At 40.0% G+C, this 60948-nt stretch overlaps 2 protein-coding genes across 6 annotated transcripts; both read left to right on the forward strand.

Annotated features, from left to right (window-relative positions):
- Positions 1-28712: 28712 nt before the first annotated feature.
- Positions 28713-44874, forward strand: si:dkey-150i13.2 (mitochondrial carnitine/acylcarnitine carrier protein). 2 transcript variants are annotated; one of them, XM_051880974.1, is made up of 9 exons: positions 28944-29235; positions 29881-29955; positions 30882-31009; positions 31263-31353; positions 35010-35127; positions 36612-36684; positions 36759-36868; positions 41954-42075; positions 44447-44874. In XM_051880974.1, the coding sequence occupies exons 1-9, from the start codon at positions 29125-29127 to the stop codon at positions 44507-44509; spliced, it is 891 nt and encodes a 296-aa protein (XP_051736934.1). In that variant the 5' UTR covers positions 28944-29124; the 3' UTR covers positions 44510-44874. The 2 variants fall into 2 exon arrangements, with proteins under 2 accessions (XP_051736935.1, XP_051736934.1); XM_051880975.1 differs by lacking the exons at positions 41954-42075; positions 44447-44874 and adding an exon at positions 40226-40824 and having other exon boundaries at positions 28713-29235.
- A 409-nt stretch (positions 44875-45283) lies between these two features.
- On the forward strand, positions 45284-58410 carry tafazzin (tafazzin, phospholipid-lysophospholipid transacylase). 4 transcript variants are annotated; one of them, XM_051880979.1, is made up of 11 exons: positions 45284-46579; positions 50228-50334; positions 50475-50603; positions 50685-50730; positions 50816-50901; positions 56579-56659; positions 56760-56801; positions 56883-56945; positions 57053-57105; positions 57197-57274; positions 57368-58410. In XM_051880979.1, exons 2-11 carry the CDS (start codon positions 50271-50273, stop codon positions 57467-57469), a joined length of 744 nt encoding a protein of 247 aa, XP_051736939.1. In that variant the 5' UTR covers positions 45284-46579; positions 50228-50270; the 3' UTR covers positions 57470-58410. The 4 variants fall into 4 exon arrangements, with proteins under 4 accessions (XP_051736939.1, XP_051736937.1, XP_051736938.1 ...); XM_051880977.1 differs by having other exon boundaries at positions 45296-46579; positions 50228-50362; XM_051880978.1 differs by lacking the exon at positions 45284-46579 and adding an exon at positions 49395-49745.
- Positions 58411-60948: the final 2538 nt, after the last annotated feature.

Here is a 60948-nt window from a genome sequence, read left to right on the forward strand (position 1 = left end):
AGCAAACGCTCCGTGAGCTACGTCCCGGCGATGGAACTTTGTCCATCGAGACAACATCGGCCCGACGTATGTGTGTTATCTGGGTTCCGTCGCAGAAACCGTTTCTCAGGTCAGTCGGAGGAGCGTGCATGGTACGAACAGTGTGTATATAGCCGTACAGGCCCTTGTGAAAAAAAGTGCACTTATTGCACAAATAATGTACTTTAAAATAACACATTTAAGTGTGAGTTAAATGTAATGTTTTCATCGCTTCAGTGCATTCTATTTGTAATTAATTTCAAATGTATCACAGATTAAGTTCATATTAAATGCAATAAGTTGAACTTTTGAGTGATTTTTTTTTTTTTTTGAACCACTTAAGTGGGACTTTAATACAACTTTATGATAACCTTCGTAATTGCTTCTAGTATCATTAAAATATAGTTGAAGTGCACTGCTCAATGTACTGACAAGCAATTAATGTGAACTAAAATATATTTTAATATCGGTTATCAATACACTTAAGTGTGAATTAAATGTAATGTTTTCAGCCGCTTAAGTGCATTCTATTTGCAATTAATTTTAAATATATCACAGATTAAGTTCATATGAAATGCAATTAGTTGAACTTCTGAGTGATTTTTTTCAAACCACTTAAGTGGGACTTTAATACAATTTTATGTACTTTAAAATATGGTAAAAGTGTACTTCCGAATGTACTGACAAGCAATTTGTAATGATGGGTCGACAGAATGTGGACCCCCCCCCCCCAAAGTGAGCGGCTTCAGACGCGAGGAAGCGGACGCCGGGGTCTACCACGTGGTCGAGGGGCCGGTCTCTCCGGGTGCGTGCGATGAAAATCCTCTGTGAGTGAAGGGTCCAGGATATCATCCGCATTGACCCAGGATCGCTCCTCCGGGCCGTACCCCTCCCAGTCGACTAAGTACTGTAGTCTCCTACCCCGGCGCCTGGAATCGAGCAGCTCTCGTACTTGATAAGCTTCCTCGCCTTCGATCATCAAGGGTGGGGGGGTGCGGACCTCGGCTCCCTCTGGCTCCCCTCTCGGACCCCCGGAGGGTTTCAACAGCGAAACATGGAAAGTGGGAGAAACACGGTAATTAGCTGGCAAATCTAAACGAAATGATACTGGAGTTATTTGTTTGATAATTTGAAAGGGCCCTACAAACCTGGGACTGAGTTTTCTGCATGGAAGTCTTAGCCGAAAGTCTCTAGTGGACAGCCAAACCCATTGTCCCACGGCGTACTGGGGATTGGGACGTCGGTGACGATTGGCCTGTATCTCCTGCCTTCTTACGGCGCGTTGTAAGTGATGGTGAGCTTGGTCCCAGGTTTCCTCGCTTCTTTGCATCCATTCAGTAACAGACAGTAGATTGGATGGTTCCCCAGACCAAGGAAATAATGGAGGTTTGAAGCCCAAGACGCATTGAAAGGGTGTGACACCAGTGGCAGGTTTTTGTAGGGAGTTTTGGGCGTACTCCGCCCAGAGCAGATAACGACTCCAGTCATTCTGGTTGCGTTGGCAGTAGGTGCGTAGAAATCTGGTTAATTCTTGGTTCATGCGCTCTGTTTGGCCATTGGATTCTGGATGGTACCCTGAAGTGAGGCTGACGTTGATATTGAGGTTCTTGAAGAAGGATGACCAGACTCGAGATGTGAACTGTGGGCCCCTGTCTGACACGATGTCCTCGGGTAGTCCATAGAAACGGAACATATAATTGCATAGAAGCTTGGCTGTCTCGAATGCTGTGGGTAGCTTGGCCAGTGGTATAAGTCTGCACGCTTTTGAGAAGCGGTCGATGACTGAGAATGGTGGTGTGACCCTGGGATTTTGGGAGATCAGTGACGAAATCAATGGCTATATGAGACCAGGGACGTTCTGGAATGGGTAATGGTTGTAACAATCTGGCTGGCACTTGATGTGATGCTTTGGTGATGAAGCGGGTGGTGTCGGATAGCATGGAGTCCCACCAGAACCGGTTTTGTAGCAGATGGAGAGTGGCTGTAACACCCGGGTGACCAGAGCTTGGGAAGTCGTGCACGTGATGAAGTAGTCTGTCCCGAAGCTGTGCTGGGATGTAGGTGCGGTCCGGTGGGCATGTTGGAGGAGGAGCGGTCTGTTCGTTAGCATGTGTGATCTCTGTGATAATGTCCCATTGAACTGGGGCGAGCAGTAAGGTGTCAGGGATTATGTTCTCTGCGTTCTCTGTCCGTTCCACCTCCTCATGCTGCCGTGACAGCGCGTCCGCCTTGGTGTTTTTAAAGCCTGATCTGTAAGTTACCGAGATCTGGAAGCGTGTGAAGAACAGGGCCCATCTAGCTTGCCGTGGATTTAGACGTTTGGCGGAACGCAGGTATTCCAGGTTCTTATGGTCCGTGAGAATGGTGAACGGATGTTTTGCTCCCTCCTCCAGAGCTGCCTTCAAAGCCAGTAATTCCCGATTGCCCACATCGTAATTACGTTCTGCCGCCGACATTTTTCTTGAGTAAAAGGCACAAGGGTACATTTTCTTTGGGTTACCTTGGCGCTGAGAAAGGACGGCCCCTATGCCCGTGTTGGAGGCGTCCACTTCTACAATGAAAGGGAGTTCGGGGTCTGGATGACGGAGAATGGGTGCTGTGGTGAAATTCTCCTTTAGCTCTTGGAAAGCCTGTACTGCCTCAGAGAACCAGATGAGACGTGAGGACTGCCGCTTGGTCATGGACGTTAATGGGGCTGCAACGCCGCTGAAGTTCCGTATGAACCGCCTGTAGAAGTTGGCAAACCCCAAGAACCGTTGTAACTCTTTCAATGTGCGAGGTTGTGGCCATTCCAGTACCCCCCTCACCTTACTGTCATCCATGGCCACGCCCTCACGGCTGATAACGTAACCCAGAAAGGTTGTGGAGGTTTGGTGAAATTCGCATTTCTCGGCTTTTGCATATAGTTTATATTGTATCAGTCTCTGAAGTACCGCCCATACGTGCTGAACATGTTCCTCGAAAGAGTTGGAATAGATGAGGATGTCATCTATGTAGACTATGACCCAGCGATTGAGCTTGTCACGGAAGACGTCGTTAATGAAAGACTGGAAGACAGAGGGACTGTTGGACAGCCTGAACGGCATGACGAGGGTCTCGTAGTGACCAGTGGCTGTGGAAAAGGCTGTCTTCCATTCGTCCCCTTCTCTGATGCGGATTAGGTTGTACGCACAGCGGAGGTCCAGCTTGGTGAAGTATGTGGCTTGTCTGAGTTGTTCAAGGGCTGGGGGAACCAAAGGCAAGGGGCACCGGAACTTGACGGTGATATCATTTAATCCACGGTAATCGATACAGGGTCTTAAATCGCCATCTTTTTTCTTGACAAAGAAGAACCCTGATGCTGCTGGTGATGTGGACGGGCAGATAAATCCTTTTGCTAGTTCCTCCTCGATGTAGGCTTTCATTGCTGCCGACTCGGGTTGTGACAGGGGAAAGATCCTGCCCTTGGGAGGCGTGGTACCAGGCAGCAGGTCAATGGCACAGTCACCGGGACGATGAGGAGGTAGCTCGGTGGATTTGTTTTTACTGAATGCCACAGCCAGATCGGCATATTCATCGGGTATGTTAAGTTTTTCAGTGTCAGTATCATGGAGTGAAGCAGCTTGAACTGGCAGGGGAGTGATTTGTTTCAAGCAACTTATATGGCAGTTAGCGTCCCATTGCACAATCTGGCCATCTTTCCAGGAAACGTGAGGGTTATGAGTTCTGAGCCACGGTAGACCAAGGATCACAGGGTTGTTGGGTGAGTGAATAACGTAAAAGCGGATTTGTTCATGGTGAAGGGCTCCTACTTGCAAGGCGAGCTCAGCTGTGATATGGACCACTCTGCCTCCGCCGATGGGCTTCCTATCTAGGGCCTCCACTGTCAACAGGGAATTACAGTCTGTTAGAGAGATGTTATGATCTTTGATGAATGAGTCTGACATGAAATTCCCAGCGGCTCCAGAATCCAGCAGAGCGTGAGTGGATAGACTTTGGCCATTAGGGGTAATTTGGATTGGAATTTTGAAGCAGTTGGAAGAATTGTTAGAGTGATGTGGAGAACTCACCGCTTTGGAATTGGAGGACTGAGGTCGTACGGGGCAATTGATCTTGACATGGCCAGCCTGACCGCAATAGAGACACAGGTGTAGTTGTCGTCTCCTTTCTCTCTCTTCGGGAAGTAGTGGGGTGTAGCTGAGTTGCATGGGTTCCAGAGTGGGACTGGCTGAGGCGGATAGCCGGACAGGGCGTCGGGTTCGTAGCAGGTTGTCAATGTGAATGGCAAGTTCAATGAAAGCGTTGAGCGAGCTTCCCTCATCCCGGCATGCGAGTTCGGCTTGCAGTTCCAGTGTTAGACCCCTTCGGAACAGCAGTTTTAAAGTGTCCTCAACCCATTTAGTTTGAGCGGCCAGAGTACGAAAGTTCAGCGCATACTCGGCTGCTGTTTGTTTACCTTGTCTGAGAGAAAGTAACTGATCGCCAGCGCTCTTGCCTCCTTCGGGATGTTCAAAGACTTCTTTAAAGTTTCGCAAGAAATCCTGAAAGGTGGGGAACACGGGGCTGTCATCTCTCCACACTGCGGTGGCCCAATCTAGTGCTTTGCCAGTGAGTAAGGAACACACAAACGATATCCGACTGGATTCAGTGGGATACAGAGACGGTTGCTGGTTGATAAACAGGGAACATTGGAGAAGGAACCCCTTACATCTGGCGGGAGTGCCGTCGAACTTTTCTGGGAGCGCTAGGCGAGGATTGACTGCAGGGGAGGCCGCGAAGCCTGGATTGGCGGGAGCAGAGGGCGGCGGCGTGGCAGCTTCGGCAGGACTGAATCGGAGGCCTTGTAGCGTTTTCACCAGCTCTTCGGTAAGGGAAGTCAAGCGGTTGAGTTGATGTTGATGCACCGCTAGCTGGTTGGCCTGGGCAGTTAATTCAGATGAAATCTGCATTAGGGCTGCTGGATCGCTGTGTGGCGAAGTCTTCTGTAATGATGGGTCGACAGAATGTGGATCCATTTGCAGCTTTTATTAAAAGGACTTTCAATGTAGACAGGGCAAAGGCAGAGGCATAAACAGGGACAGGCAATGGTCGTGGCAGGCGGCAGACAAACGGAATCAGGGTACAGGCAAGGATCAGGGCAGGCGGCAACACAATCAGAGTCCAGGAAACAGGCAAAGATCAGGGCAGGCGGCAAAGGGTCTCAGGGAATAAATAGTCCAATCGATAACAGGTAACAGTCCACGGGAAAACGCTCAGAAATGATCACCAAGGCAAATCAAGACTTCGCGATGTGTGTGTGTGTGTGTGTGTGTGTGTCTTAAATAGTGTGAGTATGATGCAGTGCAGGTGTGTGTGCAATCAGTCCCAGGAATGAGGGCCCATGGGAAACGTAGTCCGAATGACAACTGATCAGTATTTCGGTGATGGCTCCCTCCGGCGGTCCGGAGGAAGGGCCGAGGGAGCCACATTCGTGACACAATTAATGTGAACTAAAATATACTTTAATGTAATTTACATGTACACTATTATATAATTTAATACATTTGTAATTACATTATTTACATACATTTTTTTATTTAATTTAATACATTTGTTATTACATTATTTGTAATTACATATAATAAAGTTACAATTTAGTATATTTCAAAATATTACAATCAACACAAATGCAAATTGAAACCCTCTACATTTATTGACAAAACAATCTCTAAAACACAAATCACAATCATTTTCTCCCTCACATACAAAGGTACCTAAACCTAAACGTACCCACCACAATACTTTCTGCATTTTTACATTTTCAGAAAAATCATTCTGTATGATCTATAAGATTCTGTATGATAAATAAGATAACACCCATGAATTAATACAAACAAAATGTAAAGAAAAGAAAATATTCAAAACTTTGGGTAACACTTTACAATAACTTTTTATTAGTTAACTACTTTAGTTAACATGAACTATGAATGAAAAATACTTTAAAGCATTTATAAATCCTAGTTAATATTAATTTTAACATTTACTTATGCATTATTAAAATCAAAAGTTGCATATGTTAATAGATAATACACTGTAAACTAACATGAACAATGACTATACATTTTAACTAACTTGAAAAAACTATATTTTTTATTACCTAATGTTAACAAAGATTAATAAATACTGTAAAAAACGTTAGTGCACATAGTTAGATCATGTTGTCTAATATATTAATTGATGTTAACAAATGAGACCTTATTGTAAAGTGTTACCGAAACTTGTTACTTATAAGCTCTGAAACCTTTACTAGCACAAACATTAAACAAGACCAAAAGGTTTCTTCTAAAATCTTACTCCAGCATTACAGTGAATGTAATTTTGAAAAGAAAAAACAAAACAAAAAAACTTGACGAATTCCAAAGGCACAAAAACAAGAAAACCAAAATTGTCTGTCACCCACTTTTTTGAAGTTGTAGGAAAAAGTGCTGTTTATGTCAATGTCCCAGAAGCTCTCCATCGGCAGAAAACCTTAAATGTCCATGAAGCTGCGCACCATCTCTACACAGTATGCGTAAATGGACATGTTCCAAAGAGGCAGGAAAGTAAAAAAAAATACCTTGAGGGAAAAAAAAAAAAGCAGAAGGAAAACAATTGTTTGTAAACAGAGGCAGTCTATTATTATAATTGGCTCAATTGAATGAAAGCAATAGATATAGATATATAGTTGCACTCCAAAGTTTATATACACCTTTGTAGGTTTGAAAATAATCAAAAATGAACAAAGACATTTGCTGTCCTTTTCCGCCTCCCTCCTAGACCCATTTGGTATTCCTAAAGGCAAAGAGTTGCTGCGGCCAAGATGTGTACTGTGTACTGATCATCTCCTCCACTTTAATACCAGTTACAGTGTGAAATAAATATGAATGAACATCTGAAGGTATGTTACAAGATACAGTACAACTGATCCATAATGTCACATTTAATCGCTCAATCAGTGTTTCAATTGCGGAAAGACGTCAATAAAACAGCTTGTAAACAATGTCATGTAATGTCACATTTACTTCAGAAAAATCATATTCAGCATAAACTCGTTAGTCAGCTATAGCGAGGAGCATTCTGATAAATATATGCACCACGTTACATATTCATTATAATTTTATTTTAAATATTTATTTTATTTATAATTCATTTATGTATTTAATGCATGTTTGAATAAATCATTTATGACAGCCACGATTTAAATGTTTTTATTTCAAAAAACGAATTGGAGTAGAAATATGATTATGTAATTCTAAAGTTAGTATTATAACTTTATTATAAAAAAAAAAAACATAATTGAGTGTAACTTAAGTGTTGGTATGTATATAAGTTAATTTTAACCTTCAATATTATAGTAATATACCAAGTGACTCCCTCGTATAGTTTACAGCATTATTTGAGAGATTTTTTTTCCTCAAGAAAATTTGCCATTTACTGTATCTGATATACATCCAAAATAATCGATATTGAATCGAATCGTAAGCTTGTGAATAGAAATCGAATCGAATCGTGAAAATTGTGTCAATACCCAGCCCTACTGAATACTGTTAGACTTAGCTGAAAAATATAAAGCACTATTTATTTAATTTGTATCTTTGTTCTATATTTATCTATGCTTATAATTTGTTCATTATTTTCTATGTGCATTCACTCACTTACAAAATCGACCCAGTCCTCCTAGAATGATTAATTCTTTCCAAATAGAGGAAATATTTAAGTCAGTGAATTTTTTTCATATCGCAATATATATTGCAGAAAAAAATATCACAATGTCATTTTTTTCCAATATCGTGCAGCCCTAAACCAAATATTATTAAACCATTTCAATTATAAATTATGTGCTAACTAGTTTTGATTCGGTATTAACTTTGATGTGTGATGTATTGCAATATAATATTGTTTCACTATCATAATGCTCTCCCACATATTTTGCTATTGTAACTGCACTTATTTCCGTCATTGGTAAAAGTGGCAGTGAGTGGTAATAGCAAGATGGTAGAAAACTATAAGTTTCTTTTCTGATAACATTTCTTTAGTCATTCGGCCATCCTGCAGCCTGAACCACTGTAGGCAAATCACCCTAACACCTTGCAGTATCTGCAAAATGTTAATTTTAACAATAAGAGGGATCATAAAAATTTGCATGTTGTCTTTTTATTTAGTACTTCCGTGATGAAGCAGTTCATTCTGCAAGGTGTAAATAAACTTTTGACCGCAACTGCATCACCTAAGATGAATTACCTCAGTCATCAGGACAACACTGTTGTAGAATCCTGGGAGAGGCTCCTTCACATTTCCCACAAACACCAGGATTCCAGTGACCACACGATCTTCACTGACACTGGCCTTTAAACATAGAGAACATTTTTATAAATGTTTTTATTCCTACTTTACAGGGAATTAAACATAACTTAATCAATTACACAAATAAAGATAAATAACCCAAGACAAATTTAAGGGTCATTTTTGCATTGAAAATAATGATATAATATCATTATATATAAATATATAATGATTAGATGGGGATTTGTAAGTGCACAGGTGAGAATTTACTTGCAAATAGAAAAGATTCAAAGCATTTAAAAGCTATAAGGATAGTTGATGGCAGTGTTTAGCTTGTAGTGTGTGATCAGGGTGTGCTGGCTGAATTAATGGCAGAATTAATGGCAAAACTTGTAACATCATGTATGGGTCTTTGATTCCACACAGCTTGCACTGTATCCCCAATGGCAAATCTGTACTGATCCTACAAAATGAATATATAACTCCAGATAAGCACAAAAATATTACATATTACAAACACAAACAGTAATTGAACACCTCACTTTTCAAATGCAAAAGGAAAAATTGATTATAAGCAGTACTTCTAGAGGGGGTGATATATTGAACATTACTGGTGGTTATAATAGCGATTAGATGGATTAAATGTAGGCTATATAACAGTTAAATGTCTTTGAATGTTACAAGATCAGATCTTTGGATTTAGTTCTGCAAATTTAACTTTAAGTCATTTAAAATGATTTAAAAAGTCAGAGTTCAATTAAAATATTATATTTTCAGCAGCCAAATTCTTTGAACACGCCCACACACGCGATCACATTCATATATAAGAAATTATTATAATGCAATCATATATAAAATATAGCTGCGAGCAGCGATTACGGGCCCAAGCCCGGTGGCACCGCCACCCCAGTGGCTTCAGGGTAACTGTGCACAGGGGGCAATAGGCATTTAAAATGGTTAAACAAAGGACTATGTCAAATTCACTCCACATTTACTGCACTTTAAGGTGGCGCTATAGAGCCCCTCCTCCCCACCCGTTTCTAAGGCTTTGCCCATGTCTACTGGATAACAATCCTGATGTGTGTCAAGTTTCATGCAATTTGAAGCATGCTAAGAGTCTCAACACATCCAAAATGAATATCAAAGTTTGCTGCGTTGCCAAGGCAACAGTGTTTGAGATATCACGATTCTTTTCAAAGGTCTACATCTGCCATGTTTTGACATTATTCTGATGAAGTTTAAAGCAAATCAGGAAATAAGAGGGTGATCTCAAAGCATGCTGAAAGTGACAGTTCATGCTACCAGTTGGTGGCGCTATAACTTTGACTCACAATAGTCACATCCATGTGATCAGCCTTGTACAACGAACACACAGCCAAAGTTTCATCAAAATCAATTAATGTATGCAGAAGTTATAACACTTTCTGTTTCCCTTTTCTCGCCATAAATTTGTTGCCTCGCCACGGCCAAACCGTTTGAGATATCCAAAATCCGTTTGCAATTAAAGAACTTCAATGTCTTAGCACCAAGATAAAAAAAAGTTTGGTGTAAATTGTATAAACCCTGTAGGAGTAATAGTATAAAATTGATAGCCTGTTATTTAAAAAAAAAACGCATTCAAACCAAAATAGCTGATTTCCTGTTGGTCGGAGCTAATGACTGTAAATTAGAAAGTTGTCTGGCTTATAAAATTGATAGCCTGTTATTTAAAAAAAAACCGCATTCAAACCAAAATAGCTGATTTCCTGTTGGTCGGAGCTAATGACTGTAAATTAGAAAGTTGTCTGGCTTAATGAGAACAATATGTGTACCAAGTTTGGTGACTGTAGGTAAAAAGAACCCCCCCACTTTTGTCAAAAGGTGGCGCTACTGAGCCCTTCCACCATGCCCGTTTCTAAGGCTTTGTCCATGTCTATTGGTTGACAACATTGATGTGTGTGTCGAGTTTCATGCAATTTGAAGCATGTTAAGAGCATTAAGAGCAAGAACATTATTAAAGTTTGACATGTTGCCATGGCAACAATATTTAAGCTATCACAAATACATTCACAGGTCTACATCTGCCATGTTTTGACATTATTGTGATAAAGTTTGAAGCAAATCGGGTAAAAGACCCGAATGACGGGAAAAATAATAATAATAATAATAATAATAATAATAATAATAATAATAATCCTTAGGGGATAAAGAGGGCCCTGCGCCATCAGTGGCTTGGGCCCTAATAATAATAATAAATATAGCTGCAAGCAGCGATGGCAGGCCCAAGCCCGGTGGCACCGCCACTCCGGTGGCTTCATGGCAACTGTGCACGGCGGGCAATAGGCATTTAAAACGGTTAAACATAAAAGGACTATTTCAAATCCATTTGAATACACCACATTTACTGCTGCAGTTGGTGCCCATATGATCACACACACACACACACACAGAGAGAGAGAGAGAGAGAGGGAGAGAGAAAGAGTGAGACTGAGGGGGGAGGGGGGTATGACAGAGAGAGAGAGTGAAAAATCCACATTCAAACCAAAATATCTGACTTCCTGTTGGTCGGAGCTAATGACTGTAAATTAGAAAGTTGTCCGGCTTAATGAGAACAATATGTGTACCGAGTTTGGTGACTGTTGGTAAAAATAACCCCCCACTTTTGTCAAAACGTTCCGCTACTGAGCCCTTCCACCACGCCCGTTTCTAAGGCTTTGTCCATGTCTACTGGTCGACAACATTGATGTGTGTGGCGAGTTTCATGCAATTTGAAGCATGTTAAGAGCCTCGAAAACACTAAAGAATATTATTAAAGTTTAACATGTTGTCATGGCAACAATATTTAAGATATCACAAATACATTCACAGGTCTACATCTGCCATGTTTTGACATTATTCTGATAAAGTTTGAAGCAAATCGGGTAAAAAAAAGAGGGTGATCTCAAAGCATTTTAAAAAGTGACACACTTCCTACTGCCAGGTGGTGGCACTATAACTTTGACTCACAATAGTCACATCCATGTGATCGGACTCCTACAACGAACACACAGCTGAAGTTTCATAAAAATCAATCAATGTATGCATAAGTTATGACACACTTCCTTTTCCCCTTTTCTTGCCATAAATTCGTTGCCTTGCCACGGCCAAAGCGTTCGAGATATCAAAAATCCGCTGGCAATTTTACATCCTCAGTGTCTTGACTTCATGCTGACCGAGTTTGATGGTGATCGGATTAATCACGTAGGAGGAGTATATCAAATTCCAGAGCATGCGTTTTTCAAACAACCTGTAATAGCCGACTTCCTGTTGGGGTGGCGTATAACTTAGAGCACGAAAGTTGTTAGGCCCGATGAGGTCTATATGTGTACCGAGTTTCATACTAATACATGCAAGCGTGTTTGATATATGGACCAAGTTTTCGGACTTCTTTCAAGGGGGCGCTGTCGAGCCCCCCTGCCACGCCTGGATACCAGCCTCTGCAGCGTCCTAATGGCCGCAGATTCCAATGTGTGTGAATTTTCAAGAGTTTTTGAGCATGTTAAGGCCCCCAAAAAGCCCCGGATGACGGAAAAATAGCAGCGATGGCAGGCCCAAGCCCGGTGGCACCGCCACCCCGGTGGCTTCAGGACAAATGTGCACAGCGGGCAATAGGAATTTAAAACGGTTAAACATCAAAGGACTATGTCAAATTCACTCCACATTTACTGCACTATAAGGTGGCGCTATAGAGCACAGCTGAAGTTTCATCAAAATCAATTGATGTATGAAGAAGTTATAACACTTCCTGTTTCCCTTTTCTCGCCATAAATTTGTTGCCTCGCCACGGCCAAACCCTTTGAGATATCCAACATCCGTTAGCAATTTAACAACTTCAATGTCTTAGCACCAAGTTAAAAAGTTTAGTGTCAATTGTATGAAGCCTGTAGGAGTAGTAGTATAAAATTGATAGCCTGTTTTTTCAAAAAAATTACATTCAAACCAAAATAGCTGACTTGTACCAGCCTCTGCAGAGTCCTAATGGCCGCAGATTCCAATGTGTGTGCCAATTTTCAAGAGTTTTTGAGCATGTTAAGGCCCCCAAAAAGCCCCGGATGACAGAAAAAAAAATATATATATATAGCTGCAAGCAGCGATGACGGGCCAAAGCCCGGAGGCACCGCCACCCTGGTGGCTACAGGGCAACTGTGCACGGCGGGCAATGGGCATTTAAAACAGTTAAACATAAAAGGACTATGTCAATTTCGAACCACATTTACTGCAGCAGCTGATGCTCCTATGATCACAAACCACAACAGCCACATCCATGAGATCGCTTAAATTGAGATGACTTTCATGTCATAGAATGTCATAAGTCAATTTAAAATGAGTGCAGAATATCATCCTAATCTGACATGTCTGTGTTTTTTCTCAGACAACCCTTATAAAAATTCTAGAGCAAATTACATACTGTTATTTGTGCAAACTCCACAGTGCTCTGAGAAATCTAATCCAGCCTTAATGCGAATATCTGTGATTGCTGATGTTGTATAATCCTAACACTTCTCTTCATGTGTTTTTTGACCTCCCTGAGCTGTTGTTTGTGCACCAATCTTATGCACCAAAAGCATGCTTTCATTTAATTTTAATATGTGTGGTATAAGAGGAAAAAAAAAATGAAAAAATTAATAAATAGTGCCAAATCACAGAACCTGCAAAAACAATTTTAATGTCAGTCTCAGGTAATAGTAAGGTACGTGTATAGATTTTTCTGCTCACTTATGCAAGTTTATTTTAAACAGCCACTTTTATAATCATGTGAAATTTACTGAAACAGGGGTTTTTAAAAATTTAATTATATCAATAAATAATTTAAAAATTCTAACTGTAATTGTAAAAAATAATAATTGTAACTCAAACAACATTTAGAAAACTAGTCCTGTCCGAATAGTGATGTAGTGTTATGGTTCAGGTTCAAATGAGTGTGAAGTTCTCATTTGCAGTTCAAAATTTTTATAAGTTCATCAATAAATAAGTAATCAGTAAAAGGGTTAAAGACCACTAATCAAGATATATATATACACAGACAGTGACACAGACAGAGACCCACACACAGACACCCCCCACCCCCACAACACACACACACACACACACACACACACACACACACACACCCAAGTGAACCTGAGGTAGTATGGGGAGGAGAGAGAGAGAGAGAGACAGAGACAGACTGAGAAGATCATTTTAAACCAAAAAAAAAAAACATCTAAATTGTGACATAAAGTAGTCTTTGATAAATGTTTAAATATACCTGCACAAACAGTATAAAATAAAAACTAAATCATTGTTCTATCTATATAAACTATTGATCTGGTGCTTGATTTATCCAACCCTGCTTAAAAATAGGTATATGCTGCCATCTGGTTGTTACTCTATGTATGATATTTATCCATTTTTCAATAAAATATAATTAATCTGTCTATTTTTAACTTACACATGCTTTTTAAATTGAAAAAAATAAATAAAATGTGTTTATTTCAAGCATTTGTATTATTCTATATATAAATTAATTGTGTATAGTGTTTTTTTATAGAAAATATGAGTCATTCCGTTTCCTTTTTTTGACATTACTTCAATCTATCACCATGGCAACACCGTTCGAGATATCCATTATCCATTCTCAATTTAACATCTTCAATATCATAGCACCAAGGTAAAAAATGTTTGGTCTGAATCGAATAAACCCCCTAGAAGTAGTAGTTTAAAATTCAGAGCCTGTTTATTCAAAAAATCCACATTCAAACCAAAATAGCTGACTTCCTGTTGGTCTGAGGTAATGACATAAATTAGAAAGTTGTCCGGCTTAATGAGAGCAACATGTGTGCTGAGTTTGGTGACTGTAGGTTAAACTAACCCCCCCACTTTTGTCAAAAGGTGGCGTTATAAAGGCCCCCGCTGGTGTGTGTGTCGAGTTTCATGCAATTTGAAGCATGCTAAGAGTCTCAAAAGCCTCCAAAACAAATATTAAAATTTGATGCGTTGCCATGACAACAGTGTTTAAAATATCAAAAATCCTGTCACAGGTCTACATCTGCTGTGTATTGACATTACACTGATGAAGTTTGAAGCACATCAGGTAAAAATAACAGAGTGATCTCAAAGCATTTTGAAAGTAACACACTTCCTGCTGCCAGTTGGTGGCGCTATAACTTTGACTCACAATAGTCACATCCATGTGATCAGCTGTGTACAACGAACACACAGCTGACGTTTGATCAAAATCAATCAATGTATGCAGATATTATAACACATTTCCTGTTTACCTTTTCTCGCCATAAATGTGTTGCCTCGCCACGGCCAAACCATTTGAGATACCAAAAATCCACTGGCAATTTTTCATCATCAGTGTCTTGACTTCATGCTGACCGAGTTTGGTGGTGATCAGATTAATCGCCTAGGAGGAGTATATCAAATTCCAGAGCATGCGTTTTTCAAACAACCCATAATAGCTGACTTCCTGTTGAGCTGGCGTATAACTTAGAGCACGAAAGTTGTTAGGCCCGATGAGGTCTATATGTGTACTGAGTTTCATACTAATACATGCAAGCGTGTTTGATATATGGCCAATTTTTCGGATCCCATTCAAGGGGGCGCTGTCAAGCCCCTGTGCCACTCCCGGGTCCCAGCCTCTGCGGTGTCCTAATGGCCGCAGATTCCAATGTGTGTGCCAATTTTCAAGAGTTTTTGAGCACGTTAAGGCCCCCAAAAAGCCCTGGAAGGTTGAAAAATAAGCAGCGATGGCGGGCCCAAGCCTGGTGGCACCGCCGCCCGGTGGCTTCAGGGCAACTGTGCACGGTGGGCAATATGTATTTAAACTGGGTGAATGTAAAAGGAATATGCCAAAGTCATTTGAATATGCCGCATATACTGGAGTCAGCTGGTGCACCTTTAACTGTGAACCACAATAGCTAGATCCATGAGATCATTTAAATTTAGATAAATTTCATGTCATAGGATGTCATAGGTCACTTTGAAATGAGTGCAGTTATCTTTTGCAGCTCAAAATTTTGTAAGTCTAAATCCAGTGTAAATCTCAGTCCAGTATTTATTTTGTTTTTTTATATATATTTTTATAAACCATTACACCCCCCCCAAACACACACACTCTTAACATGACACACAGAGAGAAAGAGAGAGAGAGAGATTTAAGAACCAGAACTAAACGTTATTATTATCAGTTAAAAATGTTATATGTCCAGATGAATTTATCTTAAGGTCTTTTAAGTTACTATTAACAAAATTATTAAACTAATTATTTAAAACTATATAGTCAGTGCACTACAAATGAACTAGTTCTATGCCTTTATTTTGTTATACAAATTTATAGAAGAGAAGGCCTAAGAGATGTCCTATCCTATAATGCAGTCAAAAGGACACAGCAATGAAAGGGTTAAACCTGCAAGACTCTAAAACAGACACACAGAGAGAGAGAAGTAGAGACATACACACAGAGGCAGAACAGTTGGAGCCTGACGAATTCGTTGCCTCGCCACGGCAAAACCGTTTTAGATATCAAAAATCCGCTGGCAATTTAGCATCATCAGTGTCTTGACTTCAAGCTGACTGAGTTTGGTGGTGATCGGCTTAATCATTGAAATGTGTTTCTGGTAGTGAATTACAGTGTAAAGCATGTCATTTCCTGTTGCCAGCAGGTGGCGCTATGACTAACTGAATATCGTCATATAGATGTCTTTAGGCCATGACTCTTATCACACATGTGAAGTTTGGGGCAGATCGGATATAGTATGCCTGAGTTACAACAGCTTCCTCTTTCATAGCGAAACATCAGACTTTGTCAGGCCGCCACGGACACACCATTCAACGAAAACTCAAGATCTTTGATATTTATCATCGCTAAGGTCTTAAGATTAGACTGACAACATATGATGTTGATCTGGTTAAATCTGTATGAGGAGTTAATCACAGTGTAAAACATGTAATTTCCTGTTGCCCACAGGTGGCGCTATGACTATAACTGAATATTGCCATGTAGATGTCTTCAGGCCAGGACTCTAATAAAACATGTGCAGTTTGGGGCAGATTGGACATTGTATGTCTGAGTAACAACAACTTCGTATTTCATGGCGAAACATCAAATTTTGTCAAGCTGCCACAAAGACACCCTTCAGCGAAAAGTCAAGATCTTTGCAATTTAACGTCGCAAAGGTCTTTAGATTAGACTGACCAAATATGACATTGATCTGATTAAAGCTCTAGGAGGAGTTTGTTAAAGTACAACGTCTGGAAATGGCAAAAAATGGCAAGTTAATTCAAAATATCTGACTTCCTGTTCGGTTTCAGATTTTGCTCCAAGAGACTTTTTTGTAGGTATTGGGCTGTTAAATGTGTGTACCGAATTTCAAAATCTACGTGAAATGTAGCGCGAGGGGCACTTCGTTAGGTGCCGCTATCGAGCCATTTTGCCACGCCTAATTCTGCAACCCATAACAGACGTAAATTTTCACCACTTCTGACGCGTGTGCAAAGTTTAATGAGATTTCGAGCACATTTAGGCCCTCCAAAAAGCGATTCACTTTGAAGAAGAATAATAATAAAAAGGAGCAATTCCAATAGGGTCCTCACACCATCGGTGCTCGGGCCCTAATAATAATCCTTAGAAAAACAATAGGGCCCTGCGCCTTAGTGGCTTGGGCCCTAATTATAGGAAACATGATTAATTCACCTCCATGTTGCGATTAAACTAAATAAGTTACACTCTTAATGGCAATAAGAACTGCCATGTTACGGTGAAAAAATTAAAATGAAGAAAGCATATATCAAGATACTTACTTGCCTCTTTATTTGTAGTACATAACGTCTCATCTGTAGTCATCCAAACGTGCGCTCCTTTGTTTTCTTCTTTTTTGATCAGCAAAGTTGCCTCACGCATCGCGATTACAGAAAGATGGCTGAAAGTGCATTTTTCAAACTCTAGTGAAGTAGTACGCCGTCATGATGTAGTATTTTGGCGCATGCGCATTAAACAAACAGTTTATAGGCTATAATACGTGCATGATTTAATTTCATTGTTGTAGTTAGACTGTAAGAACTTTACAGAACTTGACTCATTCACCTAACTAAAAGTCAATCATTTTTACAGTTTAGTCTGATTAAAATTAAATGTATTTTAACTGAATATGAATTCAAGTTAATTTTGTTTAGATTTGTTAAACTTTTGCTTGCAATTAATGCAATTAAATATGTTTAATCGACTTAGAACAACATAATGATATTAAAAGTATTATACGCATATGTAAAGTACAGCACTATTGCATTAAGTATCACAAATACAGCACTCCATAAATGATATTTTATGTCAAATGTTGTGTAGAAAACTGACACTAGTTGAGTTTAGAGCAGGAGCTGGTGATAAAAATTTCAACAATAAGTTGTACTGGATTGTACTGTATAAGCAAGTGTATTGAAATTCAAAAGAAAAATACATTTCAAGTGTATTAATGCACACAGTATATATTAAAGACTAAGCACATTTAAAATACTTTTACAAATGTCATTTTGGACAACACACTTAAGTTGAAATTAAAATAAATTATTTTTCATGTGCTTTAGTATATTAGTCAATACATCAAAATAAATGTACTTATTTAAAACACTATAAAGTCATAAGTAAAAATTAAGTGCATTTTTAAAAAGTGCTCTTAAGCATGTTTAGAAATATTGTCATGAAATTGTACTCTCTTTAAGTAAAGTTAATTAGACATTATTACAAAGTGCATTTTTAAAAAGTGCACTTAGGTGTGTTTAGAAATATTGTTGTAACGAATCGTCACTCGAGTTGGGATCCATAAGCGGGCTTTTATTAGAAGAATACGTGGTACAACAGGCAGGGTCAAACAGGGGCAAACAGGAATGGTGAGGGACAGGCAGAATCGTAGTCAGGGTACAGGCAAGGAATCAGGGCAGGCGGATATCACTCACAGTCCAGGTAACAATAAACAGTCCAAAGGCAGGCGGCAGAGAATCGTAAACGAGAGGCAAACAGGATCAGTAACAGGCAGGCAAATAACACAAGAAAACGCTCAGAAATGTACACCGTGGCAATACAAGACTTCGCAATGGTGATGGGGAAATGAGGGTCTTAAATAGTCCGGTAAATGAGCTTCAGCTGGGTGTGGTGATTAGTCCAAGGTACGGGGCTGATGGGAAATGTAGTGCGTGAGTGTGTGTGCATGTCAGTACTCGGGAGAGGGTTCACTCCGATGGCCAGAGGAGGGAATTACGGAGTTCGTCTCTGTGACAGAGCCCCCCCCGACGAGGTAACCGACGCCGAAGTCTCCCACGTGGTCGAGGTGCTGGTCTCTGGGTGATTTTGGTGGAATTCCTCCACAAGGTTGGGGTCTAGGATATCATCCGCGTTGACCCACAAGTCAAGTCAAGTCAAGTCACCTTTATTTATATAGCGCTTTTTACAATGTAGATTGTGTCAAAGCAGCTTTACATTGATAACTGGTACATTGTTTGGCTGCACAGCAGCTCTTAAAGAATAGTGTCAATGCAGGCAGATCAAAGCACTGTTGAATATCAAAATGTCAAGTCAAGTGTCCCCAACTAAGCAAGCCAGAGGCGACAGCGGCAAGGAACCCAAACTCCATCAGGTGACATCAGGTGGCAGACAAGTGGCAAATTGGTGTTAAAATGGAGAAAAAAACCTTGGGAGAAACCAGGCTTAGTCGGGGTGCCAGTTCTCCTCTGGCCAACAGTGCTTTGTTACAATTCAGGTTGCTATCATAAGTCCAATAGGATCGCAACATTAAAAGTATTTATTTCAGTTCCATCCAATTGAGGATCGTATTCATCACGCCGGTATGGATGGTTGTTGAGGAACTGTGTCGTGGCTGTCGTGTCGATGAGGCCTTCACAGGGGATGATCTAGTTGACTCAATCTCTGCTGATGCTTCAGGGCTGCGTTGTGGTCGTGTCAAGGTGCAGGTCCTTGGTCTCACCTGGATACGGCCCGGATCCGGTTGACTACGGTGAACCTCGGGATAAACAGAAAGACTAATATTAGCGTAGATGCCATTCTTCTTCTGATGTAACGAGTACATCAGGTGTTATAGGAAGTGTTCCCGGTTCCGGCTGACCTAATTTATGCAGCCTAATAATCCTTTAACGGATTTGGAAATATAAATTGGTAATGTGTTATGTGTATGCCAGGTTAAAGAGATGCGTTTTTAGTCTAGATTTAAACTGACAGAGTGTGTCTGCTTCCCGAACAATGCTAGGAAGATTGTTCCAGAGTTTAGGTGCCAAATAGGAGAAGGATCTACCACCTGCAGTTGATTTTGATATTCTAGGTATTATCAGCTGGCCTGAATTCTGAGATCGCAATAGACGTGAAGGACTATAATGAATTAGGAGCTTGCTCAGGTACTGGGGAGCTAAACCATTTAGTGCTTTGTAAGTAATTAGCAAGATTTTAAAATCTATACGATGTTTAACAGGAAGCCAATGCAGTGTTGACAGAACTGGGCTAATATGGTCATACTTCCTGGTTCTAGTAAGAACTCTAGCTGCTGCATTTTGTACGAGCTGTAGTTTATTTATCAGGCGAGCAGAACAACCACCCAGTAGAGCGTTACAGTAATCTAGCCTTGAGGTCATGAACGCATGAACTAACTGTTCTGCATTTTTCATTGAGAGCATGTGTCGTAGTTTAGATATATTTTTAAGATGGAAGAATGCGGTTTTACAGATGCTAGTAACATGGCCTTCAAATGAAAGATTGGTATCAAAGAGCACACCCAGGTTCCTAACTGACGACGAAGACTTAACAGAGCAGCCATCAAGTGTTAGACAATATTCTAGGTTATTACGTGAAGAAGTTTTTGGTCCAAAAATTAGAATCTCTGTTTTTTCTGAATTTAGTAGTAGGAAATTACTGGTCATCCAATTTTTTATATCAGCTATGCACTCCGTTAATTTTGTGAATTGGTAAGTTTCGTCAGGGCGCGAAGAAATATAGAGCTGAGTATCATCAGCGTAACAGTGAAAACTAACGCCATGCTTCCTAATGATATCTCCCAAGGGTAGCATGTACAGAGTGAACAGTAACGGTCCTAGTACTGAGCCTTGTGGTACTCCATATTGAACTTGTGATCGATATGACATGTCTTCGTTTACTACTACAAACTGATAACGGTCAGATAAGTATGATTTGAACCATGACAATGCAATTCCACTAATGCCAACATAATTTTCGAGTCTATTTAAAAGAATATTGTGATCAATAGTGTCAAATGCTGCACTAAGATCCAGTAACACTAATAGAGAGATACAACCACGATCTGATGATAAGAGCAAATCATTAGTAACTCTAATGAGAGCAGTCTCAGTACTATGGTACGGTCTAAATCCTGACTGGAAATCCTCACAGATACCATTTCTTTCTAAAAAGGAACATAGCTGTGATGATACTGCCTTTTCTAGTATTTTTGACAGAAAAGTGAGATTTGAGATCGGCCTGTAATTGACTAATTCTCTAGGATCAAGTTGTGGTTTTTTAATAAGAGGTTTAATAATAGCCAGCTTAAAAGTTTTTGGTACGTATCCTAATGATAAAGATGAATTGACGATATTGAGAAGAGGGTCTATGACCTCTGGAAGCATTTCTTTCAATAGCTTAGTTGGTATAGGGTCTAACATACATGTTGTTGATTTTGATGATTTAACAAGTTTAGACAATTCTTCCTCTCCTAAAGCAGTAAATGAATTGAATTTTTCCTCAGGGACACTACAATGCACTATCTGACACGATACTGTAGTAGACGGTTGCATGGTTATTATTTTTTCTCTAATATTATCAATCTTGCAAGTAAAGAAGTTCATAAAGTCATTACTGCTGTGCTCTTTGGAAACATCAGAAGCTGAAGCTTTATTTCTTGTTAATTTAGCCACTGTATCAAATAAATACCTAGGGTTGTGTTTATTTTCTTCTAAGAGTTTTGAAAAATAGGCAGATCTAGCAGATTTTAAGGCCTTTCTGTACTCAATCATTCTCTCTCTCCACGAAATACGAAATATTTCTAGTTTTGATTTCTTCCAGCTGCGCTCCATTTTTCTGGCTGCTAACTTTAGGGCCCGAGTGTGGTCATTGTACCATGGCATTGGATTAATTTCCTTAATCTTTTTTAAACGCAAAGGAGCAACTGAGTCTAATGTGCTGGAAAAGACAGAGGCAATAGTTTCTGTTGCAACATCGAGGTCTTCTAAGCTGTCTGGTATGCTAAGGCGATGAAAATGATCAGGAAGATTATTTATAAAGCAATCTTTAGTGGTAGAAGTGATGGTTCTACCATATTTATGGCATGGAGGCAGTTTAGCCGCCTTGACTAAATGTAGTATACACGAGACTAGATAATGATCTGAGATGTCGTCACTCTGCTGCAGAATTTCAACAGCATCAATATCGATTCCATGTGACAATATTAGATCTAAAGTATGATTACGACAATGAGTGGGTCCTGACACATGTTGTCTAACACCAATAGAGTTTAGAATATCTGCAAATGCCAATCCTAATGCGTCTTTTTCATTATCTACATGAATATTAAAATCACCAACAACAAGGACTTTATCTGCAGCTAGTACTAACTCTGATAGAAAGTCAGCAAATTCTTTGATAAAGTCTGTATTGTGTCCTGGTGGCCTGTATACAGTAGCCAGCACAAATGTCAACTTACATAATGTTACGTAAAGTACCATAGTTTCGAAGGAATTATATTTGAAAGACTTCTGACTAATACTGTAAATATTACTATAGATTACAGCAACACCTCCCCCTTTGCCTTTCTGACGGGCATTGTGTCGATAATCATAACCTTGAGGACTAGACTCATTTAAAGTAATGTAATCGTCCGGTTTTAGCCAAGTTTCTGTCAAACACAGCACATCTAGATTATTATCTTTGATAATATCATTAACAATAAGTGATTTTGAAGAAAGGGATCTAATATTTAACAACCCGAGTTTTATCATTTGTTTAGCATTATTATCTCTATTTTTTATTTGTTGAACATCAATTAAATTTTTACCATTAAATGGGTTTGGAAGTTTTTTGTTTTTACTAATTCGGGGTACAGACACAGTCTCTATTTGAAAATATCTAGGTGTAAGAGTTTCTATGTGTTGAGAGTTATCTGAATTTTCTGACTTCTGTAACGTGAGGCAGCTAGCAGACGGTCGGTTTAGCCAGTCTGTCTGCTTTCTGACCTGGGCCCCAGTTTGTCATGTTTCAGTTCTAAGACTATGTGCCATATTACTAGAGAGAAGAGCAGCACCATCCCGGGAGGGATGAATACCATCTCTTTTTAACAGGTCAGGTCTGCCCCAAAAACTTTTCCAATTATCTATGAAACCTATATTATTTTGCGGACACCACTTAGACAGCCAGCCATTGAGTGATGATAATCTGCTAACTATCTCATCACTCCGACGAACAGGAAGGGGGCCAGAGCAAATTACTTCTCCTGACATTGTACTTGCGAGTTCACACACCTCTTTAATGTTAATTTTAGTGATCTCCGACTGGCAAAGTCGAACATCATTAGTGCCGACGTGAATAATAATCTTAGAGTATTTACGATTAGCATTAGCCAGCACTTTTAAATTTGCTTTGATGTCAGGTGCTCTGGCTCCCGGCAAACATGTGACTATGGTGGCTGGTGTCTCTATTTTCACATTCCGTGTAATAGAATCGCCAATAACTGGGGCACTTTCAACAGGATTCTCAGTGGGTGTATCACTGAGTGGGGAGAACCTGTTTGATGTTCTTATTGGAACGGAAGAGTGGTGTTTTCCGCGGCTAGGCCGCCTCACCGTTACCCAAGTGCCCTGCTGCGCGGGCTCTACAGCCGGAACCGAACAATGTACAGAGTTCACTAAGCTAGTCGCATCCAAAACAGTATCTGAAGCCCTTGCATTCTTACTATCCTCGATTAAAGTTTGGATGCGTGTCTCTAATTCTGAGATTCTCTCTGTCAGCCTGACTATTTCCCTACATTTATGACATGTAAATCCCTCGTCGCTGACAGAGAGAGCTATGGTAAACATGTGGCAAATGGAACAGGTAGCAATGCTGGGAGAGGATGACATGACTCACCGTGTTTGTAGACTGATCCGACTTACCACAGCTGTTTGAAGAACGCTTTGAAAAAGGAGCGCGCGAGCGACTGTTAACAAGTTAACAAGCTAGCGCTGCAAATGCAAATGCGTTGTAACAGCGATTTAGATTCAAATATTACAAGCTAGCGACGTCAGATTAGTGTGGTAAGCAATATTACATATAAGGTAATAAGAAAATAAGCAACAATGAATAAAAGTAAGACATTCAAAACAAAGCTATACGGAGTTACAGACGCAAACCAATCTGAGCAGCGAGGCAGACAGGAGCAATCGAGTTAGGACAGACAGGAGCAATCGAGCAATCGAAGGGGCGCTCCTCTGGACCGTATCCCTCCCAGTCCACCAGATATTGGAGAACTCTTCCTCGGCGCCTGGAGTCCAGTAGTTCACGGACCCGATAAGCCTCCTCACCTTCTATCATGATGGGTAGGGAGCCCTGGTCACCTGACACCTCCTCCCCCTCCTCGCTGGGACCATCGGCAGGCTTGAGCAGTGAGCCATGGAAAGTAGGGGAGATACGAAAGTGATTAGGTAAAGCAAGACGGAAAGATACTGCTGTGATTTGTCGTGTGATTTGGAATTTGGCCAACATACCTTGGGCTTAACTTTTTGCAGGGGAGCTTGAGATGTAAGTCTCGGGTAGATAACCATACCCATTGGCCAGGACGATACTCAGGACCTGGACGACGATATCAGTCAGCTTGTTCTCTCAGACGGTGCACTGCATGCTGAAGATGGATATGGGCTCTGTTCCATGTGGCCAGTACGGAAAACCCAGTTGCAGAGGAGTTCAGCTGTTTGCATGGCTGTGGGTAATTTTGGCAGAGGAATGAGACGGCAGGCTTTGGAGAAGCGGTCAATGACGGTGAGTATGGTGGTATAGTTGCTGGATGCAGGTAGGTCGGTCACAAAGTCGATGGCAATATGGGACCAGGGGCGTTGAGGTAGAGGTAAGGGTTGCAGGAGACCAGCAGGTAGTTGATGTGATGGCTTATTCATGTTGCAGGTAGGGCATTGCTTAACAAACTGGGTCGAGTCCTTGTTTAATGTGGGCCACCAAAACCGATTCTGAAGGAGATGGATGGTAGCTGTGATGCCTGGATGACCAGACGAAGGTAGGTTGTGTACCATCTCCAGTACACGACCACGGAAGTGCTCAGGGACGAAGACTTTGTCAGGTGGGCAATCGGTCGGGATTTTGTTCTGAGCATTGGCCTGTTCCAGCTCGGTCATGATATCCCACTGTATGGTATTCGAGTATTCGAGGTTCTTGTGATCCATTAATACCACAAAGGGATGTGTGGCCCCCTCCAACCAATGACGCCATTCCTTGAATGCTGCTTTCATGGCCAGTAATTCTCGGTCTCCGACGTCATAGTTCCGCTCTGCTGCTGTGAGTTTTCTGGAATGGAAAGCACATGGGTAAAGTTTAGGTGGATTACCTTGCCTTTGAGAGAGTACTGCACCAAGACCAGTACTGGATGCGTCCACCTCAACTATGATAGGGAGAGAAGGATCGGGATGATGTAAGATGGGGGCTGTGGTAAAAGACTTGGGCTTGAGTTGTTGGAAGGCTTGGATGGTGGAAGGGGTCCAGTTGAGGGAGTTATGTCCCTTCTTCACCATGCTCGTGAGAGGGCAGGCTATGGTGCTGAAATTGTGGATGAAGCGCCGGTAGAAGTTTGAGAAACCCAGGAAGCGCTGCAGCTCCTTGAGGGTAGTGGGTTGTGGCCAATTGAGGATGGTGGACGCTTTCTTCCCAGGAATGAGGTAGATGTCTGGTGGAATTCACATTTCTCGGCTTTGGCATATAATTGATACTGAATCAAGCGTTTGAGGACCATTCAGACCTGTTGTACATGTTCCTCCATGGAGTCCGAGTAGATCAGGATGTCGTCGATGTAGACGATCACGAATCTGTTGAGCATGTCTCTGAAGACGTCATTGATAAATGCCTGGAAGACAGAAGGACTATTGACTAGCCCGAAGGGCATAACAAGATATTCATAGTGTCCAGTGGCTGCTGAGAAGGGAGTTTTCTATTTGTCCCCTTCTCTAATACGGATCAAATTATAGGCACTGCGGAGATCTAACTTCGTGAAATACTTGGCGGTACGTAGCTGTTCTAATGCTGCTGGGACTAGAGGTAACGGGTATCTGAACTTTACAGTGATATTGTTGAGTCCTCGGTAATCGATGCAGGGACGGAGACCGCCATCCTTCTTGCCCGCTGAGGCAGGAGAGGTAGAGGGATGGATGAAACCTTTAGCCAGCTCCTCTTCAATGTATTTCCTCATGGCCTCCGACTCAGGTTGTGACAGAGGAAATATACGACCTTTGGGTGGAGTGGTTCCTGGAACGAGATCAATGGCACAGTCATAAGTACGGTGAGGAGGTAGCTGAGAGACACGCACCTTGCTGAAGGCTATGGCCAGGTCTCTGTACTCGATGGGTAAGTTGAGGTCTGAGGTAGGTTCAGCGGGATCAGCGGCCTGGATCGCTCTGACAGGTAAGGGAGATGAGTGAGACAGGCATTTGGTTTGACAGTGTTCGTTCCAGTGTGTGATTTGACCCTCTCTCCAGCAGATTTGGGGATTATGGGTGCGCAGCCAGGGCAGACCTAGGATGATGCAGGAAGTGGAAGTGGGAAGGATGTGAAATTGTCCGGTTTGCATGGTGAGTTGTTGTGAGATGGCGTTAACACGTCCGGAGCCCAGCGGCCAGCCGTCTATTGCTTCCACTGTGAGAGAAGAAGAGCACTCAGTTAACGGAATGTGGTTTTGTTGAGCAAAACTTTGGGACATGAAGTTTCCCGCTGCCCCTGAATCCAGTAATGCAGAAGTGGTTAGGCGTTGATCATTAAACAGAAGTGTAATGGGTACAGACACGCACATGCCAGCGAGCTGGCTGGCTTGTGCTGACATGGTTGCACACAGGTGAAAGAAAGCCGCTGGATCTTGTCCCGGCGAAGTCTTCTGTAACGAATCGTCACTCGAGTTGGGATCCATAAGCAGGCTTTTATTAGAAGAATACGTGGTACAACAGGAGGGTCAAACAGGGGCAAACAGGAATGGTCAGGGTACAGGCAAGGAATCAGGGCAGGCGGATATCACTCACAGTCCAGGTAACAATAAACAGTCCAAAGGCAGGCGGCAGAGAATCGTAAACGAGAGGCAAACAGGATCAGTAACAGGCAGGCAAATAACACAAGAAACCGCTCAGAAATGTACACCGTGGCAATACAAGACTTCGCAATGGTGATGGGGAAATGAGAGTCTTAAATAGTCCAGTAAATGAGCTTCAGCTGGGTGTGGTGATTAGTCCAAGGTACGGGGCTGATGGGAAATGTAGTGCTTGAGTGTGTGTGCATGTCAGTACTCGGGAGAGGGTTCCCTCCGATGGCCAGAAGAGGGAATTACAGAGTTCGTCTCTGTGACAATTGTCATGAAATTGTACTTTCTTTAAGTAAAACTTAATTAGACATTATTACAAAGTGCATTTTGAAAAAGTGCACTTAAGCGTGTTAATAAATATTGTCATTAAAGTGTACTTTCTTTAAGTACAACTTAATTAGACATTGATACAAAGTGCATTTTTAAAAAGTGTATTAATAAATATTGTCATTAAAGTATATTCTTTTTAAGTACACTTAAGTGGCCTTTAATTTTAATTATATTATATTATCTGCAAGTGCACTTTTTAAAAAGTATACTTTTAAGATATGAAGTACACAAAAAGTATACTTTCAATACAATTAAGTGCACTTCTTTTTCACAAGGGGCGTTTCAAACTACAGAGCCCGGCACGTCACCTATAGGAAAAAAAAAAAAACAATCCGTGCCGACGGTTTTGCAATCCGTTCCCACAAATTCATAATCCGTGCGCACGCTTTCGCAAATCCGTTCCCATGGGTTTGTAAAAACTGTACTCACGGATTCATTTTAGAAGAAGAACAGACTGACTTTTATTTTCTTTGTTCCTCTTTTCTTCTTTTAAATGCATGTAGCCTAAATGCAACAATAGGCTAATAATAATAATAATAATAATAATAATAATAACAACAATTAATATTTATTGTATTTATTTTTTTAAATGTATTTATTTATCAATTATATTAATTTATGACTATAAATGAGTGCACTTAAGACAGTATGTTTATCATAAAATAATTAATGAATGCTTTATTTAAAAAAAAAAAAAAAAAAAACTTTTTACAGTTTTAGAAATGTTTGTGTAGCCTACTATTCATTCTTAACATGAAGACTTGTTTTGGTGATTTTATTATACTAAGCATTTTGCCCAAAATGGACTGTAAAAGATAAAAATAATGGAAATTCTCAAATGAATTCTGAATGGAAGTTCAGGAAATTCTCCATTTTGTAAAATAAAGTTTATTTATTTACAATAGCCTGTGCATCCCTCACCTAATAGGTGGCCTGGTTGAATCTGCCGGCAAAGATTGGAGGCGGGGCCACAAATCCGTGAGTACAGTTTTTACAAACCCGTGGGAACGGATTTGCGAAAGCGTGCGCATGGATTATGAATTTGTGGGAACGGATTTAAATGTGAATAATAGTGGATCATTTCACGCGCTTCCGTGTCAAAGTATCTGTTATCAGCTTTGTTGAAGGAAGCTACTTCTGTTCATGCGCGCCAAGACATTTTAGAAATTCTGACCGGGCGATGTTTTTCGGCCAGGAATAAAGATGGTAACCCTATATACATAGCCTACAGTTAGGGTGATATTAAATTAAACCGTGATATAAGATATAAGTCATTCATTCCCTGTGTGACTTCTTGCAAATGTAACGCTTCTCGTCCGACAGCACATATCACAGATGGACACGGAGAACTGCGTTTCATGTGTTGTTTACTGTAACACAACAAGGAGACAAGGAGAAACATATCCTCTGGCGACAGTGGGCATTTACACTCATGCATCACCTCTCAGCATCGGATAAACTTCTCTGCTGTTGCTTTAAACAAACACCTGAACGCGACGCAGCGCGCATCTGTCTCAATAGAACAGTTTTAACAGTCAAGATTCAAACAAATAAACATACCTGTAACACAACAAGGAGAAACATATATCCTCTGGCGACAGTGCGCATTTACACTCATATGCATCTAAAAGAGCAAAAGAAATGAGAGATTCACCTGTGTTTGATTCAAAAAGATGGTGAGCAAATTGCATCTAAACTCTACAAAGTTCATCAAATACAATCACAGTCACTTAACATCTTGTCAGCATTGAACTTCAATCTTAATATTATTTGTGAAATTAACAAGTACTAAGTTGCAAAAAAAGATTGCAGATTTGGCCCTCCAATATTGGGTGGCTGGCTGGGTGTAAATGCAAAAATAAAGCATTAGGCTAAATTGAAGGGGGCAATTTTCAAAAAATGAGGGGACATGGAATTGAGCGCGCCACTGGCATTCGGGTTAATATTTTAATATTAATAATTTATTCTATTTTGCTCTATTTATTCTACATGCAATTCATACCAATTGCCGTTAGAGGAGGCAATTGTAAAAGGTTGAATGTGTTCTGCAGGCTTAGGGAAATAGTGGTAAAAGTCCATTCAAAGCAGATGATCAAACAAAAGAGCGCACAGACAACTCAGAGGTAGTTGGGGGTTTTCTTGAATATTATTGAGTATAGTTGTAATAATGGATGCTGTAGAGTCAGACAGAAGGATTTCTCCTCTGAAGAACTTTGTGGCTGGAGGGGTTGGTGGTATCTGTCTCTTATTCGCTGGACACCCGCTGGACACTATCAAGGTAAAACTTCACCAAAGAGAAGAAAGATAAATAATAAGATTTATGAAACAACAACAGTACAATGAGGATGAACATTAACTGACAAGGTTGTAGTTTATAAAGTAATATTGTTGTCTGCTTTAGCATGATTTAGTATAAACTTTGGGGTGATAATTTAAACGTTTAGCATTCATCTAGACACACATAATAATGCATACTGCTATTCTGACACTATAATATGTAAATAGAAGATCAGAATAGATCAATTATTTTTCAACATTAATTCAGTTCTGGTTTATATGTCAAATATTTACACTTATAGACTTAATAGTGCTTAATGCATGAATGCATTTTACATTACTTCTTTTCACATTTCCTTCAATAATTGATTGCTCAGCACTTTTAGAGTGGTTAATGTTTTGAGGACAGATGAAGTAACACAGTTACACAGAAGTTTCAGCAATAAGACATTTTGTGACTAGTGATATGCTATCCAAAGACACAGGGAGCAAATAACACAGATAACGCCAGCTTCTACTGACATGCTTTATCAGTATTTATTAGACCATGCTTTATCTCAAATTGTTCTTAAGACACCCCCAAGATAAATGTGTCTTACTTCACATTGCTGTGAGTTATGTCACGTGAGTTTTCATGTTTCCACAGGTCCGTCTGCAAACACAGGGAAGTGTTGTCTACAGAGGAACATATGACTGTTTACGAAGGACTATTTTCAAAGAGGTAATAGTTTTCTGTAAGCAAATGTTTTTGGAATAGCACATATAAAGTGTCCCCACTACATGACAGATGTCAGTTATTACTAGGTGTCATGGAAAATCAGTCCTGTTGCTGTGACAGCCTTAAACTCACCTTTATTTCTATAGTGCTTTATACAATACATATTGTTTCAAAGCAGCTTCACAGTAATAAATGGAAATAACAGAATCACTGAAGCAAACTTCATCAAATATGAGATGAATTCAAATTCTGCTGTAAAGCAGCTGTAGCAAGATAATAGGGTCATTATTCAGCTCAGGTCAGTTCAGTGGTGATTCAGTTCAGTTCAATAACTACGTAAAGATCATCAATTATAAAACAAGTTCAATTCAGCTGTAAGCGGCTCTACAGAAGACAATAGTGTCATTATTTAGCTTGAGTCAGTTTAATGTTGATTCAATTCAGATCAATAACAACGTTTATGTTGCAAAATTAGTCAATTATGTAACAGCATCTTTTTCTCGGCATGTAATACCAAGTGTACACTGTTTTGGTAATTTTTTTTCAGTGGCTCTCAGCTGGTTTTGCTTGAGGACCTAAATTTGACATTGATCATCCAGTGGTGCCCAAATTTGTTTGTTGTACAAAAAAGGTCTATAAATGTAATTATTAATAATACATTTATTCCAGTCATGACAACTCCTTAAATAAATCTTTAGTGTGTCATATTTGTATATGACAGGTGAAAGATGAATTAATACTTTGATTGGATGCACCTTTGACATCAACAACAAAAGATATGAGAAGTGAATTTAAAGAATATTTATTTTCTGCAAAGTTATCACAGTAGACATGCGACTCAACAGTTGATAACCACTGATTTAATTAACACACACTTCTCTTTCTCTGCTCTAGCTCCAATCACTTTTACCCTGTTTTAATGTCTGCAGGGAATATTTGGCCTGTATAAAGGGATGGGTGCTCCCTTAGCTGGCGTTACCCCAATGATGGCTTTGAACTTCTTTGGCTTTGGGCTGGGAAAGGAACTTCTGCAACGTGACCCCACCGTACCAATCACGTTAGTACAGGAGAGGGTATATGCGAGAAAAGGGATGTTTGTCATTTAAAATGATGTCAAGTCTGGTCTGAACATGTCACATTTAACACTTTCAATTTCCATGATGTGCCTGAAGGTAAAATTTGTAGTCTTAATAAAAGCTAGTTTATCTTCATGTAGCTGAAGACAGCAGCAGGTAAACAGATTTGTTTAGACAACACAGTTTGATGCTTATCTTTTCTCCTCCTCTTTTTCATGGCTTTATCTGATACAGGTACACACAGATCTACTTGGCAGGTATGCTGGCAGGAGCGTTCACCGCTGTGATCGTTGCCCCTGGGGAGAGAATCAAGTGTTTACTTCAGGCAGGGCACATTACTGACACACACACACACACACACACACACACACACACACACACTACTGTCATAAATACACCTGTATCCACAGTATGGACACCATTAGTATGGTAATAAAACGACTCATGAATGAAGCCTAACTAATTTCATGCAGGAGAAAACATACATAAAAAATGTATTTTATTTTTTTCATAAATTTGGAGATTTATGACATTGACTATAATAACATATAGCTTGACTTTCATAAACCGTCAACTATTTTACTGTCACAAAAAACTATAGTAGAAAAAATAAACTGTTCTTGTGAACTAAAACACTGACAATTTAGTTAATTTGACACTCTAAGAAGTCCAAAACTGTTACAGTGCGGTGGTAGAAGCACAGGAAGAAGACTAAAGAAGATATAAATAACACTAGAATTAACTCTGGAGACATAAACCACACTTTACATACATGACAACTGACAAGCAGTGTGTCCGGGTTTGGTTTCATGTTCAAGGACTTTTAGTTGGTTTCTCTTTGTTTCCTGTTTCCTGTATTCCTATGTTCCTGGTTGTCAATGTAATTCATTGTTTGATTGACTGATTAGAGCACACGGGAACCGAGAGTTACATATACCCTGATCTCTCGGCTGTTTAACCCAAACCTTGCTTACTCAAGGTATGCAGTTTCTAAAACCGTGGCCTAGGGTAATGCTGCCTTCACATGCTCTCGGAATTATCGTAAATACGAGTTACCTAGTTAAAAAAAATTGCTCATAGATGCCCTCTCATGTCGAAACTTGAATGCGAAAGCTCGTAATCACGACTTCAGAAGTGGGAATTATCAATTCCCATGATGTACTACACTATGTCCTACGTTATATTGCACAGTACGTCATGTCTTGTGTACTACGTTGCGGAAGTTAATGCTTTTTAGATGTAAGTCGAATGCGCATGTGTCACACCACAGAAGAGGAGACTCAGAAAATACAGTTCAAAAGGATTTATTTCCAGGAATTCAGAATCAACAACAGGTAAGACACTTAGCTTGCATGTAAATCTTGAGCAGAGAGTCTGTTGGTAGAGCGAGCCACAGAAGAAGATGAGGGTATAAACACAGTCCACGAAGATGAGAAGTCGAGTATCAGAACAACGTAACATTGACGAGACCAGACAGTGAGTGTTTGTGATGTGCTGGTATTTGAGGAATTCCTGATGAGTGCTTGCAAGTGTGTGTGATTAGAATTCCGGTGATTGAGAAGACCTCAGAGGATGGCGCCGTGGATGACCTCAGCCCCTTGGTGCTGGCCAAGTGATACATTGGTCATCATGAGATACCTAAGAACGTTCCTCTGGTCCACACCCCTCCCAGTCCACCAGGTACTCGAGGCGGCCAGCTCGTCTACGGGAGTCCAGAATGGTGTTCACCTAGATCAACCCTTCTTTGGATTCCACTGGAGGAGGAGGAGGTATGTCAGCAACACTAGATCCTGTGGAGGAGAAACCAGAGGGTTAGTGTAAGGTTTGAGAAGTGATATGTGGAATGTAGGTGATATACAGTACTGTGCTGGTAGGTTGAGATGGTAAGTGACTTTGTTGATCTGACGCTGGATGGTGAAGGGACTGATGTAACAAGGACTCAGCTTGTGACAGGGGAGTCGGAGACCGGCCTCTGGGTGTCCAGAGCCTGGAGAGGAGTGAACTGAGTCCATGAGGGGGATGCGCAGGGTAGTTGGTATATAAGATCTCCCCTCAGGACCTCTCAGCGGACCAGGTTCGGTTTGAAAGGCTTTGTGGATTTGGTCGTCCAGAGACCAATGAATGGGAATGGTGATGATGGCTGGAGAGAGAATGGGTTCAAGAGATGTGGAACATACTTCCGGTAGACTCATGACAGGGCATCTGCCTTGAAATTTCTTGAACCAGGCCAGTAAGTTACCTTAGGGTTGAACCTTGTGAAAAATAGGGCGGAGAGGAAGAGTAATTCGGGGTCAGGATGGACTAAGATTGGGGCAGTGCAAAAGGCATCCTTCAGATGTTGGAAGGCTTCTGTAGCAGATGTATACCAGGATAGAGACTTGGGCCGGTTCTTGAACAGTGAGGTGAGAGAAGAGGCAATCTTGCTGTAGTTGGCAATGAATCGACGATAGAAATTGGCGAAGCCAAGGAATCTTTGAAGTTCTTTAACGGTGGTTGGGACTGGCCAGTTCTGGATGGCTTTCACCTTCCCCTTGTCCATTTGCTCGTTGATGAAATATCCCATGAAGGAGATGGTGGACTTGTGGAACTCGCATTTTTCCAATTTGAGGTATAGATGGTATTCTCTCAGTTTCTGTAGAACCTGCGTAACGTGCTGGCGGTGGTCGGCCATGGTCCGGGAGTAGATTAAGATGTCTCTATGATGCCTCTGCCCAGCAGTTTCCCTAGAATGGTGTTGATGTTTAATGGTTGCGAGCAGGGGATCTTTCTGAGGTGAAGATGTTTTGTACTTAATATACTAAAAATTCTTCTTTAGTACTTCTTAAGATAATCTTAAGAACATCTATATGTACTCAACTGTGCTATTTTGAGACACCATGAATATGTATTTAGTTACCACTTGTAGTGCAGTTACCACTATGAGCGCAGAAAGATGCATTTGACATGTGCACATTATCTAGTGGACTTTATTTTCAAGCACTTAAGTCATTTGCGTATGTCCTATTCTTCTTCTGCGATTTTTCCTGTTGTGGCGGTTAGCAAACAGCGTTGTATTACCGCGCACGCCCCCTTCTGGATTGGAGTGTGGATTGCTTGTGACAGACTGTATTCATCGTCTAACTGCATGAACAAAACCGTGATGTCCGTACTGTACGATTTGGGACGAATACATGTACCATTACACCCCTAGTTATAATATATAACTATATAGTAATATTCTGTTAGCGTTGTATTACCGCGCACGCCCCCTTCTGGATTGGAGTGTGGATTGCTTGTGACAGACTGTATTCATCGTCTAACTGCATGAACAAAACCGTGATGTCCGTACCGTACGATTTGGGACGAATACATGTACCATTACACCCCTAGTTATAATATATAACTATATAGTAATATTCTGTTATGCTCACTGGAGCCTTATCATGTGCTGAATACCTCTGAAACAAACTAACCCTGGAACATTAGCAGGTTATGTTCAGAGAGTAAGTTGCTATGGCTACTTACATACCCTGAAAGTTACCTCCGTTATCCTGAGTAAACTTACCTGCATATGTCACATAACCTGCTTTCTGGAAGCAGGTTACTCACTAAAACACAGGATTATATATACACACGATACAAACAAAGGAAACAATAAGGAACAGGTGAACATAATCAATTAATCAAAGAGTAACCCTCGAAACAATCTAGGGAATAATGAGTAACCAAGGAAACTAAACAGAGTGAGGAAACAGGAACTAAAGGAAACCGAGCAGAATGTCAAAACCAAACATAACTGTTACAAAAAAACATGTGATCAGTAAATTTAGTTACATTTACATCATGTCTGTGAAATCCCATTGGGCCTACTGTAATCATAAGAGGGAACATTAATAAATCCTTTTAAAGCTTCTAAAGAAAGAATAGTATTAAAGTACAATTTTGTATTTATATCTTTATTTTTTCTTTTTTGTGTTTTATTGACATTTGCATGTGTTTTAGACCCAGTCCCCAGCCGGTCAGCTGAAGTACACTGGACCAGTGGATTGTGCACTCAGACTTTATAAGGAAAAGGGAATTTGCAGTATCTACAAGGGCACTGTTCTTACTTTAATCAGAGGTGTGTGTATACTGTATTGTTTGTGTGTGTTCTTCAGATGAGATATCATGTATGACATATACATGATAATAATACAGTCCCTGACCTGTAAACTAAGATTAACAGGTTGCCTTTATGGATGCTGCACAGCGAAACACAGATTTGCTAGGCGAACCAGTTTGTCAGGCCATAGCTGCTATACATTGAGTATTTTATCAGAACAGCAACCCTTACAAAAAATAAATGTACTTCAAGTTCATTGTATTAAGTATACTTAAGTATATTTGGTAACACTTTATTTTAGGGTCTTTTAAGTAGTTGCTTATTAGCATGCATATTAATAGAATATTGGCTATTTATTAGTACTTATTAAGCACATATTTGTCAGGGACTGTGCTGGTAGAACTCACACGAACACGAAGGGAATGAAGATAAGGCTGACTTTAATAAATCCATAGGCATAGAAGGTAACACACATCCGTACACAAACGAGACCTGACAACAATGAACAGAAACCAGGGAACTAAATACACAGATGAATTAACTAATAATGACAAACAGCTGTGAGGAACGTGATGAGTGTCCATGGTGACTGATAGTGGTGGGAAACTAGACAAAGGAAACACATGTGGCTGAAGGTATCAAACTAAAAGTCCATGAAAAGGAAACTAACTGAACAAAACCGTGACAATATTAATGCCTTATTCTGCATGACCTTATCCAATCCTACCTTACGAACTATTAATAAGCAGTAAATTAGGAGTTTATTGAGGGAAAAGTCATAGTTAATGGTTTAGATGTGTTCCCTATACTAAAGCGTTACCGTATATTTTAAGTATACTTTATGTGGTAAGTATACTAATATTAATGTACTAGAAGTATACTTGTAAGTGTACTGTTTCAATACTACTTGGGACTAAATTGGCCCACTTTTTAGTGTATAAATGTATACTTTTATGTATACTTTAAGTGTAACAGTAGTAAACTTTGAGTACACAACTAATTTACATCTACGTTTTTCGTTTGTACTGCAACTATATTACAGGAAATTTTAGGTACACTGATAGTTTACTAGTTAAATAATTGTAGCACATGTTTTAGTTTATGAAAGTACACTTTGAAGTAAACTACTAGTTTAGTAGTTTTATACTGCAAGTATACTTGAAAGTTTTCTTTAAGTGAACTTAACATCATACTAATAGTTTACTATTTTATTTATATTTTATTTTTGCACTTTAAATACACAAATATACTTAGACTTTTCTGTCAGTTTAAGTCAAGTTTACTTAAGTGTAATTTTAAGTATATTTCTGAGAAGTACATACAATGTATACTGAAAGTATACTTTCTTATTTATTAGTTTAAAAGAAGTATATTAATAGCTCACTTGAATAAACTTATTTTTGTAAGGGAATTGTTAATCTGCCTTAAGGACCACAGATATGCATTTTATGAAGATAATTGTTATAAAAACTAACATATTTTTTTCTTTTTGATTTATTTAGATGTGCCCTCAAATGGTATATACTTTCTAACATATGACTACTTAAAACACTATCTGACCCCTGATGGAGAGTGGTAAGAATCAGTTTGTTGTTCTAGCTATAAATAATATCAAGATTTAGAACTAATATTCATTTACTTTTTCCAAGTGTTCATCATCTCAGCACATCCAGAGTTCTTCTTGCGGGTGGGATTTCTGGCATGTTAAACTGGCTGATTGCTCTGCCTGCAGATGTGCTTAAGTCAAACTACCAAACAGGTACGCAGCAAACATTTCTTCTGAATATCTCATCATGTTGAATTATATGACTTACATACCATAAAATGGCTCAATATTTTACCCTAGAGGCACAAATGAAACTATAAAAAGAAAGTCTGTGAATTATGCAGTCAATTTACTGAACAGTTCCTCCACTTTGGTGTGTGGTATTTCATTGCAAAACCCTGCATCATATTCACTAACCATCTGCAAACTAATTTACCAAGTGCTAGCTATGTAGCACCACATATATTTAAAAGTAGGCAGATGTTTATTTGAATGAGTTGTTTGCATACACTTTCTGCTGATTATGGCAGCAGTATTTTGTCAAATAATAGAGAGGAGTGTTGATAAGTCCAGACTCACCAGGCATCCAAGGACGTTTTATACAGCTATTCTGGGGTGTGTTTCCCAAAATCATCGTTAGCCAACCAACATCGCAAATTCCGTCGTTACTAGTTCAACAATTTGGTGTTTCCCGAAACCATAGTTCAAACGAACATTTGCAAACTGCATCGCAAACTTGTGTGGTTGGAACGACAGCTCTCAAGCTGTGGTTAGAAGCATAGTTTCTTGTTTTTATGACATGTGGACTTAATAAATTGTTATCTTGAGCAAAATAAGCAAGCTGACATTAAGTACAATGTACTTCTTTTATTTCAAATATATACAAATGTCATTTACATATTTTAGTTTGTCGAGATTTTAAGCACCGTTTTTGAAGAGTGCGCATGTGCATTCGTGCTCTAGTACGTAAGAACGAGCCTATGATTGAATCTGGAAATAAAGCAAAATAACTGAGAAAAATTAGAAGATGCCCTGACCGTAGTTTATAGCAAAAAATTTAGCATTAATTCGATCTTAAACGGATTCATTTAAAGAAGTTATTACTCCACACCCTGCGTGACATGATTCACCAACGTGGCTGAACGACAGGTTTGCGACAATATGGTTTCGGGAAACAGTCATGACTAGCTAGTTGATTTACTCAACGATGCATCGTACTATGGTAGTGAAGCAGCGAGTTACGTCGTTGTATGAGAAACACCCCAGGTGATCACACTTCTGTACAGTCTAATCTTTGTCAGTGTAAACATATTAAAGCTGCACTACAGAACTTTGAGCTCTCTATCATCGTCTGTTCAGTATGTAAAATTGCATGTTACTCGCATGTTTCTTTCATGTTAGCTGTACTCTGCACTTCTTAATTCAGCACCATATCAGAGAGCATCTGTCATGCTGCTTTCACTGACAGTAGGAAGAATTTCTAACAAAGCATCTATTAAATTACAAAAAAAACATATCTGCTCATCAGCACCCACACACATGGTATAGTAGACATATATTTATTACACTCACCGGCCACTTTATTAGGTAGACCTCGCTAGTACCGGGTTGGACCCTCTTTTGCCTTCAGAACTGCCTTAATTTTTTGTGGCAGAGATTCAACAAGGTGCTGGAAACATTCCTCAATTTTGGTCCATAATGTCATGATAGCATCACACAGTTAGTGCAAATTTGGCGGCTGCATATCCAAGATGCTAATCTCCCATTTCAGCACATCCTAAAGGAGCTCTATTGGATTGAGATCTGGAGACTGTGGAGGCCATTTGACTACAGTAAACACATTGTCATTGTCATGTTCAAGAAACTACAGTAGTTGAGATGATTTGAGGTTTGTGACATGCTGCATTATCCTGCTGGAAGTAGCCATCAGAAGATGATACTCTGTGTGTCATAAAGGGACATTGTCAGCAACAATACTCAGGTCTATAGACTGTTGCGTTTAAACGATGCTTAATTGGTACTAAGGGGCCAAAAGTGTGCCATGAAAAAATATCCCCCACACCATTACACCAGCAGCAGCCTGAACCGTTGATACAAGACAGGATAGATCCATGCTTTCATGTTGTTTATGCCAAATTCTGACCCTCCCATCTGAATGTCGCAGCAGAAATCGAGACCCATCTGTCACAGACACGCCAAGCTCCAACACCCACCAATCACAGCGCACTCCATCTCCAGAATACTGATCACACGCACCTGCACCTCATCAGCACACTCATCACCTCCACTACAAAAGACACTCACATTCACATTAAAGCGTTATTCTTCACACGCTTTAACTTTACCATCTCCTACCGTCCTGGGGTCAAGAACGTCAAGGCCGACGCCCTGTCTCGCTTACACGCCCCAGAAGAAAGACCCGAAGAACCTGAATCCATCCTTCCTGAAACCCTCATCGTCAGTCCTATCTCCTGGTCAGAAGAGACCATGCCCTCCTCCAATGCCTCCGCCAACACTCCGTCGGGTTGTCCACCGGGCTTGCAGTACACCACCAGAGCACGGCGCACTCCACTCATCCACACTGCCCACACGTGGCACTGGCCACCCGGGGGTCAATGAGACCCTCTCGTTGCTGAAGGAACGCTTCTGGTGGCCTAACATGGCTTCCGACGTCAGAAGGTACGGAATGCGCCATCTCGAAGAGCCCTCACCACCTTCCAGCCGGCAAACTCCTTCCGCTGCCCGTTCCGAACCGTCCCTGGTCACACTTCATCGACTTCAGTCACCGACCTCCCAGCCTCCAATAACTGTACCTGCATCCTAGTCATTGTGGACAGATTTTCCAAATCCATGAGATCGATCCCCCTAGCTGGACTACCCACTGCTATGCAGACAGCGGAACTCATGTTTAACCACGTGTTCAGATACTACGGTATCCCTGAAGACATCATCTCCAACAGAGGACCTCAATTCGTTTCTCGAGTATGGAGAGCATTCTTCTCGCTCCTAGGTGTGACCGTCAGTCTGACATCTGGCTACCATCCCCAGTCGAACGGGCAGACGGAGAGGAAGATCCAGGAGATCGGTCGCTTCCTCCGTACCTTCTGTCATGGCCACCAGGACTCTTGGAGCCAGTATCTGGGTTGGGCCGAGTACGCACAGAACTCCCTGCGCCAACCATCTACTGGACTCACCCCTTTCCAGTGCGTACTCGGATACCAACCCCCACTGTTCCCCTGGTCCGGGGAACCATCGGACGTACCATCGGTCGATTACTGGTTCCGAGAGAGTGAGAGGGTCTGGGACTCAGCACACCATCAGCTACAACAGGCCCTGCACAGACACAGAATGGCAGCCGACCTTCGACGTTCCAACGCCCCTGCCTACCAACTTGGACAGAATGTCTGGCTGTCAACCAGGGACATCAGGCTGCGTCTGCCCTGCCGGAAGCAGAGTCCCAGGTTCATTGGCCCGTTCACCATCACCAAGCAGGTCAACCCGGTCACGTACCAGTCACTTTCCATGTGTCACTTCTGAATCCTCACCATCCTTCTGTTCCTCTCTCCACAGAGCCTGGCGTAGCAGCAGCCGAACCCCCCCCCTTCAACTCATCCTGGATGACGGTGCAGCCTACGAGGTGCGTGAGATCTTGGACTCCCAGCGCCGTGGTGGCCAGCTTGAATATCTAGTGGACTGGGAAGGCTACGGCCCCGAGGAGCGCTCTTGGGTCCCCAGAAACAACATACTCGACCCCAACCTGCTTCACACCTTCCACGCAGCCCATCCCGACAGACCTGCCCCACGTGTAAGAGGACGGCCACCATGACGTCGGGGTCCTCGGCCCTCAGGAGCGGGCCGTGGAGGGGGGGGGGAGACACGCCAGGCTCCAACACCCACCAATCACAGCGCACTCCATCTCCGGAATACTGATCACACGCACCTGTCTCCAGTGTCTTCAAGTATCTCCTCGTGTTCCCAGTCTGTGTGTGAGTGTCTCCAGTCTTCAGTCAAGTGTGTTCTCCACCGTCTTCCAGGATCCTCACCTATTCAACACAAAAGGACAGTATCATCATCTCTCATCTCACCATTCACCTGCAAAGTTCACTTTATACTCACCTGCACGACTGTTAACTCTGCTGTTGTTCAATAAAACTACCATCTCTGCCTTGTTCTGTCTCCGACCCTTCTGTATTGTAACACCATCAGACCAAGCAATGTTTTTCCAATCTTCTATTGTCCATTTTTGGTGAGCCCATGTGAATTGTAGCCTCAGTTTGATGTTCTCAGCTGACAGGGGTGTCACCAGTGTGTTTTCTGCTGCTGTAGCTCATCTGCTTCAATGTTGGACACGTTGTGCTTTCAGAGATGCTCTTCTGCAGATCTCGGTTGTAACGAGTGCTTATTTGAGTTACTGTTACCTTTCTATCAGCTGGAACCAGTTTGGCCATTCTCCTCTGACCTCTGGCATCAGCAAGGCATTTTCTCCCACAGAACTGCCACTCACTGGATATTTTCTCTTTTTCAGACCATTCTCTATAAACCCTAGAGATGGTTGTGTGTGAAAATCCCAGTAGATCAGCAGTTTCTGAAATACTCAGACCAGCCTGTCTCGCACCAACAACCATGACACATTCAAAGTCACTTAAATCACCTTTCTTCCTCATTCAGATCGCCTTGACCATGTCTACGTGCACAGTTGCATTGAGTTGCTGCCAAGTGATTGGCTGATTTGATATTTGTGTTAACCAGCAGTTGAACAGGTGTACCTAATAAAGTGGCTGGTGAGTGTATATTTTCTATATTTACGGACATGACGTTAATACGTAAGAATAAATGACATTAGCCTTATGTTATTTGCAAGAATGTGGTTTTGAACACAAAATCTTTTTAAAATTGCTCAATAATGGAATTTAGTTAATTGTTAACAACTTGCAACATTAATATAATTTTTGGTAACACTTTATTTTAGGGTCTTTTAACTAGATGATTATTAGCATGCATATTACTAGAATATTTATTAGTACTTATTAAGCATATATTAATGCCTTATTCTACATTCTTAATCCTATCCAATACCTAAACTTAACAACTAACTTACTAACTATTAATAAGCTAAACTAAATAATAAATTAGGAGTTTACTGAATTTTTTTTTGAATACTTTGAAAGGAAGATTTTTTTTACAGTCCGGTTTGCTTATAATTACCAAGGATGCCAATATTAGTGATTGAGCTTTATACCAAAAGCATGTAGTTGTAAAACCAAAAATGTGGACAATGTTCTGTCCTCTGTCCTACAGCCACTGATGGCCGTTACCAGGGTTTAAGAGACGTGTTAAGAACACTGTTACGGGAAGAAGGAGCTCATGCTCTCTACAAAGGCTTAAGCGCAGTCATGTTACGAGCATTTCCTGCTAATGCGGTAAGAAAACACACTCATGCTATACATTTTACAAACTCAGCACTGAATTGTAGAAAATGGTTTGTGAGCCGTTTAGAATTTTATGGATTTCTGAATAAATAAATCTCAGTTGTTTACAGTGGAGTAAACAATAACAAAGTCTTCAGAAGAGATGAGTATGCTGCCTTAACAGGTAGGTACATTTCCTATTTCCTACTTCTGAAGTTGTAATTATGAGTTCATGTTCAATTTCTGACTAGAAAATGTGTATTTATTCACGATAAGTCTAACACTTGAAGGGAGCATAAGCCTTAGCAGAGCAGAAAACCATCTCAGTCTGGAGAGCGGGAGTTAGACCACGGTGGTAGAGGAGCTTGAGTGTGTCTTCTACCCAATCAGTCTGTGCAGCAAGCATGCGAAAAATTAGAGTGAATTCGGCGGCGGTGTTAGTACCCTGAGTTAGGGCGAGCAGTTGTTCGCCCGCGCTGCGACCTGTACTGGAGCGTTCGAACACAGCTGCATGAAGTGTCAAAGGAATGGAAACTTGACCCGTCAGTCCTCCAAACAGCGGTAATCCACTCCAAAGCCTTCCCAGTTAGTAGCGAACAGACAAAAGCAATCTTACTTGTATCGGTGGTGAAAAATGCCGGTTGTTGGTTGATGAACAAAGAACATTGAAGTAGGAAACCCTTGCATCTGTCAGGAGCACCATCGAATTTCTCAGGAAAAGCTAGTCGAGGACTCACGGGGTTGGCAGGCTGTTCTGGAGGTTGACTGGCGGCGGTCGCCGCAACTTAAGGTGGTGCGGCTGGCGGAAGAGCAAAGCCTTGTAGCGATCTCACCAGTTCCTCCGTCAAGTTCGTCAGACGAGTGAGCTGATGCTGATGTACCGCCAACTGGCTGGCCTGGGCAGACAACTCGGTGGATAGTTGAGCAATGGCTGCTGGATCGCTTCTCGGCGAAGTCTTCTGTAACGACTCAGAAGTGTGTTGATCCTTTTGCAGTTTATTCAACAACAAGGGCAATACAGGAATCATAAACCAGGTAACAGGCAGAGGGTCGAGGTAGGCGGCAGACAGGATAAACAGGGACAGGCAAAGGGTCGAGGAAGGCAGCAAACAGGGATAAATGGCAGGCAGTGAAGAGGCAGGCAGCAAGAATCACAGTCCAGAATAACAGTCCAGTCGATAACAGGCAAACAATCAGAATTTAACGCTCAGAAATGATAACCGTGGCTGATAAAGCAAAGTGCGGAGTGTGAGCGTGTGCTTTATAGTGCATGGATAATGAGAAGATGGCCGTCAGGTGTGCGCACGCGATCAGTCCCAGGTATGCGAGTGTGGGAAATGTAGTCCAGATGGTAACTAGTACTCGGGGGAGGGCTCCCTCTGGCGGCCCGGGAGATCTGGTGCAGGAGCTTGAATCGTAACAATTACCTTTCATGTAGTGTGTTATAAAGCTTTTTGTGAATGTTAAAGGTCTGCAAAGTTTCAAAGATAAAAGTGCAGATAAATGGAGTTATTGTCTCCTAAAAGAAAGAACCAATTTTGAACTGCCTGAAATGAGTCGTCAGTAATTCAAGCCTCAAGGCCCGTTCACAACAAGGATGGCAACTATAACGATAATGATAAACATATAGTTCTAAAAATTGTTCTAAATGTAAAATAACAGCAGAGTTCACACCACAACTATAACAATAACAGCACAGAGTAACAATATCGTTGGAATTATTTTCAGAACGATTTTGTCCAGCTGATGAACGATAAAAACATTGACAGCTTTTCAGAAACCATCCTGCTTTAAGAGCTCAAGCATTTAAAGCGTCAGGCGACATAAACTGCAGCACGTGCTTAAAATAAACAGAACAATATTGTGCGCTGGTGTGGATGCTAATATAGTTATCGTTATAGTTATCGTTCTTGTGTGAACAGGCCTTTATGTTGTGTTCCATTTACCTCGGAAAAGGGATGTTGTAGCTCGAGTTCCAGTACACAGGTTGGAAAACTACAACTGGATGCGACAATGGCAAACCTTTGTTGTGTGACGTGAAAACTATGAATTATAAGAAAATGAAAGTGTTTTTTTTTTTTTTTTTTTTACCTTGGATGTATGTAAACCTATTGTAGGAAACCTCCAAAACAAAATTAGGAACCTTTAAAACAGCATAATAGGGGTCAAATGATCACATTGTAGGCAGTGACACAGAAATCCTGACAATTCTAAATTGTTCACAAACATTTTCTCACAACTCTGCATTTTGTAATGGGGTCAGTGATACATTTTCTATTGTACATTTGCTCTTCAAGGGACACAGAATGGTACAAGTGTTGATGTGTTTTGAAATGTTCTGCTTTTAATAGTGTTATGCTCTGTGTGTTTATTCTGCTTGTAGGCTTGTTTTCTAGGTTTTGAGGTTGCGCTAAAGTGCTTAAACTACATTGCTCCAGACTGGTGATTTCACAAGGACAACAGACGAGGATTCTTATTTAACTAATTTATTTTTTCCCCTATGTAGTATTGTTTTCTCACAACCCTTTTTGTTGTCATTTCAGACAGTCATGTCTTTTCCTTGCCATTTAATTTAGAACAGATGACAGATTTTTTGCCTTTACAGTTTACAGTCAAGTCTGTTACTTTTCTAAAACACTCTCTTATGTCATGCCTTTTACTTGAATGTATGTATGTATCATGAATGTTATCTTATTTTGTTAATTTGCAATTTAATAATAATGATACTGTTTAATTTACACCTGACAATGTTTGAATTCTTCTGGATGTTTAAAATATTGTTTTTGGAGTAAAACCATGTATTTAAAATTATGTTTTGAGTACATTAATGGAACCATTATGAAAAGGTCAAGAATTCTCACATAAGATTAATTTCTACTTGTTTGTGTAAAAATAGTAATTGTATAGACCGATTATTTAATGTCCAAACCACAATCTTTGTGCACAACAAACATTCAGTTTCCGCCAGACTGCCTTCCGTATTGAACTTAAGAAAAACTGAACTGGCGGAAGCTAGATATTGTCACAGTCCTTGATGGTTGACAAAGGGCACAACAACAGGGAATCCAGGGAACAGTCTTTAATGACAACAATCAGGAGTACAAGGGAAACCAACCACAAACACAACGTAAAACGCAAACGAGAACCGACAAAGACTGAGGGAGAACACAGGGAATATATACAGGGCAAACAAGGCTAATTAACAAGACATAGCTGGGACCAAGAAACTAAATCAGGGTAACCAAGGGAACAAACTAGTGGTGGGAAAACTGAGAACAAGGAACATGTGACACAGGAAAACAAACACAGAACCCTGACATTACTCCCCCCTCCCGGAAGGCGCGACTTCGCGCCTCAAAAGAGTCCAACTGGGGGGGGGGGGCACCCTGGAGGCCGTGAGCAGGAGCAGACCGGCTAAGATGCCTCCAGGATGGCCCCGGCCATGCAGGTGTCGACGAGGCTCTGGGATGGCGGCCATCTTGCGACGAGGCTCTGGGATGGCGGCCATCTTGCGACGGATCCTTGAACTGAGGACGTGGGGAAGTGCCGGAGGACAGAAATGGACCGATTCATTGGAGGGGTATGTGGAGGGAACCGGCGGGGAGTGAGCTGACCAGGCTACGTGTGTGTCTGATGGGGCTGGATGAGGACGATACTTCTCTACTTTTTCTTCAACTTCAAAATTTGAACCATTTAAATAGACCATGAGATTAATTGACTCGGCTAGAGAGAAAAAACAAGCAGGTTCACTATAACGAATGGTATCCTCATCCAGCCCCATCAGAAAACAAGCACTAAAGGACGCATCAGGCCAGCCCACCTGACAAGAGAGCTCAGAAAACTCCTCCACATACCTCTCCAACGGACGACCACTCTGCCTTAAACCACACAGGTGGTCCTCAGCCAGGATGGTGTTGTTTAAGTCGGTTCTTCTGTCACAGTCCATGATGGTTGACAAAGGGCACAACCATGGGGAATCCAAAGAACAGTCTTTAATGACAACAACCAGGAGTACAATGGAAACCAACCACGAACACAACGTAAAACGCAGACGAGAACCAACAAAGACTGAGGAAAAACACAGGGACTGTATACAGGGCAAACAGAGGGGCAAACGAGGCTAATTAACAAGACACAGCTGGGACCAAGGAACTAAATCAGGGTAACCAAGGGAACAAACTAGTGGCGGGAAAACTGAGAACAAGGAACATGTGACAACAACAAACACAGGAAAACAAACACAGAACTCTGACAGATATTTTACTTCATAACTTGTTAAATGTGGATTTTTTTCTTTACACAAATGCATCGCTTCCCTTTCAGAGGGCCCCTATTAACCCCCCAGAGCCATGTGGAATACGTTTTATGATGGATGGATGTGGATGGAGACACTTTTTTCAGCTCATACTCGTTGCTCACTGCCATAAAGCTCGGATGCGTCAGGATATTTATTAATATATCTCCAATTGTGTTCATCAGAAAGAAGAAAGTCATATACACCTAGGATGGCTTGAGGGTGAGTAAAGCTTTGGCTAATTTTTATTTGAAAGCGAACTAATCCTTTAACTTTGAAATCAGTATAATTAACTTTATGCCTTTTACAAAGAAAGATTGGGTTCAAAATACATTACACTTAAAATATTGTTATAGTTGTAATTGTTATTGATTTACCTGTGAACATTTTTTAAATAAAATAGCAAAAAATTTACAAGGTAGATGTAAACAAAATCTTAATAGGTCAATATAACCCTTCTATTTAAATTATATATTATTGTTTATTCTGTAGTGACGAATAATATTCCAAACCATATGAGAATTAACTGCACAATTACTAGATATGTGTACCTATATTATAGAATTTGCATACGTACAAAATTTGTGGAAAAATGTTTCCAACTCTGACTTTGAACCAATTCTGTAGAATGGCCCATATAGAGTATGAAAAGTTTTTAAGGTCCTGGCAGACCTGACTAATACAGCATACATATGTATGCTTGGCTAAAAGATGAGTTTCATCTTTCAGTTTTAAAAGATAAGTGTAGACTTAAACTGAGAGAGTGTGTTTGAGTCCCGAACAGTCCATCAAATCTAAACATAAAGGATAGCCTTAACAGTCGAAGCGACCTGGCTACAGTGTCCAGGCACTGTATTTGAGTTAACGTGGCTAAAATAAATCAATCCTTTTCAGACACACAGATCAAAAGACTGTTTTATTCACTTTGAAAAAAATAACTGCACCTGTTCCTGAATATTAATTGATGTGTACTAGTGAAATGTAGATAAAGCAATATCCAGAAACAGATGCAATGAATAAAACGGGAAAAAACAAGCACAAAACTTGCAAATACAATAATTTTATATATACAATTTAATACCATATGGTTTTATATATGAATCGGGTGTTCGTCAACTGATTAAATAAATAATTCAGTAATAAAATAATTGTATATATAGTCCTACAGTTTATTAATATGTAATGTAAGTACGGTGGCCGAGAGAGCTCAACGTGCTGCAAATGAAGAAAACACATGCAAATAGAAAAAACACCAGCAAATAAAGAAAACATCTTCATCAGTTTGACAACACATGCGCTGCAAAAGTTTACAACACATGCAAATACAAAAACGTGCTGCAAAAGTGCACAACACATGCAAATGCAGAAACGTGCTGCAAAAGTTCACAACACATGCAAATACAGAAAAGCGCTGCTAATAGGCCTGCTTACAATGCACATATGATCAGGATGTTAAAATAAACAAAACTCACCTTTCAGGTGCACACCACTGAAGAGTAAACATTGAACAATAAGCGGTCCCAGCTAGGTACATCACTTGTTGGTGTTCCCTTATAACATTTTCGTTGTGGTCTGTGCCAGTCCTGGAGCCAGGACTACCGATTTGGGGGGGGGTATTATTTTGCGTAAAAAAATATTATTAATAATAAATAATCTTTTTTTTTAAATAATTTACTTGATTTTATGTCTCAAATCCCAGTCAATTATTCACTGCAGAAAGTGAAACTAAAAACAGTGATGAGAGCTCTACTTCAACATGTTCTGATAACACTATTTAACCTTAGTTTATTTCTAAATATTTCTCTTGTGGCCCATACGTAGTGAAAAAAATGAGAAGAGATGTAGGTGTTAAGTTGTTTTTTTAAATGAGGAGTTAGCTAACTTATTACAGCGCGTTGGTTATGTGTGATGCGCTATAAATTATTGCGGGGCAAATTAAAATATAAATTTAATTCTAAAAGTAGCCTCATCATCATCATCATCATCATCATCATTCAGTTGATCGCAGAGGGGGGCTTGAGATCGCCGGGCCTGGTATGTGCTATTTGCAGCGCGTTTCTGTATTTGCTTGTGTTGTGAGTATTTGCAGCGCATGCATTTGCATGTGTTGTGAACTTTTGCAGCGCGTTTCTGTATTTGCATGTGTTGTGAGTATTTGCAGCGCGTTTCTGTATTTGCTTGTGTTGTGAACTTTTGCAGCGCGTTTTTGTATTTGGATGTGTTGTGAACTTTTGCAGCGCATTTCTGTATTCGCATGTTTTGTGAACTTTTGCAGCGCGTTTCTGTATTTGCATGTGTTGTGAACTTTTGCAGCGCGTTTTTGTATTTGGTTGTGTTGTGAACTTTTGCAGCATGTTTCTGTATTTACATGTGTTGTGAACTTTTGCAGCACATGTGTTGTCAAACTGATGAAGATGTTTTCTTTATTTGCATGTGTTTTCTTCAGTTGCAGCGCATTGAGCTCTCTCGGCCACCGTATGTAAGTTTATTTCAAACGAATTAGGAAAATAAAGTGAGTTGAATCCAAGGAGCTCTAAAATTTTTTAGAATTGTTATCTGAAGCTAAAGGCGGCATCAGAAACTAAAGGCACCGCCCGGACTCCTGTGTTGACTAACCTTTGGCTGTAGGACCATTTAAAAATGTTAAATAGCTACACAAAAAATATGCTTCACGCAGGACTTTTGGGGGTGACTTCTTTTTTTCCCTTTTTTTTTTTGCCACCACTTCCGTGTGTGACTTAAAACGTGATGTTAACATAAATGTTGCGTTTCAGACGAGGTTGAATGTGGGAATCTTAAATCAAATGTCCCACTTCACCTCAGTGAGTTCCAGTCAATCACGCGTCACGTTCACATGTTGACCACATGATGTCGCCATGACACAATGAGAGCACATCGTGTTTTGTGTAAATTATGGCAAAACAGAATAAAAATAACATAAAATCGCTTTGAAAACAGCTAACGAAAAGTATCATTACATAAGCTTAATGTCTAATGTTAAAGTATGTTTTTACGATTATGCTCATTGGAAGCAGGACTTGCCGACATGGAAGTGACATCAAATGACGCGTCTCGCTGAGGTCGGTGTTGATCGATGTACCCCGAGTTCACACGCCGAATGTCCGACCTTTGAGTGGCGTTGTCTGGAACGCAGAAAAATAACATGCCCTTCAGTAGTCCTGCGACACTGTTTTTGCCCTCCTATTATTATACCATCAGTACTGTTTAGATTTATGTGTCGTTAGTATAAATTCGCATACCTCAAGGCCAAGGAAACCAATGACGACTACAAAACTACAACTCCCACGATCGCTCATGGTGGTATAGTATTTCCGGTGCCCCTGCATTTCTGCGCCCATCGGCTGACGAGTCGACGACTGGACGGAAGGTGGGAAGTTTATAACTAACCTTATCTTTTACAATAAATCAAATTCACGTTACAGTTAATATGTGTACAGGATTGTCTGTTATTACAGACAATATCAAAACAACGAACTACATCCATAACTAAAACAGTGCCGTTATTTTGTTTACATTGTACGTTTAAGTTAAAAATGAGGAAGTTGACTTCTTTAGCATTCAGCAGATTTTTTGTCACATTTTGTCGCTGTGTTTTGTGTATTCACACATCACACTATTTCTCAAGATTGTGTAATTTGTATTAACGGCTGCCAGGCTGCTCCTTTATTTTAGTTGGACATAGAGTTTATGCTTATGCTTAAACAAATCGTTCCCAAAATTATTACATGCCGCATCTGATTCATATGGAGCAAATGTATACTCAGCAATTGAACTGCATACATATGTACATTCCTAAGACATGGAAATCCTTTCAAATGTTAAAGTCTGTTCTTTGCTTTGACGTCTTAGTGTGGGTGAATGCTGTCACGGTGGCGATGCCCTTGGAGGTGACATGGCCCTTCCCACAATGCCCCCGCCTGGGCTGGAGAATATCCAGCCGAGTGGTCATGGGAATGGTGGGTTCATACAGTTACCTTTGGACCAGTGAGTCTAATGTTTTTTCATATTTGTATCTTGAATAATGTGTGCTATGGACATAATGGACTTAAGACAGATATAACTGAATGACCTTCACTTAATTTATCTTACTCTGTAGAGTATTTTAACTCTTTGATGGTGCACAACCAGGATGTTTTGTTGGACCTGGTCGAAGAGCGTCCTCAGGACACGCCTCTTATCACATTATGCAATCATCAGTCCTGTATGGATGATCCACACATCTGGGGTAGGCGGAGCCTCAGATACGTGGGTATTTTAGAATAGATTTGCCAGTAGAAAATATAAATGCAGTTATGGTGTTTTTCAGGAGTCCTGAAGCTCCGGCATCTGTGGAACTTTAACAGGATGAGATGGTGTGTGAACGAAGGCATAATTTGGAGACTCATGTAACAGTGTTGTCAGTTCATATCATATCATTTGTTATCTGTGTGTTCCCAGGACACCTGCTGCCTCTGATATCTGTTTCACAAGAGAATTCCACTCCAGATTCTTCAGCAGAGGGAAATGTGTGCCTGTTGTTAGAGGTAAACTCATCTAATGCCACATTTTTTCATTTCTGCAGTCTCTTTTTTTTTTTTTTTTATTTTGCATGGTTTTAAAAATGTTTATACTAAATCAAAATTCGGTCAGTAATGCATTTTTCAAAGTAGTCTTGTTTGCATGCAAAACTGAAACACTGATCAAATGGACTTTCTGAAATAGGCGTGTACAGCGGAACCAAAATCTGATCTCAGTATCCATATTCGGATAAAATCGGAGGTGGCTGGAGCTTTGACCGAAAGTTCCGTAAATTACATGAGATGCATTTTAATTCTGTTCCCTTTATAGTTTTCATTTAACAAATACACCTTGTATAACTAATAAAATATTTTTTTTATTATAATTATATTTTTTCTTTAAATATCTTCTAATTAAATCAATAATACTAAATGTTAAATAAAATGGGGAAAACATCTTTATTTTTATTTCCCAGACAAACGTTGTGAGTTGTGTCAGGACAATCATCCTCAACCTCAAATAAGAGGATTGTACATAATTTAGCTGATGGAAGCTGAAAGAAAATATTCAGTGAATGAAAATTGCTAAACCAACTTTGGTAACATTTGACAGTAAGGTCTCATTTGTTAACATTAGTAAATGCATTTAACTATATTTTTTTAAAACATCATGTAGCCTATCATATCGTACAAGTAGTAGAACGTGTATGATTTGGTATCTTAGTTCATATTACTCTTGTCAAGCTCTTTTTTTCTGAGAGATGCACAGAGCAACAATGCAGCTATTTGATTTGCGACTGCTGCGCTCATTTAATTCATAGAGTTGACAGTAATTTGTGTATCATTGTACAAGGTTTAAAACATTTAAATAGACATATCAACTAGTTGAAAATGTGTATGATGTAGTATTTAAGTTGATATTACTCCTGGCAGACTCTGATTTCTGAGATTTTTGCATTGCGAATAGGCATGCGACGCTATCAAATTTTCTTGTTGCGATCATTTTTTTAAGCTTTTATCATTGTATACGGTACTATCACAATATTGAAATAAGTTGCAAAAAAGTGTTGTCATACTATAACAGGTTTAATAACTTTTCTTATAACAAAAAGAACTTTGAGCATTTAAATACAATAAAACAATTCACAATAAATGTATAAAGTAAACATACACTGATCAGGAATAACATTAAGACCACCTTCCTAATATTGTGTTGGTCCCCCTTTTGCTGCCAAAACAGCCCTGACCCATCGAGGCATGGACTCCACTAGACCCCTGAAGGCATGCTGTGGTATCTGGCACCAAGATGTTAGCAGCAGATCCTTTAAATCCTATAAGTTGCGAGGTGGGGCCTCCATGGATCGGACTTGTTTGTTCAGTACATCCCACAGATCCTCGATTAGATTGAGATCTTGGGAATTTGGAGGCCAAGTCAACACCTCAAACTCGTTGTTGTGCTCCTCAAACAATTCCTAAACCATTTTTGCTTTGTGGCAGGGCTCGTTATCCTGCTAAAAGAGGCCACAGCCACTAGGGAATACTGTTTCCATGAAAGGGTGTACATGGTCTGCAACAATGCTTAGGTAGGTGGTACAGGTCAAAGTAACGTCCACATGGATGGCAAGACCCAAGGTTTCCCAGCAGAACATTGCCCAAAGCATCACACTGCCTCCACCAGCTGGCCTTCTTCTCACAGTGCATTCTGGTGCCATGTGTTCCCCAGGTAAGCGACACACACGCACCCAGCCATCCACGTGATGTAAAAGAAAACGTGATTCATCAGACCAGGCCACCTTCTTCCATTGCTCCGTGGTCCAGTTCTGATGCTCACGTGCCCACTGTTGGTGGTGGACGGGTCAGCACGGGCACCCTGACTGGTCTGAGGCTATGCAGCCCCATACGCAACAAACTGCGATGCACTGTGTATTCTGACACCTTTCTATCAGAATCAGCCTTAACTTCTTGAGCAGTTTGAGCTACAGTAGCTCGTCTGTTAGATCAGACCACACGGGCCAGCCTTCGCTCCCCACGTACATCAATGAGCCTTGGCTGCCCATGAACCTGTCGCTGGTTCACCACTGTTTCTTCCTTGGACCACAAGAGATGCATTTTTGGAGATGCTCTGACCCAGTCGTCTAGCAATCACAATTTGGCCCTTGTCAAACTCGCTCAAATCCTCACACTTGCCCATTTTTCAATCAGTGTTATTCACTTCACCTGTCACTGGTCATAATGTTATGCTTGATTGGTGTATATGTCAAACAGATTAAAGTGCAAAAGAAATATAAAGAACAATAGGTAACACTTTACAATGAGGTCTCATTAGTTAATGTTAGTTAATGCATTGACTAAGATTAACATTGAGCAACCTTTGTTATTGAAGTTATTATTCTTTGTTCGTTAAAATACAACTGATCATTGTTAGTTCATGTTAGCTCGGGTCCATTAAATAATACAGTTACAACTACCGAACAATAATAAAGAATCTGAAAATATTCAATCAATATCTAGGGCATGTTGTAGTCCAGATTAAAATGTAAAAAATTTTAAGTTAAAAATTAAAGCCTTTTAAGTCTAAGTATTTAAGTATTCAGTGCTGAAATAAACACCATTGCACATACAAAAATCTGAATGACTGTTTAAAACATTTAGATACTGTTAAGAAACAGACAGTAGCACAGTTGTGTTGTTTACGGGGGTTACCGGGGTAACGGCTACATTTCTGCTGTTCCATAAGCCAAAAAAAAAAAATGAATGAATGCTGTTCCATTAGCATTATCTGCTGTCAGAAAGTAAATGTGCAATTTCATTCAGTGCATCTCTCCTTCTGCCATTCGCTTCCCATCTGTGTTGAGCTTGTTTACATAGAGTGTGGATGCAGTGTTGTACATTTAACCAGTTGATGGAAAAGTATTTTTTAAAATGCATTCTAAAAATCTGAATATTTCATAATAAATAATTATTCACGGTATTTTGAAGTGCCCATGATAACAATACCAGGCATGTTCATTATTGTGATATGTCATATTATTGATATTAATTCAAATTAAATTGCTTTATTTTAGTCCTTGCTTATAGACAAGGTGGACAGAAGTTACCCACTTTTGTTCTAACAGAGTGAAATGTGTCGTTATCTATGCATGTATCTATGCATGTCACGTGATATAATATCCCTTTCAAGTGGACGTGAAAAAGCAATATTCAAACCCAGCGCTTCAAAAAAAAGCAAAACTCATCACAAAGTCAATTGCAGTGTTTCCCATACATTGATTTATTTGTGGTGGCCCACCACAATATCAACATTGACCGCCACAAATAGATTTAAACTGTTAAACTGAAAACGGTTCTGGTGGGATGTGTGGGAGAAGCGCTGTATCACTTCATGAATATTAATATAGTAATGAACGCACTGAAAAGCTCTTGCGCTGTTCATATACGCTTTGCTTCAGATATCAATGCTGAGAGTAGACAGTAGAGCTGCACGATTAATCTTTAAAAGATTGTGATCTCGATCTTATTCCGACAACAATTCGGGAAAAATCCTTTGACAAAATCATATCACAACATTAAAATCTGTTAGCACTGCCGCTGATGCAGAGAGAGCAGTTGTCATTATTTCAACCTCATAGTATCATTATTTTTGATACAATAGTTCAAATTTTCATAGAAGTACTAGGATAAAAGTTTATAGATCAAATATAAACACTGATGTCTTAGGTAGCAAACAAAACAGTTATCGCCTTTTTCAAAACGGCACTTCAAATAACGACTGTACCGTTTACATTGTTTCGCCACTAGGTGGCGACAAATGACTGTTAAAAAATGTGTTTGTCATTGAATCATTGGCTGCATCCAAAAAACTTAGGCAGCTAGCTTGTCTCAGTGACTCTGCAGGCAGTGTTTGCGCATGAAGGCACCTCACGAAACTGATTTTGGACAGACTTCTGAGGCAGCGTAACAGTTTAATTATCTACAGCAAAATAGAGCAAGCTTTGTTGAGAACTAAACAAATATTTAATCACTACATTAGTAATTTCTCGCTAGTAATAACATCAGAAGTGGAAAACATTGGTCAAAAATGTACATTTACACACAAACTAACCAGAAACCGCAACTTTGAGACGCCATCTTTCTTTTTCTAGCTCAACTGTCACAGAATGGAACGCATAGGATTGTGGGATATCAAAGGCAGCGAAGGATACATCTATGCTGCCGTCAAAAATCGATCAGATGAAGGTATCTCAGGCGACAGGAAGTGAAGCTAACATTCGGACGTGCCTTGATGCCTTCCTACCTCGGAATGCGTCCTCTGAAGGCAGCATTTTTAAGATTTCGGATGCAGCCATTTATTCAAGAGAATGCAGTACTGTAATGTATGATGCTTCTGAAATAAAACTCAAAAAGTTGTGATGAATTGTTTTTGTAAATATGACTCATCTTATACATAGGGCTGGGACAATAAATAGATGCATTGCGATTCGTGGATCGAATCTGAGATTTTCGGTATGCATTGCGATTCTCTCTCCAGTTGATTCTGAGCTTAGTTTTTTTTAACAGCAGATGGTGCTCTAGGCTAGTTTTTAACCGCACGCTCAAATGCTTACGAAGAAGAGCGTGTGCGAGTCCACGTAAGTGGTTAAGTGTGCTTGTACCTCAGAATGCTTTTATGACGCAAAATTAATGTAAACACAGCCCACTGTGAACACCCTTGTAATTCGCCTTTTCAAACTTTATGAAAGATTATTTTATGGAAGATTCAAGTGGTGTGTGTAAGGAATTGGAAGCAAGCACACAGAGTACGGCTGTTTCTAAAACATGCAGCTCCATCTGCTGTTAAAAACTAAGCTCAGAATCAATTGCAGAGAGAAAAGCAATGCATATTAAAAACCTCAAAATCCAGAATCATTTGAAGAATTGTGATGCATTGGTTTATTGTCCCAGCTTACAATATATACATCATGTACAGTCTGTATAAGTGTATGATTCAGCTTTTCCCCATGGTCTGGTGTTTAAAAAAATAAAATAAAAAAAAAATTCCTATACATTGAATCGCAATACTAGTAGAATCACAATTCTTAAAAATTGCAATGCATTTCGTATTGGCACCCAAGTATCGTGATGGTATTGAATCGGGAGATAGATGTATCCTCCCAGCCCTATTATATAGCAATAATATCATGCTGACCCCTGGCTTACCTGTTATCCAGCAAACGCAAGAAGTGTCTGTCAAATATTTTTCCTATTATTCGGTAGAATTTGTTTTAAAAACGTTATCTGTGCCTTTCCCAATAAGGTAATTCGTTTCGGGGACACATTCCTAGTCTGAAACATTTTACTTTTTTTACAAGCAATACGCCTTGTATTGGAGGCAGGTGCTTGTGTTTGGATGTAGTTATGTTCACTAATGGTTTGGAAGAGATAGTATAGTAAAGAGTAAGTTTAAGCTTAAACTTATGAGTGCTAAGGAAAGCATTACAAAGTGCTCTGCAACAGAAAAAGAGTAATTTATCTCTACCTAATTGCTGCAACAGACTGTTAGATGTGATAAATCATGAGTACATGCTAATAGTACAGTTTTCAGTGCTTGTTAAATCCAATTTATATAGAAGACACTGGAGTTGATAAGGTTTTTAAGGTATTTATTTTGATTTTTTTTTTTTTTTTTTAAATGCATTAAACAGCCCAACTGTCCTCTGTTTTTTAGGAGATGGAGTCTATCAGAAAGGAATGGATTTCCTTTTGGAAAGGCTGAATCATGGGGAATGGGTACACATATTTCCAGAGGGTATAGACAGTAGAGGACACTCATAATTTTAACCCTAATATTTGTTTAGTGTACAACTTTCCTAATGTCTTAGGAAATATGGTACATTTTCTCGTCCCAGGTAAAGTTAACATGAGTGGAGAGTTCATGAGGATAAAATGGGGTAAGATTCATGCTCCAATAATTGGATACCACTTGTTTTACCCTGGTTTTTAGTTAAGTAAACCCTTTTGTTTCTTGTCAGGAATTGGACGTTTGATTGCTGAGTGCTCTCTTCACCCAATCATTTTACCTATGTGGCATATAGGTAAGTTATGCTTATGTACAAGTTCAGGTGACATAAGTTGCTGCAATATTATTAATATTAATATTTGTTATTAATAAAATATTACTTATGTACCATATTTTTTTCAGGTCTAAATGATGTCCTACCAAATCAAACTCCATACATCCCTCGAGTAGGACAGGTTAATACATATTTTCTTTCTGTGATGTCATATCACTTATTTTTCATTGTCACACTTAGCAGAACAGAGAGTTTACTTTCCTTTTGTGCAGCGAATAACTGTTCTAGTTGGAAAACCATTCACAGTCAGACATCTGGTGAATACAATGAGAGCTGAAAACACAAGTTCGGTAGGTGGTCATGTCGCATTGAGATGTGATGTACTGTTTAAAAAGATAATAAAGATAGTCCTGTAGTTGAGTACAAAATTGTTTTCTCTACAGATGGAAATGCGAAAAGCAGTGACAGACTTTATTCAGGGGGAATTTCTCAGTTTGAAAGCCCAGGCAGAGGCTCTTCATCACAGGATACAGAACCGCACATAATGGTGAAGAACTCATCGCAGGATAAAGGGCTATACAGTACTATACCCATCAGCTAACACTGGCCTTACAACTCAGCATAGACATTGAGCAGAAAGAAACATACGAACTACATATAAAGAGGTTTACATAATCCTTTTAAGGAGTGTTATATCTGTGATGAAGTAACCGTATCTGTTGACTTATGCGTGGACAGTCAGATATGGGCTAAAGGAAAGCAGAGCTCTTGAGTTGTGACTTTTTAAGCCATGTTCAGGACCTCAGGACACAGTATGTGACTGGAAATGCCTTTGAGACTGTGGAGCACAATATGTGGCATTCTCCCACAGTCTTTTTCTATTTAATTGTACAGAATACTTGACCCATCAAAAAAAAAACAAAAAAAACATAGAATGATGAAAGTAGCTCCTTTACTAGTAACACATGTCAGTGAGTCATTCTCCTTTTTTCTTTGTATTAATTTTCTTAAACATTTGAACATATTAAATTTGTTTGCATGCTCAGTTGTCATAGCTGGATCAGTAAATGTCATGACAGACATATTAACAATGCCAAATTCTTGATTTACTGTGGGAATGTTGAAGAATTTATTAAAGCTTTACAGATTGAGACATTTGAAATGATAGTACTAGCTGTTAGAGTTTTTATATTTGTTGCAGTATTTGACTGTACATACACTGTAAACACAGAAGCTGTACTGAATTATTTCACAATGCACATGCATTTCATTTGTGCCTAACCCACATAATTTTCATTCTCGTTTGCAATGATGGAACAGACAGAATATATAAAAGTCTGCTGTACTATAATACTTAAAATCATATCATGAAATGAGAATTGATTAGAAGCATGTGAAAGTTGACCATGTTTTGTTAAATACATTTTAGGGATAAACAGACATTTGATCTTGTTCAGAATAAAAATCAGCTAAAATAAAAAGATAATACTGGCTACACTCATTTTTATAAAACATTATTTTACAGCCAATGCTACTTTCTTACAAGAGTACATTATTGAACCAGGGACAATAATAATTTAAAGGGGTTATGAACTGCATTTTTAAAATTATTTTATAATGTTTTCTGAGGTCTGTCTGGAACTTCATTAAAAAATAAAGTTCATCCACTCTTTCCAAATGTTGGGATCAGAAGGAAGGCGATGCAAAGACTGTTTTTCTTGTTGTCTTCTGAGCCATCTTTGTTGTTTAGTTTCTGCACAGACCAGGGGCCTGTACCATGATGGTAGTTGAACAAACTCAGGGTTATAGGATTAGTTTCAAGTTGACAAAACCAAACCACTCCAATCCGGCTTTGTTGGTACCCTGATGCTGATCATCAATTTTCTCTGTCAACTCAGGCTTTGATCCTGAGTTTGTGGAGCGCGTGCACATGAATGCATGACATCAGTGGCAAACAGCCAATCACATGCCTTGCAACAGAAAGAAACTGTGATTTACTTCTCACGAGAGAGTCAACGCGATTCAAAACTCTTTTGCTAAAGAAAATGAAGAATTTAGACGCATTTACACTAAAGAAGAAACTTGTCCATGAAAAAGGACAAATAAAAGAAATTATCTTGCTCTATCAGAGCAAGTGAAAATTGTCAAGTGTTTATATAGTTTATTATATACAGCAATAGAGACTCAAACATGTAAGGTTATGTAGTCATTTTTAAAGAGTTATCTGTTGATTCTACAGCTTACATATGATCTGTATATATTAATATTTATTTAAAATAAATGCTTAATAATAACTTAAACTAAAATTGCTTGTGTGAAATGGATTAATAATAATATAGATCATATAATAATTATTTAAATCATATATAAATCATAAAATAATTCTATAAATCATTAAAGCAAGACAATTTCATCGTTAAATATTTGTTTTTACTATATAGTGACCTTTAATTTGGAGGAAGAGAAACTGGGGGAGGGACTTTATTGCGTTGGATGTGTCAGTGTCACTTTGCTCACATCTGATTGGTCCAATTTCGGTTTGAGATCTCTTACCCAGAACATAACCTGCCCCGGAGCAGGTTAGCTGTGGAGTGTAAGTTACTATGGCGATGAACACCGCTAAAAGCCAAGAAACTTTCATGGTACCTAAAACCCAGGATTGGCACAAACTAATCTGAAATTTAACTGGCTAGCCAGCTAACCCGGCTTCATGGTACAGGCCCCTGCTTTTGCCTCTCATTATTTACTACATGCGCGAATTGATAGGCGGGGCTAAACAGGCAGTGATGTTTGCTTGTATCTTTTTCTGCAGAGGCAGTGTTTAGCCACACTATCACAGTGCTCAGCGTAAATGAATACACCCCTTTGAAAAGTAACATTTTAAACAATATCTCAATGAACACAACAATTTCCAAAATGTTGACAAGTTTAATATAACATCTGTTTAACTTATAACATGAAAGTAAGGTTAATAATATAACTTAGATTATGCATTTTTCAGTTTTACTCAGATTAGGGTGATGCAAAAATGAGTACACCCCACAACAAAAACTACTACATCTAGTACTTTGTATGGCCTCCATGATTTTTTAATGACAGCACCAAGTCTTCTAGGCATGGAATGAACAAGTTGGTGACATTTTGCAACATCTATCTTTTTCCATTCTTCAAGAATGGCGGAGCGTTAGCATTAGCCGTTACACTTTTTCGGCTAAAGGTTGCAGGCTTGCCTTCCAGTGGCTTTGGTGGAGGGGGGACGCTATAGTTTTTTTACCACACACACAAAGGCTGTGTCCGAAATCGCCCCCTATACCCTTAAATAGGGCACTATTTGAGGGGACAGCCATTTGTAGTGGTGTCCGACACCATAGTGGACATGTTGAGCGCACTCATTCAATCCCACAATGCACCGCAATAACGAGTGTACAACCGATGCACGCTCAACGGCTAGAGAATACCCATAATGCACTGTGAGAGTCGCGCGCTGAATTCCCGCGTCTCGCCAGGAGATGGCGCCCGCAGCTGAATCCATTCATTTTCCAAACCGCGCTGGTCCAGCATTAGCAAACAGGTATAAATTCCTTTTAATTAATCATTAAATCGTTTAAAAGGTTTGAACATGCTATTCAACATAAATTATTAAACAGCAGCACAATCTATGCGAAATCGGCAGCCCTTCCGGTGCACTCAGTATCCGAATTCACGCACTCGTTTCATTCACTCCTTCAAGTGGACTATATTAGTGGAGTAAAGTAGGGAATAGTGAATGAGGGTATAGGGGGCGATTTCGAACGCAGCAACACAATAGAAGCCACGCGTTGGATGTCCACTATCATCGTCAAAGTATGTATGTTTGCATTATGTTCAATAAAGTAGCCAAAAAGTTAAGATCGACTACAAGAGGACTTTGGTGTGCGTAAAGCGTGTGTTGTATATCCAAGCCATTTGCAGCTATAGGAGCTGCTGTATCAGTGTTCATAGAGATATTGTTTAAAGTGCTACTTTTCAAAGGGGTTGTACTCAT

The sequence above is a fragment of the Ctenopharyngodon idella genome, chromosome 22 (genome assembly GCF_019924925.1).
Source record: "Ctenopharyngodon idella isolate HZGC_01 chromosome 22, HZGC01, whole genome shotgun sequence".
NCBI classification, from domain to species: domain Eukaryota; kingdom Metazoa; phylum Chordata; class Actinopteri; order Cypriniformes; family Xenocyprididae; genus Ctenopharyngodon; species Ctenopharyngodon idella.

Excerpts from the sequence above, each read along its gene's own strand:
- tafazzin (XM_051880977.1), top strand. The coding sequence starts at position 50,254 with ATGCCCTTGGAGGTGACATGGCCCTTCCCACAATGCCCCCGCCTGGGC. Across the intron at positions 50,363-50,474 it reads ATACAGTTACCTTTGGACCA|AGTATTTTAACTCTTTGATG; the intron begins GTGAGTCTAATG and ends CTTACTCTGTAG. Across the intron at positions 56,802-56,882 it reads GTTCATGAGGATAAAATGGG|GAATTGGACGTTTGATTGCT; the intron begins GTAAGATTCATG and ends GTTTCTTGTCAG.
- si:dkey-150i13.2 (XM_051880974.1), top strand. The coding sequence starts at position 29,125 with ATGGATGCTGTAGAGTCAGACAGAAGGATTTCTCCTCTGAAGAACTTT. Across the intron at positions 36,869-41,953 it reads TAAGTCAAACTACCAAACAG|CCACTGATGGCCGTTACCAG; the intron begins GTACGCAGCAAA and ends TCTGTCCTACAG. Across the intron at positions 42,076-44,446 it reads GAGCATTTCCTGCTAATGCG|GCTTGTTTTCTAGGTTTTGA; the intron begins GTAAGAAAACAC and ends TTCTGCTTGTAG.